We start from the raw sequence: 70,570 nt of genomic DNA, 5'->3' as shown, positions 1-70,570 counted from the left end.
CCTAGGTGTATTGTGCAGTGGAGCAGTTTTAATCAGCATCTCCGTAGGGTCCATGACTTTGAAGAGGGGATGGAGTCCATGGCTCTAAAGTCAACTGTAGATCTCACCTGTAACAACCACATCTCAGTGTTCGAGTTTGACATCTTCACCAGGCTATTCCAGGTACATGTGATCCATATATGTTAGCCCTGTTCTAAGTAGCCCTACATCCTGGTTAATTAGACACCTCACATAATGTTCAGTGAACATGCATTCTGCCACTTTCCAAGATGTCTATCCCATTCTTTCTGTCTCCCACTGTCTAAAGAAAGCCAGAACATTCCAAAGTGGAAAATAATAACACATATTTCAACTGATAGTAAATATGTCCTCCCCTCTCCTGTCAGCCCTGGAGGTCTCTTCTGAGGAACTGGAACCAGTTGGCAGTGACCCATCCTGGCTACATGGCCTTCCTCACCTACGACCAGGTCAAAGCCCGCCTCCAAAACTACCTGCACCAGCCCGGGAGGTGAGGACAGGAGAGATTGTTTGAGGGTGGATGGGTTGGGGTTTGGCGAGAGAGAGTAGATGAAGGGAAGGAACAGGGGGATAGGAGGGGCTCAGGAGAAAAGAGAGGAGGTTTACCATAACCTACAACAATATCTGCAGTGATTACTTTTAATGGGACACACTATCATTATAATTATAGTGATAGTAAAGAATAATACCTAGATAAGTAGAGTTAACTGCCAAAATAATGGAAACACTTGAGGAAATGAGGGGTACAAAGTATGAAAGGATGAAAGAAGGTGTTTCCACACAGGTGTGGTTTCTGAGCTATCTAAGCAATTGACATCCCATTATGCTTAGGGTCATGTACAAACATGCTGGGCAGGCCATTATTTTGCCCATTATTTGGGCTACTATGGCTATGCCCCCATAAGATGACACCCACAGGGCATGAGAGGTCACTGAATGGTTTGATGAGCATGAAAACAATGATAACCATATGCCATGGCCATCTCAGTCACCAGATCTCAACCTAATTGAACGCTTATGGGAGATTCTGGAGCGGCGCCTGAGGCACCGTTTTCAACCACCATCAACAAAACACCAAATTATTGAATTTCTCATGGAAGAATGGTGTCGCATCCTTCCAATAAAGTTCCAGACACTTGTAGAATCTATTCCAAGGATGCATTGAAGCTGTTCTGGCTCGTGGTGCCCAACGCCCTGTTAAGACACTTTATGTTGGTGTTTCTTTTATTTTGGCGGTTACCTGTATTTCATGGTCAAATCTGTATCAACTACAGTAAAGACGTTTCCATGTGAACTGTGTATCTCTGTCCAGCTACGTCTTCCGTCTGAGCTGCACTCAGATGGGCCAGTGGGCCATTGGTCATGTGACTGGTGATGGCGACATCGTACAGACGATCCCCCAGAATACACCTCTCTACCAGGCCCTCATCCAGGGCTTCAGGGAGGGCTGGTAAGTAAACACGCTCATGGACACACCGCAGGAGGTTGGTGGAACCTTCATTGGGGAGGACAGGCTGGTGGTAATGACTGGAGTGGAATCAGTGGAATGGTATCAAATACATCAAACACATGGTTTCAGGGTTCAGGGTCATTATGTATTGTGTGGATGAAGGGACGGTGGGTTCAGGGTCATTAAGTATTGTGTGGCTGAAGGGACGGTGGGTTCAGGGTCATTATGTATTGTGTGGCTGAAGGGACGGTGGGTTCAGGGTCATTAAGTATTGTGTGGATGAAGGGACGGTGGGTTCAGGGTCATTAAGTATTGTGTGGATGAAGGGACGGTGGGTTCAGGGTCATTATGTATTGTGTGGATGAAGGGACGGTGGGTTCAGGGTCATTATGTATTGTGTGGCTGAAGGGACGGTGGGTTCAGGGTCATTATGTATTGTGTGGCTGAAGGGACGGTGGGTTCAGGGTCATTAAGTATTGTGTGGATGAAGGGACGGTGGGTTCAGGGTCATTAAGTATTGTGTGGGTGAAGGGACGGTGGGTTCAGGGTCATTATGTATTGTGTGGCTGAAGGGACGGTGGGTTCAGGGTCATTATGTATTGTGTGGATGAAGGGACGGTGGGTTCAGGGTCATTAAGTATTGTGTGGATGAAGGGACGGTGGGTTCAGGGTCATTAAGTATTGTGTGGCTGAAGGGACGGTGGGTTCAGGGTCATTAAGTATTGTGTGGCTGAAGGGACGGTGGGTTCAGGGTCATTATGTATTGTGTGGCTGAAGGGACGGTGGGTTCAGGGTCATTATGTATTGTGTGGATGAAGGGTCGGTGGGTTCAGGGTCATTAAGTATTGTGTGGATGAAGGGACGGTGGGTTCAGGGTCATTAAGTATTGTGTGGATGAAGGGACGGTGGGTTCAGGGTCATTAAGTATTGTGTGGATGAAGGGACGGTGGGTTCAGGGTCATTAAGTATTGTGTGGCTGAAGGGACGGTGGGTTCAGGGTCATTAAGTATTGTGTGGCTGAAGGGACGGTGGGTTCAGGGTCATTAAGTATTGTGTGGGTGAAGGGACGGTGGGTTCAGGGTCATTAAGTATTGTGTGGGTGAAGGGACGGTGGGTTCAGGGTCATTATGTATTGTGTGGATGAAGGGACGGTGGGTTCAGGGTCATTAAGTATTGTGTGGATGAAGGGACGGTGGGTTCAGGGTCATTATGTATTGTGTGGGTGAAGGGACGGTGGGTTCAGGGTCATTATGTATTGTGTGGATGAAGGGACGGTGGGTTCAGGGTCATTATGTATTGTGTGGATGAAGGGACGGTGGGTTCAGGGTCATTAAGTATTGTGTGGATGAAGGGACGGTGGGTTCAGGGTCATTAAGTATTGTGTGGATGAAGGGACGGTGGGTTCAGGGTCATTATGTATTGTGTGGATGAAGGGACGGTGGGTTCAGGGTCATTATGTATTGTGTGGCTGAAGGGACGGTGGGTTCAGGGTCATTAAGTATTGTGTGGATGAAGGGACGGTGGGTTCAGGGTCATTATGTATTGTGTGGATGAAGGGACGGTGGGTTCAGGGTCATTAAGTATTGTGTGGATGAAGGGACGGTGGGTTCAGGGTCATTATGTATTGTGTGGATGAAGGGACGGTGGGTTCAGGGTCATTATGTATTGTGTGGATGAAGGGACGGTGGGTTCAGGGTCATTAAGTATTGTGTGGATGAAGGGACGGTGGGTTCAGGGTCATTAAGTATTGTGTGGGTGAAGGGTCGGTGGGTTCAGGGTCATTATGTATTGTGTGGCTGAAGGGTCGGTGGGTTCAGGGTCATTAAGTATTGTGTGGATGAAGGGACGGTGGGTTCAGGGTCATTAAGTATTGTGTGGATGAAGGGACGGTGGGTTCAGGGTCATTATGTATTGTGTGGCTGAAGGGACGGTGGGTTCAGGGTCATTATGTATTGTGTGGATGAAGGGACGGTGGGTTCAGGGTCATTAAGTATTGTGTGGATGAAGGGACGGTGGGTTCAGGGTCATTAAGTATTGTGTGGGTGAAGGGTCGGTGGGTTCAGGGTCATTATGTATTGTGTGGCTGAAGGGTCGGTGGGTTCAGGGTCATTAAGTATTGTGTGGATGAAGGGACGGTGGGTTCAGGGTCATTAAGTATTGTGTGGCTGAAGGGACGGTGGGTTCAGGGTCATTATGTATTGTGTGGCTGAAGGGACGGTGGGTTCAGGGTCATTATGTATTGTGTGGCTGAAGGGACGGTGGGTTCAGGGTCATTAAGTATTGTGTGGCTGAAGGGACGGTGGGTTCAGGGTCATTATGTATTGTGTGGATGAAGGGACGGTGGGTTCAGGGTCATTATGTATTGTGTGGCTGAAGGGACGGTGGGTTCAGGGTCATTATGTATTGTGTGGCTGAAGGGTCGGTGGGTTCAGGGTCATTAAGTATTGTGTGGATGAAGGGTCGGTGGGTTCAGGGTCATTAAGTATTGTGTGGATGAAGGGACGGTGGGTTCAGGGTCATTAAGTATTGTGTGGATGAAGGGACGGTGGGTTCAGGGTCATTAAGTATTGTGTGGATGAAGGGACGGTGGGTTCAGGGTCATTAAGTATTGTGTGGATGAAGGGACGGTGGGTTCAGGGTCATTATGTATTGTGTGGCTAAAGGGACGGTGGGTTCAGGGTCATTAAGTATTGTGTGGATGAAGGGACGGTGGGTTCAGGGTCATTAAGTATTGTGTGGATGAAGGGACGGTGGGTTCAGGGTCATTAAGTATTGTGTGGGTGAAGGGACGGTGGGTTCAGGGTCATTAAGTATTGTGTGGATGAAGGGACGGTGGGTTCAGGGTCATTATGTATTGTGTGGGTGAAGGGACGGTGGGTTCAGGGTCATTAAGTATTGTGTGGGTGAAGGGTTGGTGGGTTCAGGGTCATTAAGTATTGTGTGGCTGAAGGGACGGTGGGTTCAGGGTCATTATGTATTGTGTGGATGAAGGGACGGTGGGTTCAGGGTCATTATGTATTGTGTGGCTGAAGGGACGGTGGGTTCAGGGTCATTATGTATTGTGTGGATGAAGGGACGGTGGGTTCAGGGTCATTAAGTATTGTGTGGATGAAGGGTCGGTGGGTTCAGGGTCATTAAGTATTGTGTGGATGAACGGACGGTGGGTTCAGGGTCATTAAGTATTGTGTGGATGAAGGGTCGGTGGGTTCAGGGTCATTAAGTATTGTGTGGATGAAGGGTCGGTGGGTTCAGGGTCATTAAGTATTGTGTGGATGAAGGGACGGTGGGTTCAGGGTCATTAAGTATTGTGTGGCTGAAGGGACGGTGGGTTCAGGGTCATTATGTATTGTGTGGATGAAGGGACGGTGGGTTCAGGGTCATTATGTATTGTGTGGATGAAGGGACGGTGGGTTCAGGGTCATTATGTATTGTGTGGATGAAGGGTCGGTGGGTTCAGGGTCATTAAGTATTGTGTGGCTGAAGGGACGGTGGGTTCAGGGTCATTAAGTATTGTGTGGATGAAGGGTCGGTGGGTTCAGGGTCATTAAGTATTGTGTGGCTGAAGGGTCGGTGGGTTCAGGGTCATTATGTATTGTGTGGCTGAAGGGACGGTGGGTTCAGGGTCATTATGTATTGTGTGGCTGAAGGGACGGTGGGTTCAGGGTCATTATGTATTGTGTGGATGAAGGGACGGTGGGTTCAGGGTCATTAAGTATTGTGTGGCTGAAGGGACGGTGGGTTCAGGGTCATTAAGTATTGTGTGGCTGAAGGGACGGTGGGTTCAGGGTCATTAAGTATTGTGTGGGTGAAGGGACGGTGGGTTCAGGGTCATTAAGTATTGTGTGGATGAAGGGACGGTGGGTTCAGGGTCATTATGTATTGTGTGGCTGAAGGGACGGTGGGTTCAGGGTCATTATGTATTGTGTGGATGAAGGGACGGTGGGTTCAGGGTCATTATGTATTGTGTGGCTGAAGGGACGGTGGGTTCAGGGTCATTAAGTATTGTGTGGATGAAGGGACGGTGGGTTCAGGGTCATTATGTATTGTGTGGATGAAGGGACGGTGGGTTCAGGGTCATTAAGTATTGTGTGGATGAAGGGACGGTGGGTTCAGGGTCATTATGTATTGTGTGGCTGAAGGGACGGTGGGTTCAGGGTCATTAAGTATTGTGTGGCTGAAGGGACGGTGGGTTCAGGGTCATTATGTATTGTGTGGCTGAAGGGACGGTGGGTTCAGGGTCATTATGTATTGTGTGGATGAAGGGACGGTGGGTTCAGGGTCATTATGTATTGTGTGGGTGAAGGGACGGTGGGTTCAGGGTCATTATGTATTGTGTGGGTGAAGGGACGGTGGGTTCAGGGTCATTATGTATTGTGTGGATGAAGGGACGGTGGGTTCAGGGTCATTAAGTATTGTGTGGCTGAAGGGACGGTGGGTTCAGGGTCATTAAGTATTGTGTGGCTGAAGGGACGGTGGGTTCAGGGTCATTATGTATTGTGTGGATGAAGGGACGGTGGGTTCAGGGTCATTAAGTATTGTGTGGATGAAGGGACGGTGGGTTCAGGGTCATTATGTATTGTGTGGATGAAGGGACGGTGGGTTCAGGGTCATTATGTATTGTGTGGATGAAGGGACGGTGGGTTCAGGGTCATTAAGTATTGTGTGGATGAAGGGACGGTGGGTTCAGGGTCATTATGTATTGTGTGGATGAAGGGACGGTGGGTTCAGGGTCATTAAGTATTGTGTGGATGAAGGGACGGTGGGTTCAGGGTCATTATGTATTGTGTGGATGAAGGGACGGTGGGTTCAGGGTCATTATGTATTGTGTGGCTGAAGGGACGGTGGGTTCAGGGTCATTATGTATTGTGTGGATGAAGGGACGGTGGGTTCAGGGTCATTAAGTATTGTGTGGCTGAAGGGACGGTGGGTTCAGGGTCATTATGTATTGTGTGGATGAAGGGACGGTGGGTTCAGGGTCATTAAGTATTGTGTGGATGAAGGGACGGTGGGTTCAGGGTCATTAAGTATTGTGTGGATGAAGGGACGGTGGGTTCAGGGTCATTATGTATTGTGTGGCTGAAGGGACGGTGGGTTCAGGGTCATTATGTATTGTGTGGCTGAAGGGACGGTGGGTTCAGGGTCATTAAGTATTGTGTGGCTGAAGGGACGGTGGGTTCAGGGTCATTATGTATTGTGTGGATGAAGGGACGGTGGGTTCAGGGTCATTAAGTATTGTGTGGATGAAGGGACGGTGGGTTCAGGGTCATTAAGTATTGTGTGGATGAAGGGACGGTGGGTTCAGGGTCATTATGTATTGTGTGGCTGAAGGGACAGTGGGTTCAGGGTCATTAAGTATTGTGTGGGTGAAGGGACGGTGGGTTCAGGGTCATTAAGTATTGTGTGGGTGAAGGGACGGTGGGTGGCGGGCGATTTGAATAAAGAGAAAACAATACCTTCAAAAATCCACAAACATTGAGGTTTTAATTTATATATATTAGGCCTTCTGGCAATGGCTTTATAGCATAAGCCTAAGCTTTAGGGCCTAACTGTACAAGTGCTAAATAGTGTACACGCCAATCGCCAAATGCTTATGGTAACTGGCAGAAAAAGCTCACTTCAATACATGGAGGCAAAAAGGACAATGCCAGAGTTTAATTCAATTAGAGAAAAGCTGTGAAATGAAGAGTTGAAAATAAAGGAAAGGGAGGGCCATAAAAGTCATGTTTGGGAAAGATTTGTGAAGTGGTAAAAGAGGATGATAGGAGTGTGATGTTATGTTATGTATGTGTGATGATTGTGAGACTCTATACAAATTTGACAGTCACAAGATGGGGACTTCAAATAAGCCTATGGCAAGTCAAAGGAACTGTAGCCTACTGTTCAGATGGGTTCAATGGAAACCAAAATCTGGACACTAACAGTACGTCTATAGCTTCTCACATAGCCTTAATATTAACTCCTGCAGAATTAAGCATTTCTTGCAGTAAAATGATACACCAAATGCAGGGAAAATTTTGACTTGGGAACAGGAGTTGTGGTGGTTCATTTCTTTACTATCAAATGAGGAGAGAAAAACTTATCACACAAGTCAGAGTTATACTTCAACTAAATCTTTAATAATGAGAGCTTTGCAATAGCAATGACTTGTCAACGATTCACCATTTCTAATGCTCCGTTGAGAGTGGCGAGACAAAAGTACAAAGGTCTTTTATAGCCAAGATACACCCCTTTCAACCTTTTTTTCCCATGACAGAGTGCTGATGGGTTATTAAAAATTGTGGGCGGGTGCAGGTGAACAAAAAGCTGACCAACACTAACACACAACATTTGCACAGGCCTGTAATCGTTTTACATAATGTGTGTGTAATTCTGTGTTGTGTTTGTCTGCAGCTATCTTTACCCTGACGGACGTGATGTGAACCCAGACCTCACCAGTCTGTGTGAACCAGCACAGAGAAGCAGGGTCAAAGTCACAGAGGACGAGTATGAGATGTACTGTGAGATGGGTAGTACCTTCCAGCTGTGTAAGAGCTGTACAGAGAGAGACAAGGACACACGCATCCAGCCCTGCGGACACCTGCTGTGCCAACCCTGCCTCACGGGATGGCAGGTATGCCTACTCTGTGATTGACCACGTCACCAACAAAATCCTCAAAGCCAAACCACACATTGTTCGCTCACACAATGTCTCTGACATCACCAGCCATATCCTCTTTTATTATTATATATCATCAACATACCAATTTGGGTTAACTGTATGGAATTGTTTTTTGGTCAGACAGTTAATGTCTTCCCATCCACCTGTTAATCAGTCAGTTAGTCAGTCAGTCAGTCAGTTAATCTGTCAGTCAGTTTGTCAGTAGGCTAGTCTGTCCGTCTGTGCGTCAGTCAGTGAGCCAGCCCACTACACATCAGTAGGTGAACCGGCGTAGCAGCACCTAGAGCAGTATTATTGGCCATCGTGTCCTAACATGTGGGTTAGGACTTCCTGTGTGAGCCGAAGCGTACATCCTCCTCATGCTACACTCACACTGAGGAGACTCGCCCTTAGAGTTTCCACTCCTCACCTGGTCACACACTCTCACACACTGTCACACACTGTCACACACTGTCACACACTGACACACACTGACACACACTGTCACAGTCACAATTCAGGGGACAAGAAGACACAATAGAATAGATTTGAACAAAATACTCCGGTTTTTACAAAAGTGAACTACGGTAGAATGCTCAATCTTAATTTGATATGCTAAACCAGTTGCTTTACTGTAAATGCAAATAACACACAGAAAGGACAATATTATGGGTATTACACTTTCAGCATGGGAAATGCATCTGCTCAGGAATGCTCTTGACGGAACCAAATTACTGCATCATCCCAGGGATCTTTTTGACATACAGCAATCATTTTCTCTCTGCATTGTTGGGAAGGGCCCGTAACTATTTCACTGTTAGTCTATACCTGTTGTTACGAAGTATGTGACAAATAAAATGTGAATTGATTTGATACAACAATACACAAACGTACACCGACACATGCGTTTCCACACATTAACAGACAGTACAGATGTGTAGATAATGTTTTTTCTGCTAAACCTGGTGTGATCATTCCATGTGTTGCAGAAGTCGGATGGACACACCTGCCCTTACTGTCGCTGTGACATCAGAGGGACAGAGTCAATCCTGGTGGAGCCTTACCTGTCTGTCAGCGAGGAAGAGGAAGAGGAAGATGACCTGGAGGATGTACAGCTAGTCATGAAAAACCTGGCCTATATGAAGAGGGTGTGTTTTGTTGTGTCTGGGGGTGGGGGTGGGGTTCTCTTTTACTGTCTCTGTCTCAGGGGGTTTTCTCTTGCATTGACTCTCTCTCTCTACATCTCTCTCTCTCTCTCTCTCTCTGATGCAGATGTCGTCTGAAGAATACCAGTTCCCCAGCTCTCGCCTCGTTCCACCCCTCCCTCCCAAACAGAGCACCTCCTCCCACTGCCCTTCCCCACAAGCCCCCTTACGGCCCTCTGTGCCCGATATACTGGCCAAATACTCCCACTCTAACTCGCGTTCTGTAAGTTCCCCCATACACACACTCTACAGAATTGATAGTAACAGTACCACAATGGAAATAAGAAGTCTAACCCATATTCACTGATAACTGGGGCTTCGGTAGACAGGTAAAGGTGTGTCCTTATTCCACCACAGGCTCACAGTGACACCCCCTCAGACAGAGCGCTCACACACCACACTGCCAGCACTAACAGGTGAGCTCTAAATGCATACTGCAGTGGATGGATAACTGCATTTTAGGCTTTTAAGACATATGGAAGATGTCTGTCAGAAAGAAGATAATTGTGTACTGTAGCCTACATCCTAAAGAAGCTCAGGAGATAGACAAATAAAATAGGGCAATGTGACCAATGTTAGCTCACTGTTTGTTCCTCCCTAGGTCTGATGTTTACTGGCCGTAGCCATACAGTTTTCTGAATACATTTTTTTATAAACACTTTTGGTTTGTATGGTTTGCTCAATAACCTGAAACCTCACCACTTTGTGTGTGACTTAATGTTACACAACTAAATATAAATCATTTGGTTACAGTACTTCCTCATTGAACTTGATTGAGAGCTCTTGTGTTCTGTCTCCTCCCCTTAAGATGCCAGTGGGAGGAGCTAGCTAGTAGTGAGGAGGAGAATTCTGGGGGGTTCAGACAACCGCCCACACTCCCAATCTCTCACAGGCCATCCATGCCTGTCCCCAATGGGACTTTCTTCAAAAAGTGTGTGTTTATTTTTAGTGTAACACAACAATATGCTTGCTATACATAAAATAGTAAATGTGGCCACAAGTACCATGTTTTAATTGTAGACATTATTTGTATAGCACCTTGTATACAGTATTAGCTTTCCAAAGTGTTAAAACATGACGGTGGTGAATGTTGTTGTGTTCTCTGGTAACAGTGAGGATTCTGTCTCAGAGCCAAACCTCCACTCCTGTTGTGTCTCCTCCCAGTCCCAAGGAGAGGGTGAGTATCAGAGATGAGGGGGAGGGAGGGAGGGAGGGAGTGGAGGGCTGTTCTTTACCATAATAAACTATTTTACAGGGGCTTTTCCACTTACTGTAACACACACTGAGAGTTAGTGAACCCTTCACTAACCTCTCTCTATCTATCTATCTATTGATCTAACATTTATCTTGTAGGTGGAGCAGCCTGGTTAGGGGCCTCAGATTCAGTGAAACAGAAGAGACAAAGAAAGGAGTGAACGGACGTCAGAGTTCGGGTGCAGCCAGAGAGAGCGGGAGAGAACCATGTCCTCCTGACTCTGGGAGAAAAGATAAGCACAACATCTCTGACTGACTCAAGAATGGATGGATAATAGGAATAAGAAAGGTCCATTTCCACTGTTCCTGAAAAACAGCCATTGTTAATCTTCTGTACCTTATGTATACAGTGGGGCAAAAAAGTATTTAGTCAGCCACCAATTGTGCAAGTTCTCCCACTTAAAAAGATGATAGAGGCCTGTAATTTTCATCTTAGGTACACTTCAACTATGACAGACAAAATGAGAAAAAAAAAATCAGAAAATCACATTGTAGGATTTTTAATGAATTTATTTGCAAATTATGGTGGAAAATAAGTATTTGGTCACCTACAAACAAGCAAGACTTCTGGCTCTCACAGACCTGTAACTTCTTCTTTAAGAGGCTCCTCTGTCCTCCACTCGTTACCTGTATTAATGGCACCTGTTTGAACTTGTTATCAGTATAAAAGACACCTGTCCACAACCTCAAACAGTCACACTCCAAACTCCACTATGGCGAAGACCAAAGAGCTGTCAAAGGACACCAGAAACAAAATTGTAGACCTGCACCAGGCTGGGAAGACTGAATCAGCAATAGGTAAGCAGCTTGGTTCGAAGAAATCAACTGTGGGAGCAATTATTAGGAAATGGAAGACATACAAGACCACTGATAATCTCCCTCGATCTGGGGCTCCACGCAAGATCTCACCCCGTGAGGTCAAAATGATCACAAGAACGGTGAGCAAAAATCCCAGAACCACACGGGGGGACCTAGTGAATGACCTGCAGAGAGCTGGGACCAAAGTAACAAAGCCTACCATCAGTAACACACTACGCCGCCAGGGACTCAAATCCTGCAGTGCCAGATGTGTCCCCCTGCTTAAGCCAGTACATGTCCAGGCCCGTCTGAAGTTTGCTAGAGAGCATTTGGATGATCCAGAAGAAGATTGGGAGAAAGAACTTTTTGGTAAAATCTCAACTCGTCGTGTTTGGAGGACAAAGAATGCTGAGTTGCATCCAAAGAACACCATACCTACTGTGAAGCATGGGGGTGGAAACATCATGCTTTAGGGCTGTTTTTCTGCAAAGGGACCAGGACGACTGATCCGTGTAAAGGAAAGAATGAATGGGGCCATGTATCGTGAGATTTTGAGTGAAAACCTCCTTCCATCAGCAAGGGCATTGAAGATGAAACGTGGCTGGGTCTTTCAGCATGACTGATCCCAAACACACCGCCCGGGCAACGAAGGAGTGGCTTCGTAAGAAGCATTTCAAGGTCCTGGAGTGGCCTAGCCAGTCTCCAGATCTCAACCCCATAGAAAATCTTTGGAGGGAGTTGAAAGTCCGTGTTGCCCAGCAACAGCCCCAAAACATCACTGCTCTAGAGGAGATCTGCATGGAGGAATGGGTCAAAATACCAGCAACAGTGTGAGAAAACCTTGTGAGGACTTACAGAAAACGTTTGACCTCTGTCATTGCCAACAAAGGGTATATAACAAAGTATTGAGATAAACTTTTGTTATTGACCAAATACTTATTTTCCACCATAATTTGCAAATAAATTCATTAAAAATCCTACAATGTGATTTTCTGGATTTGTTTTCTTCTCATTTTGTCTGTCATAGTTGAAGTGTACCTATGATGAAAATTACAGGCCTCTCTCATCTTTTTAAGTGGGAGAACTTGCACAATTGGTGGCTGACTAAATACTTTTTTGCCCCACTGTATGTATCTTGTGTATGCCTTAATATGGAGGGAGAATGCCCTGTTGATCTACTAATAATAACATCAGAGTGAAGAAGGACAGACTGATGGAACAACTCACTGATGCCCTCTGCTGCACAGCAAACAGAGTTAGCTGCTGCACAGTTCCAATAACAGGTCAAATTCTTTCATTGCTTGATGTGTGTATGTAGGGCATTGAAAATATGCTACCTCATAATTTACCCCATACTTAAAACATATTGCAAACCTCGGCTTTAATTCATGACTGCAAATTACAGCGTGGGGCAGAGTCCCTCAGAACCTTGTCCGGGATGTATGACTAGTACGGTATATAGCCTACATACTATAGTTGTATGTTAATATGATCAAACATGAAACCCAAATAAAACTTTTGCACCTCCCTCAAGTTGTTAAAATGTACTCAGAAGTTTGCCCACTGATCATACCAATAAAAATGCACATAGTAATGAAAGTGTAGTTTCTAAGACAGACAGACGGAAGATAGTGTAACTTCAGGCTTTATTGTGTTTGACATGCTTACACACTGTGCTGATTACACTTTAGTATTAAACTAGGAGAAGAACGAGAGAGAGAGGGGAAGAGTTTGGAGGAGTGGAGGTCTGAGAGACAGGGAGGAAGAGTTTGGATGAGTGGAGGTCTGAGAGACAGGGAGGAAGAGTTTGGACGAGTGGAGGTCTGAGAGACAGGGAGGAAGAGTTTGGACGAGTGGAGGTCTGAGAGACAGGGAGGAAGAGTTTGGACGAGTGGAGGTCTGAGAGACAGGGAGGAAAGCAGCTAGTGGTGTTACATGTTGGCCTTCATGGTCTCATCGATCCAGGGGAGGAACTCACACACTTTGACGTAGACTCCGGGGTATCCGGGCACGGCACAGCCCTGACCCCAGGACACCAGGCCATGAACCTCACCCAAACACACTAGACCACTGCCAGAGTCCCCCTGAGAGAGAGAGAGAGAGAGAGAGAGAGAGAAAGAGAGAGAAAGAGAGAGAGAGAGAGGTAAGAAATCAATTCAGGTTGATCCTAATATGTACCACTGTGTTTTATAAATGACTAAACAACAAAGATAGTAAAAGGGCTCATCAAAAAGGTGTCATATACTGTACGTACGTTGCATACGTCTCTGCCTCCGTCCATGTATCCAGCACACACCATCCTGCGGGTGAGCATGCCAGGGTAGGCCATCTCACACTTCTCATCCTCCAGTATGGGCACATCCAGACACTGCAGACGGGCGGGCATGTTAACTGAGAAAGAAATAAAAGGCAGGGAGATTTAGTTATTTAATATAATTTATCCGTAGTCATACCTCTTCTCCGGGTGAGGCATGTGTTGTTAGAGTGTGTGTGGATAAAGGTACTGAGGGTATAATTAATGTTGGTAAAGTTTGTTTGGTATAGTGTGTTTGGGTGTAATTTCTGTGGTTATAGTTTTGTAAAGGTAAAGTGCAGGGGTATTTGGTCCGTCTCACCCTCCTCTCCGGTGGCGATGTTGCCCCAGCCAGAGACGGAGCAGGGGAGGCCTGCGTATGGGCAGCTGGTGGGCAGCGGGATGGGCTTCACAAAATCAGTGATCTCCACAGGGTGGAACAGCTTGATCAGCATCATGTCATAGTCCAGCGTCTGGTAGTCATAGCTACAGAGAGAAGAGAGAGAGGCCAAGGGATTTGTATTGAATCATGTAATGTGATAAAACTCCATTCAGTCTCGGTTCGATTGTTATAAAATGGCTTCCCTAAAGTGATGTGTAAGGGGTAAGTGTGGGTGTAGCTTGCCTGGGATGCCAGATGATGTTTTGAGTCTTCATGAGCTGCTCAGTTCCCTCAAACACACGCAGGTTGTGCTCTCCAAGCATGATCTGCATAGCGTAGGGGCTGAGAGAGGAGGACGAAGGAGAGGAAGGGCAGAGGAAGGAGAGGAGGAAGAGGACAAAGGGAAAGACAGGGTGATACAACTATGATTACAGAGAAACCTCATGTCAGTTTGATAAGATTCAAAGTGTCACACTGCGGAAGACATAGAAGAGCCCTCCTTTTGGTTCATATTGGCCCAGAATCTGTTGTTCTGCCCCTGAGCAATGCTGTTAACCCACTGTTCCACGGGCGCCGAAGACGTGGATGTGGATTAAGGCAGACCCCCGCACCTCTGATTCAGAGGGGTTGGGTTAAATGCGGAAGACACATTTCTGCTGAATGCATTCAGTTGTACAACTGACTAGGTATCCCCCTTTCCCTTTCCCTCCCCTGCCCTCCACCCTTACTCACTTGTACCAGCAGTGAGCGACAGAGAGCACCCACTGCTCATTGATGAGCACGGCTCCGCAGAAGTGGTACCCGTAGTTGAGGGAGGCCATCCAGGGTCGGGAGTGAGGTTCACACTCCTGGCCACCGATGATCTTACCATCCTCACGGGGCACTGCCACTGAAACACACAGAGAGAGACACCATACAGAGAGAGTGGTCACAAGAGGGGAGAGATGAGGACATTGTTGCACTCTGAATAGTATTCATCAGAATTGTTCTACATCACATAAAAACAGCCTGTTTGGTAAAAAAGTTGAAAGCTGTTATAAGCTATATGTAAGATTAATATTCCTTACGAATAGTTTTTGATATATAATTGGTAGAGTATGTTAAAGTGTGTGTGTGTGTGTGTGTATGTGTTTAATTACCAGCAGCTCCAACCAGCAGTATCAGAGCGAGCAGTCTCATGGTGTCTGTCTGTCCGGTGAACACTGGCTGATCAAAGACACCTGGACACGCGCATGGACTTTATTTATACACACCCTATCTGCCCTCCCCCACCCCACCTCCCCTACCTTACCTCCCCTACCCAGCACACCCTATCTGCCCTCCCCTACCCCTCACACCCTATCTGCCCTCCCCCACCCCACACCCTACCTTACCTCCCCTACCCCTCACACCCCATCTGCCCTCCCCTACCCCTCACACTCTACCTGCACTGTCCTCCCATATGCTCACAACATTCACTCTACCCTGCTGACCACCCTAATCCACTCCTCTTACTCTCCCTTATCCCTAAACATACAAGCATACAAGGGCCACAATATTTTATTTAAGGCACCTGCATACACTTCGCTTCATACACGCCCCTACGTATTTATTTGGACAGTGAAGCTAAAACTATTCATTTGGCTCTATACTTCAGCATTTTGGATTTGAGATCACATGTTTTATATAAGCCGACAGTACAGAATGTCACCTTCAATTTGAGGGTGCTTCATACATATGTTTTACCATTTCGAAATGATAGTACTTTATGTATCTAGTCCTCCCATTTGAAGGTGTCATAAATATTGAGGGTGTTGTAGTGTGCCATCTGATTTGCTTAATATAAGGAATGTGATGTATAGCGTTTACTTTTACTTTGTACTTTTACTCAAGAATGAAAATGTAATACTTTTTACACCACTGCTAAATCAAGCTTGTGACTCTACAAACTTGTTGGATGCATTTGCAGTTTGTTTTGGTTGTGTTTCAGATTATGTTGTGCCCAGTAGAAATGAATGATATAAATATCATTTTGGAGTCACTTTTATTGTTAATAAGAATAGAATATGTTTCTGAACACTTCTACATTCATGTGGATGCTACCATGATAATCATGAATGAATCTTGAATAATGATGAGTGATAAAGTTACAGATGCATGAATATCATACCTCCAAGACAATCCTATCCTCCCTGTTATTTGTAATGGTGAGAGGTTAGTATGTTTTGGGGGCATGACCTTTGTCCATCTGTAACATCATTATTCATTCATAATTAAAAAAAATATATTTCACCTTTATTTAACCAGGTAGGCCAGTTGAGAACAAGTTCTCATTTACAACTGCGACCTGGCCAAGATAAAGCAAAGCAGTGTGACAAAAACAACAGAGTTACAAACAAACGTACAGTCAACAACACAAAAAGAAAAATAGAAAAATCTATGTACAGTGTGTGCAAATGTAGAAGAGTAGGGAGGTAAGGCAATAAATAGGCCCTAGAGGCAAAAATAATTACAATTTAGCATTAACACTGGAGTGATAGATGTGCAGATGATGATGTGCAAGTAGAGATACTGGGGTGCAAAAGAGCAAGAGGGTAAGTAATAATATGGGGATGTCACAATTCGTGTATATAGGTGGCAGGGAAGTCAGGCGCAGGAGAATTAAACTTGTTAAAATGGAGTAATTTAATAAAACAAAACCATAAGTACAAAATGAAACCAATTGGGTATGAGGACCCGTCGCGCACCAAATACAAACAGCACGACACTGAACATAAAACAATCTCTGACAAAGACATGGGAACCAGAGGGTTAAATACACAACAGGTAATGAATGGGATTGAAACAAGGTGTGTAGGAAGACAAGACAAAACCAATGGAAAATGAAAAATTGATCAATGATGGCTAGAAGACCAATGACGTCGACCGCCGAGCACCACCCGAACAAGGAGAGTAATCGACTTCGGCAGAAGTCAGGACAGTACCCCCTGTCCCTCGCCCTCCGGGGGCAACCCGGAGGGCGAGGCGCAGGGCGATCCGGATGGAGACGGTGGAATTCTCACAGCATGGAGGGATCTAACACGTCCTCCACCGGAACCCAGCTTCTCTCCTCAGGACCGTACCCCTCCCAGTCCACGAGGTACTGAAGGCCCCTCGCCCGACGTCTCAAATCCAAAATGGATCGAACGGAGTACGTCGGGACCCCCTCGATGTCCTCCGCCCCGGAGGAACATCCCGCACTTCAGCCTCCTGGAGCGGGCCAGCCACCACCGGCCTGAGGAGAGACACATGGAACAAGGGGTTAATACGGTAATTAGTGGGTAGCTGTAACCTATAACATACCACGTTCACTCTCCTCAGGACTTTAAACGGCCCCACAAACCGCGGACCCAGCTTCTGGCAGGGCAGGTTTTGGGTCGAGAGCCAGACCCTGTCCCCTGGTGCGAACACCGGGGCCTCACTGCGGTGACGGTCTGCGCCAACATTCTGGCGCAGTATGGCGCACTGAAGGTGAACGTGGGCGGCCTCCCAAGTTTCCTCCGCGCGCCGGAACCAATTGTCCACCGCAGGAGCCTCGGTCTGACTCTGATGCCATGGAGCCAGAACCGGCTGGTACCCTAATACACATTGAAAGGGAGAAAGGTTAGTGGAGGAGGGGCGTAGTGAGTTCTGGGCCATCTCTGCCCAGGGCACGAATTTCACCCACTCCTCCGGCCGGTCCTGGCAATAAGACCGCAGAAACCTACCCACATCCTGGTTAACTCTCCACCTGCCCATTACTCTCGGGGTGAAAACCTGAGGTAAGACTGATCGAGACCCCCAGACGTTCCATGAACGCCTTCCAGACCCTTGACGTGAACTGGGGACCCCGATCAGACACTATATCCTCAGGCAACCCATAGTGCCGGAAGACGTGTGTAAACAGAGCCTCCGCAGTTTGTAAGGCCGTAGGGAGACCGGGCAAAGGGAGGAGACGACAGAACGATCCACAACGACCAGGATCGTGGTGTTACCCTGTGAAGGTGGAAGATCAGTTAAGAAATCCACCGACAGGTGTGACCACGGCCGTTGTGGAACGGGTAAGGGTTGTAACTTACCTCTGGGCAGGTGTCTAGGAGCCTTGCTCTGGGCGCACACTGAGCAGGAGGAAACATAAATCCTCACGTCCTTAGCTAAAGTGGGCCACCAGTACCTCCCATCAAGACAGCGCACCGTCCGACCTATCCCAGGATGACCAGAGGAGGGCGACGTGTGGGCCCAATAGATCAGTCGGTCACGAACAGCAGACAGAACGTACAGACGCCCAGCTGGACACTGAGGGGGAGAGGGCTCTGCACGTGACACCCGCTCAATGTCCGCGTCCAGCTCCCACACTACCGGCGCCACCAAACAAGAGGCTGGGAGTATGGGAGTGGGATCCATGGACCTCTGTGTCATACAGCCGGGACAGTGCGTCTGCCTTCACGTTCTGGGAGCCTGGTCTGTAAGAGAGGGTAAACACAAAACGGGTGAAAAACATGGCCCACCTTGCCTGACGAGGATTCAGTCTCCTCGCTTCCCGGATGTACTCCAGATTGCGATAGTCAGTCCAGATGAGAAAAGGGTGTTTAGCCCCCTCAAGCCAATATCTCCACGCCTTCAAAGCCTTGACGACAGCCAACAGCTCCCGGTTCCCCACATCATAGTTTCGCTCCGCCGGGTTGAGCTTCTTCGAAAATAAGGCACAGGGGCGGAGCTTCAGTGGCGTACCCGAGCGCTGAGAGAGCACTGCTCCTATCCCAGCTTCAGATGCATCCACCTCCACTATGAACGGCAAAGAGGGATCCGGATGAGCCAACACAGGAACCGAGGTAAACAGAGCCTTCAGGTGCCTAAAAGCCCTGTTCGCCTCAGCTGACCACTGCAAGCGCACCGAGCAGTGAGCTAATGGGAGCAGCAACATTACCAAAACCCCGGATAAATCTCCGGTAGTAGTTGGCAAACCCTAAGAATTGATGCACCTCCTTTACCGTGGTGGGAGTCGGCCAATTACGCACGGCTGCAATGTGATCACTCTCCATCTCCACCCCTGACGTGGAAATCCGATGCCCTAGGAAGGAGACGGACTGTTGGAAGAACAAGCATGTCTCAGCCTTGACGTACAGGTCATGCTCCAACAGGCGACCAAGCACTTTGCGCACCACGGACACATGCTCGGCGCGTGTAGCAGAGTATATCAGAATGTCTTACATATACACCACTACACCCTGCCCGTGCAGGTCTCTGAAAATCTCATCCACAAATGATTGGAAGACTGATGGAGCATTCATCAACTCATACGGCATGACTAGGTACTCATAATGCCCTGAGGTGGTACTAAATGCAGTCTTCCACTCGTCTCCCTTCTTAATACGCACCAGATTGTACGCACTCCTGAGATCCAGTTTAGTGAAGAAGCGCGCCCCGTGCATTGACTCAATCGCCGTAGCGATAAGAGGTAGCGGGTAACTATATCTCACTGTGATTTTATTGAGACCTCGATAATCAATGCACGGGCGCAAACCTCCATCCTTCTTCTTCACAAAAAAGAAACTCGAGGAGACAGGTGAAATGGAGGACTGAATGTACCCCTGACGCAGGGATTCAGAGACATATGTCTCCATAGCCACCGTCTCCGCTTGCGACAGGGGATACACGTGACTCCTGGGAAGTGCAGCGTCTACCAGGAGATCTAGCGCACAAGCCCCCCGTCGATGGGGTGGTAATTGAGTCGCCTTCTTTTTACAGAAGGCGAGAGCCAAATCGGTATATTCTGGGGGAATGCGCACGGTGGAGACCTGGTCTGGACTTTCCACCTTAGTAGCACCAACAGAAACCCCTAAACACCTACCTGAACACTCTCGCGACCACCCCGTGAGAGCCCTCTGTGGCCACGAAACAGTAGGGTTATGACAAGCTAACCAGGGTAGGCCCAGCACCATGGAATACGCAGGAGAATCAATAAGAAAAAGACTAATCTTTTCCTTGTGACCCCCCTGCGTTACCATACTCAAAGGAGCGGTTGCCTCCCTGATAAACCCTGACCCTAATGGTCGACTATCTAAAGCATGAACAGGGAAAGGCATATTCACAGGAACAATGGGGATCCCTAAACTATGAGCTAATCCTTTGTTAATGAAATTCCCAGCCGCGCCTGAATCTACTAGCGCCTTATGCTGGGAAAGCGGGGGAAATTCAGGAAAGGTAACAGAGACAAACATATGTGCAACAGAGGGCTCTGGATGAGAATGGTGCCTACTCACCTGGGGTGACGCCAGAGTGCCCTGCCTGCCACCTCGATACCCAGAGGAACTAACCCGGCACCGACCAGCAGTGTGACCTCTGTGGCCACATATGGTGCACGAGCGGGAACCCCCTCCGTTCTCCCTGTGCACCGCACCTCCATAGGTATCGGAGAGGATGTGCGGGAGGATGGAACAACCAAACCCCGATCTGGACGTCCGCGAGTAGCCAGCAGGTTGTCCAGCCGGATGGACAGGTCCACCAGCTGGTCGGAAGTGAGGGTGGTGTCTCTGCAAGCCAGCTCCCGATGGACGTCCTCACGTAGACTACAGTAGTAATGGTCGATCAAGTCCCGGTTGCTCCATCCAGCTCCGGCAGCCAGGGTCCTAAACTCCAGTGCAAACTCCTGGGCGCTCCTCGTCTCCTGCCTCAGATCGTAGAGGCGCTCACCCGCCGCTCTGCCCTCAGGTAGGTGGTCGAATACTGTCCGGAAACAGCAGGTGAACTCCTCAAAATCGTCCAACGCTGCATCTCCCCCTCCACACACAGCGCTGGCCCACTCCAGGGCTTTACCGGTGAGGCACGAGACGAGGGCGAAACTCTTCTCACGGTACGATGGAGCTGGGTGGACCGTGGCCAGGTACAGGCTTAGTTGGAGGAGGAACCCCTGGCAGCCAGCAGCATCTCCGTCGTATCCCTGTGGCATGGATAGCTGGATCCTGCTAGGTTCAGGTGGGAAAGGGGCGTTCAGGGGAGACCCCGGTTGTGCTGGTGGAGGCGCTGGGAAAACTCCCTGTGTCTCCCAGCAGTCCATATTCTGGACAACGCGATCCATGGCAGCGCTCAGTTTGTAAATAATCTCTGTATGTTCCATGACGCACTCCTCCACCTCCATGGCCGGGGTACCTTCTCCTGCTGACTTCATTGTAGGTCAGAGATTCTGTCAAAATTTGTGTGTATAGGTGGCAGGGAAGTCAGGCGCAGGAGAATTAAACTTGGTAAAATTTAGTAATTTAATAAAACAAAACATAACTCCAAAACCATAAATACAAAATGAAACAAATTGGGTACGAGGACCCGTCGCGCACCAAATACAAACAACACGACACTGAACATAAAACAATCTCTGACAAAGACATGATGGGAACCAGAGGGTTAAATACACAACAGGTAATGAATGGGATTGAAACCAGGTGTGTAGGAAGACAAGATAAAACCAATGGAAAATGGAAAATGGATCAATGATGGCTAGAAGACCGGTGACGTCGACCGCAGAGCACCACCCGAACAAGGAGAGGCATCGACTTCGGAAGAAGTCGTGACAGGGGATGAGGTAGTTGGATGAGCTATTTACAGATTGGCTATGTACAGGTACAGTGATCGGTAAGCTGCTCAGACAGCTGATGCTTAAAGTTAGAGAGGGAGATATAAGACTCCAGCTTCAGCGATGTTTGCAATTCGTTCCAGTCATTGGCAGCAGAGAACTGGAAGGAAAGGCGGCCAAAGGAAGTGTTGGCTTTGGGGATGACCAGTGCAATGTACCTGCTGGAGCCCGTGCTAAGGATGGGTGTTGCTATGGTGACCAGTGAGCTGAGATAAGGTGGGGCTTTACCTAGCAAAGACTTATAGATGACCTGGAGCCAGTGGGTTTGGCGACGGATATGTAGTGAGGCCCAGCCAACAAGAGCATACAGGTCACGGTGGTGTGTAGTATATGGGGCTTTGGGGATAAAACGGATGGTACTGTGATAGACTACATCCAGTTTGCTGAGTAGAGTGTTGGAGGCTATTTTGTAAATGACATCACCGAAGTCAAGGATCGGTAGGATAGTCAGTTTTACGATGTTATGTTTGGCGGCAAGAGTGAAGGAGGCTTTGTTGCGAAATAGGAAGCCGATTCTAGATTTAATTTTGGATTGGAGATGCTTAATGTGAGTCTGGAAGGAGAGTTTACAGTCTAACCAGACAGGTTAGACTTGGTCAGAACCGTCCAGAGTAGTGATGCTAGTCGGGCGGGAGGGTGCAGGCAGCAATCGGTTGAAGAGCATGCACTTAGTTTTACTAGCATTTAAATGAAGTTGGAGGCCACGAAGGAGTGTTGTATGGCGTTGAAGCTCGTTTGGAGGTTAGTTAGCACAGTGTCCAAAGAAGGGCCAGATATATACAGAATGGTGTCGTCAGAGAATCACCAGCAGCTAGAGCGACATCATTGATATATACAGAGAAAAGAGTCGGCCCGAGAATTGAGCCCTGTGGCACCCCCATAGAGACTGCCAGAGGTCCGGACAACAGGCCCTCCGATTTGAGACACTGAACTCTATCTGAGAAGTAGTTGGTGAACCAGGCGAGGCAGTCATTTGAGAAGCCAAGGCTATTGAGTCTGCCGATAAGAATGCGGTGATTGACAGAGTCGAAAGCCTTGGCCAAGTCGATGAAGACGGCTGCACAGTACTGTCTTTTATCAATGGCGGTTATGATATCGTTTAGGACCTTGAGCGTGGCTGAGGTGCACCCATGACCAGCTCGGAAACCAGATTGCATAGTGGAGAAGGTACGGTGGGATTCGAAATGGTCGGTGATCTGTTTATTAACTTGGCATTCAAAGATTTTAGAAAGCTAGGGCAGGATGGCTATAGGTCTAAAACAGTTTGGGTCTAAGGTGTCTCCCCCTATGAAGTGGGGGATGACCGTGGCAGCTTTCCAATCTTTGGGGATCTCAGACGATACGAAATAGAGGTTGAATAGGCTAGTAATAGGATTATCTGTAATCAAGGTAGCATCCACATTAATGTAGAAGTGTTCGGGAACATCTTACTTACAATAAAACTGACTTGACTCCAAAATGACGCAATACATTATTTACCATTTGCACAACATCATCCGAAACACAACCAAAACAAACTGCAATTGCATCCAACAAGTTTGTAGATACATAAGCTTGATGTAGTCATTGTGTGCTAGGAGTATGGGACCAAATACTAAACTTTTGACTAAATGAAATACACTATAAGTGATGGGGTGACTAGATACAAAAAGTGCATTCATTTCTAAACGATAAAACAGATATGTATGAAAGCACCCTTAAAATAAAAGGTGAAATTCTGTACTGTCGCCTCATACACTACATGACCAAATGTATGTGGACACCTGCTTTTGTGGCCTGCCATTTTGCAGCTGAGCCATTGTTGCTCCTAGACGTTTCCACTTCACAATAACAGCACTTACAGTTGACAGGGGCAGCTCTAGCAGGGCAGACATTTTACGAACTGACTTGTTGGAAAGGTGGCATCCTATGACGGTGCCACGTTAAAGTTCACTGAGCTCTTCAGTACGGGCAATTCTACTGCCAATGTTTGTCTATGGGGATTGCATGGCTTTGTGCTTGATTTTATACATCTGTCAGCAACGGGTGTTGCTGAGCCAAATCCACTAATTTGAAGGGGTGTCCACATACATATGGCCATGTAGTGTATAAAACATTTGTTCTCAAATCCAAAATGTCCGAGTATAGAGCCAAATAAAAAGTTTTATCTTCACTGCCCAAATAAATATGTAGGGGAGTGTACACCTAGCTGATGATTAACCAGTAGCTGGCAAACTGAATGTGACAGACATTTAGCCTTTTGAAGTGGCATGTGGCACATAAGGACATGTACCCATGGCTGGCCATATGCAGTATCAAAAGGACCACGGATACTTAACAGCCTGTGCTCATCCCACAAAGTCTATTCGCTTTCCAATGTTGCATCTTACAGAACAACCAATTATTCTGTTGAATGTTCTGATTGCATAACATTTTAAATGTGAAAATCATCTTTCTGTCTGGTTCTATTCAAATTTTACTCATAGAGCCTTCCTTATCTCTGCTACTATTCTTTAGTACTCTTGGTATGCCCTTGAATATAGGCCAGGGTCTGTGAGAGAAACGGCCACCTGTGATGTTAGAACTAGTACCTGAAAAGTACAACAACTTTTTCCCCTCCTCTTCTTTGAGGTGTTGCAAAAGGTCTCAATGATCCTACCACTCTGACAATCTGGCCAACAGCACAACTGTTTCAACACTAAACACTTTCTGTCCAAAGTCCCAAGGTTGAGACAGCTGCAGCTGTGACTTATTCCAATAACTAAATGTCCCATGATGACATTGGCGTGAGGAATGGGATAAACGCATGCTCTGAGTACCTGGTAGAATGTAAGGGGAGTTTGTGATAAGATGAGGCATGATGGGGCAGGAGAGTTTGGGGTGGGGCATCAGGCACGAGAGACTTGGAAAGGGGGCAGGGCAGGGTGGAGGGATATCAGTTGAGATAAAGGTATAAATGTAGAGAATCGCGGAGTGCACATGTCCAGTCTGGTAAATGAAGACTTGTCTCAGCAGCACGATGATTGGCCTGATTGTACTCACACTCCTGGGGGCTGCAGGTAACAAACACACACATAGAGACACACATAGAGACACGCAAAGAAACACGCATAGAGACACGCATTGAGACACGCATAGAGACACGCATAGAGACACGGATTGAGACTCGCATAGAGACACGGATTGAGACACACATAGAGACACGCATAGAGACACGCATAGAGACACGCATAGAGATACACATAGAGACACGCATAGAGACACGGATAGAGACACGCATTGAGACACGCATAGAGACACACATAGAGACACGCATAGAGACACACATAGAGACACGCATAGAGACACGGATTGAGACTCGCATAGAGACACGGATTGAGACACACATAGAGACACGCATAGAGACACGCATAGAGACACGCATAGAGACACGGATAGAGACACGCATTGAGACACGCATAGAGACACACATAGAGACACGCATAGAGACACGGATTGAGACACACATAGAGACACGCATAGAGACACACATAGAGACACGCATAGAGACACACATAGAGACACGCATAGAGACACAGATTGAGACACACATAGAGACACACATAGAGACACACATAGAGACACGCATAGAGACACCCATAGAGACACACATAGAGGCACACATAGAGACACGGATTGAGACACACAGAGACACACATAGAGACACACATAGAGACACGCATAGAGACACCCATAGAGACACACATAGAGACACGGATTGAGACACACATAGAGACACACATAGAGACACACATAGAGACACGCATAGAGACACCCATAGAGACACACATAGAGACACGGATTGAGACACACATAGAGACACACATAGAGACACACATAGAGACACGGATTGAGACACACATAGAGACACACATAGAGACACGGATTGAGACACACATAGAGACACGCATAGAGACACGCATAGAGACACCCATAGAGACACGCATAGAGACACGGATTGAGACTCGCATAGAGACACGGATTGAGACTCGCATAGAGACACGGATTGAGACTCGCATAGAGACACGCATAGAGACACGCATAGAGACACACATGTTTTACAGACAATGTGGACATCAGCTTAATGCTCTCCTTTTGCCCATCTTGTATAATATAACATTATCTCTAACCTCTGCATCTCTCTGTCTTCTGTCACCTTCTTCCTGTCATGCTTTCTGAACACTACTCCCTCTCTCCATCCTACTCTCTTTCTCCTCTGACCCTCCCTCTCCCTTCCACTCCTTCCCTCCCTCAGCGGCAGCTCCTATGGATGACAGGATCGTGGGGGGTTATGAGTGTGAGGCTCACTCCCAGCCCTGGCAAGCCTCTCTTAACATCGGCTACCACTTCTGTGGTGGCTCCCTCATTAACGACCAGTGGATCATCTCTGCCGCCCACTGCTGGATGAAGTGAGTACTGCAGGGTCACTGTCAACCATCTTTTCCCTTTACTGTGCCTCCCAAAGGCCTCTTCATGTAAAGGTTTCTATTTTTTTTATCCTCTCCCTTCTCCAATTTTCCATCTGTCTTCACTTTCTGTCTTCCCCTCTCTCCTTCTTATCTTCTCTGCCTTCCTCTCTCCACTTATTCACCTTCATCCCTTTCTGCTCTCCTTCCTCTCATAAATCATGTCCTCTCTCTCTCTCCCTCGCTCTCTCACTCTCTCCTTCTCTCTCTCTCTCTCTCTCTCCCTCTCTCTCCCTCCCTCCAGTCCTTGGAGTCAGCTTGCCATCCTGGGTGACCACCACATCTGGGAGCACGAAGGAACGGAGCAGTACATGTCTGTGGACGCCATCTACTGGCACCAGAGCTATGACTACCAGACCCTGGACCACGACATTATGCTGTTGAAGCTGGCACACCCTGTCACTCTCAACAAGTTTGTCAAGCCCATCGCCCTGCCCACAGCCTGCCCCAAGGCCGGTGACATGTGTGTGGTGTCTGGATGGGGAAACATCTACACCGACTCGGGTATTTATGTAGATGGGGTGTAGTATGGGATGGGGTGGAATGACAATGAGATTGGGATGAGATGAGAAAATATGGGTTATTGAATGTAATCAACTAAAATACATTTTCTTGAAATTATAGCTCACGCTAGGTCTACATGTTGATGGGAAATCAGCAAATCAATTTACTTGAGAGGGTAGCTACTTCTAAGAATACCACTTACTGTATATTTTCTTTCCCCCCCTCTCTCTCCCCCCAACCTTCTCTCTCTCTCTCTCTCTCTCTCCCCAACTGTGTCTCTATCTCTTTCTCTGTCTCTCATCTGTCTCTCTGTCTCTCTCTCTGTCAGTGTTCAACCCATTTAACCTGCAGTGTGTGGACATCCCCATCCTGTCTAAGAAGGCCTGTGAGGAGTCCTACCCTGGCCAGATTACTGATACCATGGTGTGTGCTGGATACCTGGAGGGAGGCAAGGACGCCTGTCAGGTATGGAGAATACCCCTGTAACCTCACAAACAGAACATTTCATTTGTTTGTTTATTCATTTATATATTAATTCATTATCTTTCTCTCTCCCTCTGTGTCTCTCTCAGGGTGACTCCGGCGGTCCCCTGGTATGTAACGGAGAGCTGCATGGCATCGTGTCCTGGGGTGTTGGCTGTGCCCAGCCCAACTATCCTGGTGTCTACACCAAGGTCTGTGCCCTGCTGCCCTGGATTCATGAGATCATCACCAACTACTAGCCTGTACCCTCCACACCAGAGCAGAGAGAGAGAGTGAGAGAGAGCTAGAGAGAGAGAGAGAGAGAGAGAGAGAAGGAGAAGGAGAAGGAGAAGGAGAAGGAGAGGGGGAGAGAGAGAGGGAGAGAAGATGAAGTAGAGAGAGACAGAAGGATGATGTTGTTACATACAGGAAGACAAAGAAACATCTAGTCAATAAAATGGCATCTTTGACTTCACTACTGTATGTTTGTCTTTTTTATTACAATTCTTTGTGTCAATAAAAAAAATACACAAACAATCAATGATTTAGATAACAGGGTAGATTACTACAATATTTAAAGTCACATCAAACAATTTAATAATTGAAAATGAGATGACACAAAGAAGCATGCTAACAGAGGTACTCTTCCACTGTTTGACATTTCCTAAGCACCCACCTACTAGTTACTAGTACAATCAAATAGTGACAATGGTATATTGTACAGAGCAAGAAATTAGATGGCAAAGACAAATTAAATGGAAAAGTAACCATGCTAACAAACATATGCTAACAGATGTATGGCCTCCATTGTTTTGCACTACACACTGCTAATGCTGTTAATGATGCAAATGCTAATAATGATGCTATAGCTAATTACAATGATAATTAGAATAATGATGCTAACTCTACGTACAACACTAGAACTAAGTAAACAAACTCAAACGTTGGGTTCATGGCTCTATTCATATTGTCATGGTAACAAAAGTGATCAGACATGAATCAGACATTTGACTTGTGAAAAGCTGTATCTAAAGTACAGCCATTGTAACCGCATCCACCTTGAAGAACAGGGTGTTTTCAGTCTGACCATTTTTTGTAATTCCAAGCCTGCCACCATTAGCACTGCTTTAGCATCCTACACCAACTCTTTTATTCCCTTGTGCAGAAGGTGTAATGTAGTGGCAAAAGCAATCCCCATTGCACCAAAACTAAAAACAACAGTGGTCAACACAGCTTCGATAGCCTTGGCTGCCACCATGACTGCTGTATGCAGCATCAGCAGAGAAAGTTTTCCAGTTTTCAAGCAAATTCTACACATTTTGCTATAGAACAGATTTTTGTTGCTGTTTTAAAGCACATTTCCTGGAATTCTACACATTTTGCCATGAGACAGAGAGAAAACGTAGCAGTTTTAAAGATAAAATTACAGTGCATTTACAGTGCCTTGAAAAAGTATTCATACCCTTTGGAACATTTTATTGTGTTACAAAGTGGGATTAAAATGGATTGAATTTTTTTGGTCAACAATCTACCCAAAATTCTCTGTAATGTCAAAGTGGAAGAAAATGTTTGTTTTTTAAAGATTCACAGAAATTGTTTAACTAAAATATAGTTGTTGCATAAGCATTCAGCTCCCTGAGTTAACAATCTAGAAGCAGCTGTGAATCTTCTTGGTTAAGTCTATAAGAGCTTTACACACCTGGACTGTGCAATATTAGCCCATTATTATTTTCAACATTCTTCAAGCTTTGTCAAGATGTTGGGGATCATGGCTAGACAGCAATTTTCAAGTCTTGCCATAGATTTTCAAGCAGATTTAAGTCAAAACTGTAACTTGGCCACTCAGAAACATTCAATGTCTTATTGGTAAACAACTCCAGTGTAGATTTGGCCTTGTGTTGTAGGTTATTGTCATGCTGAAAGGTTAGTGCTCCCCATTTGCCCATCTTGTATAATATAACATTAACTCTAACCTCTGCATAACCTTCCTCCTGTCATGCTTTCTGAACACTACTCCCTCTCTTCATCCTTCTCTCTTTCTCATCTCACCCTCCCTCCCTATCCTTAATTCCCTCAGTGGCAGCTCCTATGGATAATAGGATCGTTGGGGTTATGAGTCTGAGGCTCCCTCATCAACGCCCAGTGGATCATCGTTGCCTCCCACTGCTGGATTATGTAAGTACTAAGGTCACATTCACTTATCTTTTCCCTCAAGCCTCTCTTCCTCCGTCAGTGCATTATATTTTCTTTCTGTTTCATGTTTTCTCTCCTGTTTTCACTCACAAATCATCTGTCTGTGGACGCCATCTACTGGTACCAGAGCTATGACTACCAGACCCTGGACCACGACATTATGCTGTTGAAGCTGGCCCACCCTGTCACTCTCAACAAGTTTGTCAAGCCCATCGCCCTGCCCACAGCCTGCCCCAAGGCCGGGGACATGTGTGGGGTGTCTGAATAGGGGAAAATTGATACCGACTCTGGTGGGAATGCAGACTGGGTGTAAAATGGGACTCAAATCAAATCAAATCAAATTTAATTTGTCACATACACATGGTTAGCAGATGTTAATGCGAGTGTAGCGAAATGCTTGTGCTTCTAGTTCCGACAATGCAGTAATAACCAACAAGTAATCTAACCTAACAATTCCACAACTACTACCTTATACACACAAGTGTAAAGGGATAAAGAATATGTACATAAAGATATATGAATTAGTGATGGTACAGAACGGCATAGGCAAGATGCAGTAGATGGTATAGAGTACAGTATATACATATGAGATGAGTAATGTAGGGTATGTAAACATAAAGTGGCATAGTTTAAAGTGGCTAGTGATACATGTATTACATAAAGATGGCAAGATGCAGTAGATGATATAGAGTACAGTATATACATATACATATGAGATGAGTAATGTAGGGTATGTAAACATTATATTAAGTGGCATTGTTTAAAGTGGGTAGTGGTACATTTTTACATAATTTCCATCAATTCCCATTATTAAAGTGGCTGGAGTTGAGTCAGTATGTTGGCAGCGGCCACTAAATGTTAGTGGTGGCTGTTTACAAGTCTGATGGCCTTGAGATAGAAGCTGTTTTTCAGTCTCTCGGTCCCTGCTTTGATGCACCTGTACTGACCTCGCCTTCTGGATGATAGCGGGGTGAACAAGCAGTGGCTTGGGTGGTTGTTGTCCTTGATGATCTTTATGGCCTTCCTGTGACATCGGGTGGTGTAGGTGTCCTGGAGGGCGGGTAGTTTTCCCCCGGTGATGCGTTGTGCAGACCTCACTACCCTCTGGAGAGTCTTACGGTTGTGGGCGGAGCAGTTGCCGTACCAGGTGGTGATACAGCCCGACAGGATGCTCTCGATTGTGCATCTGTAGAAGTTTGTGAGTGCTTTTGGTGACAAGCCGAATTTCTTCAGCCTCCTGAGATTGAAGAGGCGCTGCTGCGCCTTCTTCACAACGCTGTCTGTGTGGGTGGACCAATTCAGTTTGTCCGTGATGTGTACACCGAGGAACTTAAAACTTTCCACCTTCTCCACTACTGTCCCGTCGATGTGGATAGGGGGGTGCTCCCTCTGCTGTTTCCTGAAGTCCACAATCATCTCCTTTGTTTTGTTGACGTTGAGTGTGAGGTTATTTTCCTGACACCACACTCCGAGGGCCCTCACCTCCTCCCCGTAGGCCGTCTCGTCGTTGTTGGTAATCAAGCCTACCACTGTAGTGTCGTCCGCAAACTTGATGATTGAGTTGGAGGCGTGCATGGCCACACAGTCGTGGGTGAACAGGGAGTACAGGAGAGGGCTCAGAACGCACCCTTGTGGGGCCCCGGTGTTGAGGATCAGCGGGGTGGAGATGTTGTTACCTACCCTCACCACCTGGGGGCGGCCCGTCAGGAAGTCCAGGACCCAGTTGCACAGGGCGGGGTCGAGACCCAGGGTCTCAAGCTTGATGACGAGTTTGGAGGGTACTATGGTGTTAAATGCTGAGCTGTAGTCGATGAACAGCATTCTCACATAGGTATTCCTCTTGTCCAGATGGGTTAGGGCAGTGTGCAGTGTGGTTGCGATTGCGTCGTCTGTGGACCTATTGGGTCGGTAAGCAAATTGGAGTGGGTCTAGGGTGTCAGGTAGGGTGGAGGTGATATGGTCCTTGACTAGTCTCTCAAAGCACTTCATGATGACGGAAGTAAGTGCAACGGGGCGGTAGTCGTTTAGCTCAGTTACCTTAGCTTTCTTGGGAACAGGAACAATGGTGGCCCTCTTGAAGCATGTGGGAACAGCAGACTGGGATAAGGTATGATTGAATATGTCCTTAAACACACCAGCCAGCTGGTCTGCGCATGCTCTGAGGACGCGGCTGGGAATGCCGTCTGGGCCTGCAGCCATGCGAGGGTTAACACGTTTAAATGTTTTACTCACCTCGGCTGCAGTGAAGGAGAGCCCGCAGGTTTTGGTAGCGGGCCGTGTCAGTGGCACTGTATTGTCCTCAAAGCGAGCAAAAAAGTTATTTAGCCTGTCTGGGAGCAAGACATCCTGGTCCGCAACGGGGCTGGTTTTCTTTTTGTTATCCGTGATTGACTGTAGACCCTGCCACATACCTCTTGTGTCTGAGCTGTTGAATTGCGACTCTACTTTGTCTCTATACTGGGACTTAGCTTGTTTGATTGCCTTGCGGAGAGAATAGCTACACTGTTTGTATTCGGTCATGTTTCCGGTCACCTTGCCCTGGTTAAAAGCAGTGGTTCGCGCTTTCAGTTTCACGCGAATGCTGCCGTCAATCCACAGTTTCTGGTTTGGGAATGTTTTAATCGTTGCTGTGGGTACGACATCGTCAATGCACTTTCTAATGAACTCGCTCACCGAATCAGCGTATTCGTCAATATTGTTGTTGGACGCAATGCGGAACATATCCCAATCCACGTGAGCGAAGCAGTCTTGAAGCGTGGAATCAGATTGGTCGGACCAGCGTTGAACAGACCTGAGCGAGGGAGCTTGCTGTTTTAGTTTCTGTTTGTAGGCTGGAAGCAACAAAATGGAGTCGTGGTCAGCTTTTCCGAAAGGAGGGCGGGGGAGGGCCTTATATGCGTTGCGGAAGTTAGTATAACAATGATCCAAGGTTTTACCAGCCCTGGTAGCACAATCGATATGCTGATAGAATTTAGGGAGTTTTGTTTTCAGATTAGCCTTGTTAAAATCCCCAGCTACGATGAATGCAGCCTCAGGGTGTGTGGTTTCCAGTTTACAAAGAGTCAGATAAAGTTCGTTCAGGGCCATCGATGTGTCTGCTTGGGGGGGGGATATATACGGCTGTGATTATAATCGAAGAGAATTCCCTTGGTAGATAATGCGGTCGACATTTGATTGTGAGGAATTCTAGATCAGGTGAACAGAATGACTTGAGTTCCTGTATGTTGTTATGATCACACCACGTCTCGTTAATCATAAGGCATACACCCCCGCCCCTCTTCTTACCAGAAAGATGTTTGTTTCTGTCGGCGCGATGCGTGAAGAAACCAGCTGGCTGCACCGACTCCGTCAGCGTCTCTTGAGTGAGCCATGTTTCCGTGAAGCAGAGAACGTTACAATCCCTGATGTCTCTCTGGAATGTTACCCGTGCTCGGATTTCATCAACCTTATTGTCAAGAGACTGGACATTGGCGAGTAGTATGCTAGGGAGTGGAGCGCGATGTGCCCGTCTCCGAAGCCTGACCAGGAGACCGCTTCGTTTGCCCCTTTTTCGGCGTCGCTTAGGGTCGCCGGCTGGGATCAGATCCATTGTATTGGGTGGAAGGCAAAACACTGGATCCGCTTCGGGAAAGTCATATTCCTGGTTGTAACGATGGTGAGTTGACGTTGCTCTTATATTCAGTAGTTCCTCCCGACTGTATGTAATGAAACCTAAGATTACCTGGGGTACCAATGTAAGGAATAACACATAAAAAAACAAAATACTGCATATTTTCCTAGGAACGCGAAGCGAGGCGGCCATCTCGGTCGGCGCCGGAAGTATGTATGTATGTATAAGTATGTATACTTTCCCCTTCAGACTGTGGGTCTGAAGGGGGCCCTGAAAGTGTGGCTGTCTCTGTCAGTGTCCAACCTGTTTAAACTCCAGTGTGAGGACATCCCCATCCTGTCAAATAAGGCCTGTGAGAAGTCCGACACTAGCCAGATGAATGACACCTAGAGCTCTGCTACCTGACTCCAACCCGGACAGGCCATGACATTATACATAGGGTTGTTTTTTCATCAAAGCTAGGGTACAGGCAGGGCTCGTTTATCAATAAATTGATCACTAACATTTCGAAGCTGAGTCATTTACTCGCGCTGTGCTGCGCAATACTGTCATATCTCACTAAGATCATAACTGTAGTGACACATCACTAAGATCATAACAACTTCGTCAAATATAAGACAGGAGAGATTTATTCACAGAAAATAAGAATGTAGTGTGACCGAAAGTAGCTAACAGCTAACTGTTCTCTCATGTCTCTTCATTGTGCAGAGCAGCCCAAGCGGAGCTGTTGCTTGATAGTCACAGACACAGAGCCGCCATGAGCAGAGCGCATGCAGAGCGTGCCACAGGGAGGAGCAGCTAATGGATTCACTAAAGGGAAGTTTTTTCTGATTTCGGGCCAGGCCTTAAAATTGACAGAAGCCTGTTTAAGTGGAAAGTCAACATATTTAGAACTGACGGAAGGTTATGGCATGTGAACACATGTGTGAAACACATGCAGTATGTTTTATATGTGAACTCATATGCAAAACAAAAGTAGCATATTTTATATGTGAACTCATATGCAAAACAAAAGTACTATGTTTTATATGTGAACTCATATGCAAATCTCATGCAGTATGTTTATATGTGAACTCATATGTAAATCAAATGTACTATGTTTATATGTGAACTCATATGCAAATCACATGTGGTATGTTTTATATGTGAACTCATATGCAAATCACATGCAGTATGTTTTATATGTGAACTCATATGCAAATCACATGTAGTATGTTTTATATGTGAACTCATATGCAAATCACATGCAGTATGTTTTGCATGTTGGTTACACTTTACATTACAGTGCCCTTCTTACTGTGTAATTATTCCTGTAATTACAGTGTAACACGTATTATAATTTCTAACCATTGTTGCATTGTACGTACTTTGCATTGTATTTAGGGTTAGGGTTAGGGTTAGAGCTAAAGTTGGGGTTAGGCTCACTGCTGTAAGTGCATTGTAACTCCTTGTAACAATTTCAATACTTAATCATTATTAGTAATTTATAATGAATAATTATTCATACTTAATACAGTGTAATTACATGAGTAATTACACAGTAATAAGGGCAATGTAATGTAAAGTATTACCTTTTGTAGTGTGTAATAGTGTGCAGTTTGGGGCCTTTTGAAAGTGGCTTTTCAAAATTCCTTTACAGCAGCAAGGTACATCGACATCATTAATGTGTAAAAACTCAAAAGGTGTCGCCAAGTGCTAAGTTCATTAGCAGTCATCTAACGATAACTCATGTTACCAATGGCACTTTTTGAGCTCAAAGAGTAAAAATTCTAAACACGTTCTACTATAATATTTTTTATGAATTCACTTATTCTTTCAAGTCATTACATTAGCGATACTGTTGTGAGCGGGTACATTTTTAAGAATTATTAGGTGATTAAAACCAAATCGGTAACAGAATTAAAGAAAAAGGAATTACTGTAGTCTAAAAAATGCAGGTTTAACTAGGCAAGTCAGATAAGAACAAATTCTTATTTACAATGACAGCCTACACTGGCCAAATGTGGGCCAATTGTGCGCCGCCCTATGGGATTCCCAATCATGGCCGGTTGTGATACAGCCTGGATTCAAACCAGAGTGTCTGTAGTGACACATCAAGCACTGAGATGCAGTGCTTTAGACTGCTGCGCCACTCGGGATCCCCAAAAAGCAGTTCCCTGACCAGGAAGCGGACCCAGGACGCGGCGGTGAGAGAGCCAAATCCTAACCACTAGGCCGGGAGCCACTTGTGGATTTGACAGCTTTAATGCAGTTGCACCTCCAACAACGCCAAAACAACCAACCACTATGCCGATGTCTGCTAAAGCGGATCTGATTGAATAGAGCCCTTAGAGTTTTTACTACATGAGTGGGTTTTTAAGTTGTTGGTGAAATGGGTTACAAGTATGCTATTGTAAGTGTGATTACCAATTGATTATCATTGATTGGTAATGCCTGACCTGTGTCTATAAATTCCTATCTGTCACGTGAACTGATTGAGATGGTGGTTGCTTATAGAGATTAAAGTCACGTTTTATTTCGCTCCTGTACGCTGCCTCTGTCTGATCTTAACTTTCATTATAGTTGACGTTCCAGCCTTCGAACCCCCTTAAAGGCGCCTTACACTATTGAACACATACACAACAGTATGTGTTAATAGCATACTGTAGCAGCAATATAAAATGTGTATACAAAAGACACTCTTCACTGAATATAGTTCATTTTGATTTATTGGAGCATTGGAGAAAATACAAAGTTGTAACCATTTTATGCATCAAGTGATCACTTCTCTCTGACATTTACACAGGCATAGCCCCATAAAACCAATAATTAATGTTGCCACATGGATTCATGGAAAATATGAACATGTCTATGACGTTTCCAGTAGAAAGATGTTTATAGTGAGAAATAATTCCTCCTAACAGTTTACAAGGTTAAAGGGATAGTTCACCAAAATTAAGAATTTAAATAATCCTAATGATTTGTAGAGAGTAGTCTGTGCAGTCAGAGAATCTGTATTCTGTGGAGCCAGAGAATCAGCAACCCAAGTTTTGTTTGATATGTTCCCACTTAGAATACTTGATAGCCAATAATAAATGGGACTGGTAGGACCCTCTTTTAACATGCTCTAATTGGTCAACTGAAGATCAATACTTTCTTGACATCATCACCATACATTGTGTATTCGGACTTATCCCTTATAGTTTATTGAAGCCTTAAAAACACCTACGGTACATGTACATTAGAAGTGCTTTAAGCTGTTATAGTTACAGCATTTATAAACCAACACAAATTGAGACATTCCACTTGCAATCAACACTCCTTTGATGACATACAGAACATACTATTGCACTACTACATTCATGAACATGTGTTCTATGCTGCATGCATGTAAGAAGTACCTTCTACAGTATATTAATTTTTATAGTTTTAAAGTTTTATACCTTGGGAATAGACACAGTAACTCAAATGATGTTAAATGTTTTATTTGTCATTAGTATTTAATCTCCAGTATAAAAGGTAGATGTTGAACTGCACAGGATGTTGTAGAGTTCTGGGACCATGCTGGAGGACCGAAGCTAGGATCAGACTTAGTAGGTGGCCATGGTGCTGGTCAGCCAGTTATTGAAGATGCACACCTGGAGGAAGAGAAGAAGAAGACATTATTGGACACACTCAATGGGAGGCAACATAAGAACCATCAATCAATGTTTTATAGACAATGTCTTTTTCCTTCAGGAAACCAAGGGATATCACAGTGATGTATGTATTTTGATGTTTTCCTCAAACACAACAGGAAAACCAGTTTTCTGTCTTACCTTGGCGTAGACACCGGGGTTTCCGGGCTCAGCACATCCGTAACCCCAGGACACAACACCCTGAAGCTCACCATTGCACACCACAGGGCCACCGGAGTCACCCTGAGAGAGAGAGATAGAGAAAGAAAGAGAGAAAGATTAAGAAATCGAGAGAGAGATAGAGGAAGGGAGAGAGAGAGAGAGAGAAAGAAGGGAGACACGTGATTTGAATTGGTTATTTCATTATCAATTTCTAATCAATTGAAAAAGTACATTTAAAGTCATCATTGTGGTACCACTAAATTGAGATCAGTGTGGTAAGTACCTGGCAAGAGTCCTTGCCTCCCTCCAGGTATCCAGCGCAGAACATGGCGTTGGTGATCATGCCAGGGTAGGAGTTGTTACAGTCGCTGTAGGACAGGATGGGGATGTTCAGGCACTGCAGCTTGTTGCTGTCAGCAGCTGTAAGGAAAAGCAGACAGAGAGAAATGGAAGAATGGAGAGAGGGAGAAGGAGGAGAGTTATGGTTATATATAATGGCATTGCGTTTCTAATAGTATATTTTCAATGCCTTTAAACACACTCAGTCACCATGAAGATGACCAACTGGCACATGTAACCTTTGACCCAGGTTCTGCACTCACTGGAGCTCATGGTGTTTCCCCATCCAGAGACGGTACACATTGTGCCAGCGGGGGCACAGCTGCTGGGCAGAGCAACAGGCTGCACGTAGGTGTTGAGGGTGGCGGGCTTGCTCAGCTTGATCAGCATGATGTCATTGTCGATGTTGTAGGAGCTGTAGTTGGGGTGACGGATCACGCGGGATGAAGAGATGAACTGCTCGCTACCCTCAGTCACCTTGATGTTGTGCTCGCCCAGACGCACCTCCACACGGCTGAAAGAGAGAGAGTTCATGTGAATGTGGAGTTCACTTTTGTCCTTTAGTTTGGCAAAAGTTAAGCTTATCAAATTGTTGCAAGGTGTTATTGACTCAATATGTTATTGCTAGCAGTTCACTTGGGAGTGTACTTACGACTTGTAGCAGTGAGCAGCAGACACAACCCAGTTCTCATTGACCAAGGAGCCACCACAGAAGTGGTACCCAGAGTTCAGAGACACCTGGTGGGGCTGGGAGTTGGCCTTGCACTCATACCCTCCGACAATCTTGTCGTCCTCCGTGGCGACTGTAAACAGAGAGCAGGCACATTCTTAGCTATATTACCTCAGCTTTTGAGATGGAAAAGCATAGCACTATGATAAAACAACAACATATTTCTTAATAACATCAAAGAAACACCTTTGTGATGTTAGTGTCATTACACAGTCCTGTTCTTTTTTCTATGATCATTACTATACTCACAAGCGGCTCCAATGAGCAGAACGAAGACCAGAGAAATCATGGTTGCTGTATGAGCCTGTCGATGAAAGGGGCTAATCTGCACCCCTGGTATATATGCAGAATCAGGTGTGCCGCCCCGTTTAATGGAACTGTTTGATTGGTCAAGAGAAAGCCAATCAGAGGCAAAAGGTGCACTGCCAAGGTCAGCATTATGACGAAGCAGTTTCCATCATGGTGTGGAATGAAGTTGACCCTGTGTAACGGCAGTCTATTTCGTCCTCCTCATCGGACGAGGAGAGGCGAGAAGGATCGGAGGACCAATGTACAGCGTGGTAAGTTTCCATGATTTAATAACATAAAAACAATATACAATTACAAAATAACAAAACAAACTAACCGTCACAGTCCCGTGTGGCACAAACACTGACACAGAAAACAACCACCCACAAAATCCCAACACAAAACAAGCCACCTATATATGATTCTCAATCAGGGACAACGATTGACAGCTGCCTCTGATTGAGAACCATATTAGGCTGAACACAGAAACAGACAAACTAGACACACAACATAGAATGCCCACCCAGCTCACGTCCTGACCAACACTAAAACAAGCAAAACACATAAGCACTATGGTCAGGACGTGACACCCTGAAGGTAGCAGAAAGCTAAATATCTGTTGTCATTAGTCCCAGTACTTTTAAGTGCAGGTTATTGACATCTAGATTTGATTGAATTTCTTACAGGAGACAGTGATACATGTACAGTGCACTACAACTGCCGGTTTGAGATGACCAGTATTCTATGCAGTTCAGACTGTATCTTGACCTCAACATTACTGCAACACAGCTGTGTGGTTCACACGTTGGTATTCTGTTGGAGAAGTCGACAAACACAGCTTTGCTGCTACCAAGGCCAATTTGAGCTTTGTAAACAAGTAAACTGGGTTTAAGGGGTTTTGTTGAAAAGTCATACAAGGCTGTCTTAAAATTTGATTTTGAATCATTACATAAGTTATACTGTATGCAATTAATATACAGTAAAACACTCAAAATATAACCACACACTTGGGTAGTCCAGCTTATTATATTTACTATAAATATACCTTGACAGTAGATTAAAGTCTACACCCTGTCTCAACTCCAATCTTACCCATAACCATAGATTCAACCCTAAACCTAGCTTCATGTCCAAGTCTCTGCTCAACCCGAACCCTAACCCTAGCCTCAACCCTAAATCTAACCCAACCTTCTCTTCCACATCACTGCTCAACCCTAACCCTCAACCCTAACTAACCCTAGCTTCATGTCCACATCCCTGCTCAACCCAAACCCTAACCCTCAACCCTAACCCTAACCCTAGCTTCATGTCAACATCCCAGCTCAACTCTAGCCCAATACGTTTACCAACCTCAATTTGAAATATTGTTGTTGAGTAGAGATATTGAGTTAAGTCAGAATAATACAAGAATAATACATTTATCCATCTCTCAAAATAACAAGTTTACCCAACTGAAAATAATTCAACCAATCAATCAGTTTATCCAACTCATAATAAACATTTAACGTACTCATAATAACTAAATTTTGCTCAACCGTAACTGTAGCCTCAACACTAACACTAAAACTAACCATAACCCCAGCTTTATGTTCAACCCAGGCGTGTGTTAAGTATGACAAAAATGGTACTGTACTAAATGACCAGTTAAAAAAGTTGTGATTACGGTGGCCCAGAGGGCGATTACCGTATATATCGTTTGTGCTGCATGAGTTTTGCGACTATAAATGGTCACACCGATATTGATCAGGCAACACCCACCAAATAGGAACAAACGTGCCTCAAAGGCTGTTGCAAAACGGTGCGCACCGTTTTGAGGAAACATCTGGTTCAGTACAGTCACATAATGTAGCAACTGTTGAAGCAAACTGAACTCAACCTGGCTCACTTCTAACCCCAGGATTTGGTCAAAGTCATCATTTTGTTAACATGTTACCATGTACCAGTAGCCAAAAGGATTTTGTCTCATTAGAACATAACAGTATGTGTTCAATAGCATACAGTAGCAGCAATATACAGTTGAAGTTGGAAGTTTACATACACTTAGGTTGGAGTCATTAAAACTCATTTTTCAACCACTCCACAAATGTCTTGTTAACAAACTATAGTTTTGGCAAGTTGGTTAGGACATCTACTTTGTGCATGACACAAGTAATTTTTCCAACAATTGTTTAGAGACAGATTATTTCACTTATAATTCACTGTATCACAATTCCAGTGGGTCAGAAAGTTACATACACTAAGTTGACTGTGCCTTTAAACAGCTTGGAAAATTCCAGAAAATGATGTCATGGTTTTAGAAGCTTCTGATAGGCTAATTGACATAATTTGAGTCAATTGGAGGTGCACCTGTGGATGTATTTCAAGGCCTACCTTCAAACTCAGTGCCTCTTTGCTTGACATCATGGGAAAATCAAAAGAAATCAGCCAAGACCTCAGAAAAGAAATTGTAGACCACAAGTCTGGTTCATTCTTGGGAGCAATTTCCAAAAATCCTGAAGGTACCACGCAAGCATAAACACCATGGGACCACGCAGCCGTCATACCGCTCAGGAAGGAGACGCGTTCTGTCTCCTAGAGATGAACGTACTTTGGTGCGAAAAGTGCAAATCAATCCCAGAACAACAGCAAAGGACCTTGTGAAGATGCTGGAGGAAACAGGTACAAAAGTATCTATATCCACAGTAAAACGAGTCCTATATCAACATAACCTGAAAGCCCACTCAGCAAGGAAGAAGCCACTGCTCCAAAGCCGCCATAAAAAGCCAGACTACGGTTTGGATATATTGAAGCAACATCTCAAGACATCAGTCAGGAAGTTAAAGCTTGGTTGCAAATTGGGTGGCAAGTAGCCTAGTGGTTAGAGCGTTGGAATAGTAACTGAAAAGATTGCAAGATCGAATCCCTGAGCTGACAAGGTAAAAATCTGTCATTCTGCCCCTGCACAAGGCAGTTAACCCACTGTTCCTAGGCCGTCATTAAAAATGAGAATTTGTTCTTAACTGACTTGTCTAGTTAAATAAAGGTAAAATATACATATATATTTCGTAATGGGTCTTCCAAATGGACAATGACCCCAAGAATACTTCCAAAGTTGTGGCAAAAGGGCTTAAGGACAACAAAGTCAACGTATTTGGAGTGGCCATCACAAAGCCCTGACCTCAATCCTATAGAAAGTTTGTGGACAGAACTGAAAAAGCGTGTGTGAGCAAGGAGGCCTACAAACCTGACTCAGTTATACCAGCTCTGTCAGAAGGAGTGGGCCAAAATTCACCCAATTTATTGTGGAAACTTGTGGAAGGCTACCCGAAATGTTTGACACAAGTTAAACAATTTAAAGGCAATGCTACCAAATACTAATTGAGTGTATGTACACTTCTGACCCACTGGGAATGTGATGAAAGAAATAAAAGCTGAAATAAATAATTCTCTCTACTATTATTCTGACATTTCACGTTCTTAAAATAAAGTGGTGATCCTGACCTAAGACAGAGAATCTTTACTAGGAATAAATGTCAGGAATTGTGAAAAACTGAGTGTATTTGGCGTATGTAAGGTGTATGTAAACTTCTGACTTCAACTGTATAACTGCTTTATACAGAAGACTCACCCAATAAAGAGTTCATTTAGATTTAATAGAGCGATGGGAAAAAAGCATAGCAGTTGTAACACTAAGTCTTATAACATATCAGTTCTCTCTGAAATATACTCAAGCATATAACAACATAGAAAACATAACTAATGTGTGTACTTACGGTGCCTGGGAAAAGTATTTTCCCCCTTTCAAATTTTCTCTATTCTTGCATATTTTTGATACTGAATGTAATCAGTTCTTCAACCAAAACCTAATATTAGACAAAGGGAACTTGAATTACAAATAACAAAAAAATATATACGTATTTATTTAATTCACAAAGTTATGCAACTCCCAATTTGCCTGTGTGAAAAAGTAATTGCCCCTTACACTCAATAACTGGTTGTGCTTTAGCTGCAATGACTGCAACCAAATGCTTCCTGTAGTTGTTGATCAGTCTCTAACATCGCTGTGGAGGAATTTTGGCTTACTCTTGCATACAGAACTGCTTTCATTCAGTGACTTGTGTGGGTTTGAACTGCTTGTTTCAAGTCTTGCCACAGCATCTCAATTGGGATTAGGTATAGACTTTGACTAGGCCCTTGCAAAACTTCAAATTTGTTGCTTTTTAACCATTTTCATGTAGACTTGATTGTGTGTTTGGATCATTGTCTTGCTGCATAACCCAACTGTGCTTCAGCTTCAGCTTCACAAACGGATGGCCTGACGTTCTTACTGTGGAATGTAGTGTTTGGTTTCCGCCAGACATAATGGGACCCATGTCATCCAAAAACTTTGCCAAAAAGCACCTGGATGATCATCAAGACTCTTGGAATAATGTTCTAGGGAGAGATGAGCCAAAAGTCTAACTTTTTGGATGACAATGATCCAAAACACACAATCAAGTCTACATGAAAATGGCTAAAAATCAACAGATTTGAAGTTTTGGAATCTTCTTGTCAAAGTCCAGACCTGTCGCTGAGTTAAAGCAGTTCTGCAAGGAAGAGTAAGCCAAAATTCTTCCACAGCGATGTTAGAGACTGATCAACAACTACAGGAAGTGCTTGGTTGGAGTCATTGCAGCTAAGGTGGCACAACCAGTTATTGAGTGTAAGGGGGCAATTACTTTTTTTGAACAGGGACATTGGGTGTTGCATAACATTGTTAATGAAATAAGTATGTAACTGGTGTGTGATTTGTTCACTCAGGTTCCCTTTATCTAATATTAGGTTTGTGGTTAAAGATGTGATAACATTCAGTATCAAAAATATGAAAAATTAGAGAAAATTACAAATGGGGCAAGTACGTTTTCACGGCACTGTATCGATTTATGGAATGATCATAATATGAAGATTCCAATAGAACAATGTTTATAGTGAAATTCCTCTTAAGAGTTTAAAAGGTTAAAGGAAATAGTTCACACAAGTTCCAAATTAACTTTAACTTAATGACTGCTATGGAAAGTAGTAAATTGCCTTTAAAAAACTAAATTATCGATAGAGCAATTCGCTTGTCAACAATCTCGGCCTTTCTTTTGTGGATATGCAGTGTGTTACAGTTACATTGTTTACAAACAATGGAGTAAAATTTATTTATGTTAAATAAAGGTTAAATAAATAAATAAAAATGTGTCAAGCAGACTGTTTCTTGGTAGTCTTAAACAAATCTACTTTGAAACAAAGGTATACACCTCACACATATTTGACTTTGAGTTTAGGTTATTTTTACAGGGACAGTGCACATTAATCAACGTTTCAGTAAAAGTGCCGGTTTTAGCCAGCCGGCTAATTTTCAACCGCAGTCCCTGGGCAGGTTATTAAAAACAATTACAATATAGACAATCATTGAGCAGTGAGCACACGCAGAGCAACATAGGACAAGCAAGACATAGCATACAGACAGAGCAACATAGGACAAGCAAGACATAGCATACAGACAGAGCAACATAGGACAAGCAAGACATAGCATACAGACAGAGCAACATAGAACAAAAAGCAGTAAGACAAAATTCATAAAAGCAACAAAGTGTTTCCACACCTCACAAGCTACAGACAACAGACAACATGGAAAGCGGCAATACACAGCTAGGGATTATGTTCACAAATCTGATTGACCTTTAGCCATGTCTTCATGCATTTTGTGAAAGTGTGATATGTGGTGCAGTTATGTGTGTCTGATGGCAGTGTACTCCAGACATGGGAAGCTCTCACAGAGAAAGCAGATTGACTAAATGTGCTTTTCCTGTTTAACAAAAATATTGAGTGGAGGGGGAGCCAGGCCATTTAGGATCTTGAATACAAGACATGCGTTGGTGTATTGCACAAGATTTCCCCAACTCAGGAGCTCATGCTTTCTGAGGATGTAACAGTGATGATGGCTATTGGGCTTCCTATCAAGCACTTTGAGAGCCTGTTTGTAGACGGACTGGATAGGTTTTAATGTTGTACAGCAAGCTTGGGCCCAACTAGTCAAGCAGTATGTTAAGTGGGGGAGTATCATAGATTTGAAGTACAGTTTTGCTACCTCTGTAGTCAAACAATTTCGTATAAATCGGAAATTAGCTAGGTTGAATTTGGTTATCTGAATTGCCTTTTACACATGCTTTTTAAAAGAGAGGTTGGAATCAAGTCTGATGCCAAGGTACTTAAAATCAGATACCACCTGGAGCTTCTCCCCTGACACATAGACATCTGGCTCAGTAGCATATGTTGCCCTCTTTGTGAAGAACATGCAAACAGTTTTTTTCACATTGAGATGCAAACACGAGTCACTGAGCCACTTTGTAACCTGGACCATTACAGTAGTGAGTTCTTGTGCAGCTTGTTGTTTGCTCTTTGCATGCACATATATCACTGTATCATCTGCATACATTTGAACTTCAGACCCAGTACAGACAGAAGGCAGATCATTAATGTACAGGCTGAACAGGAGGGGCCCCAGTATTGACCCTTGGGGCACGTCCACATCATAGCTAAGAGTGGGCGACAGCTCATTGCTCACTCTGACACACTGAGTTCTGCCTTCAAGGTATGATTTCATCCATCTCAAGGCATCGGGGGAAAAGTTGAACTTGGACAATTTTGAAATGAGAATCTCATGGTTAACAGTATCAAAAGCCTTCCTTAGGTCCAGAAACACAGCCCCAACAACGCCCCCTTTGTCCATCTTGGACTTCACATTTTCCAGAAGAAAGCAGTTGGCCGTTTCTGTGGAGTGTTTAGCTCTGAAGCCAAACTGCATGGAGTGTAATGTGAAGGGGCTGTTGTTGAGGTGGGCAATCAGTTGTTCTGCTACACACTTTCAACAACCTTTGACACCACAGGTAGTATAGTAATGGGCCTGTAGTTACTCACGTCAGCAGGGTCGCCCGATTTAAAGATGGCCGTTGTTATGGCCGACTTCCATACCCTTTCCATATGGTTATGGACTTAAAAAAAGAAGACACCTGTTGTCAGATATAGAGTTGAAATGTATTCCATTTTGAGTTTGAATCCCAATATTACACTTTAAATACATCACAGAAGACTGAAATATCACAAAATTGTTTGACATAGAAACACCAGATATTCGGCATTTAAAAAAATAGAATGTTGAAAAATATTAATAGCATTCCACCCATGAGGCCGCCAAAGGGCGCTTTGGTCATTCTACTTCAGGAATCTGAGCTCCAGAGGCATTTCTAAGTTATACTCAGGACCGATTCTAGGCATAAGCAATGTAAGTTGTCGTTTAAAGCCCCCGACCGCGAGGGGGCCGCCGACCACAAAAACAAACACATATTATTTATTTATGATTTTTTGGGTGTAACTCAGTCATGGTCTCAAATGACTATTGAGAGTAAGAATAGTAGAATACACCAGATGCAATAAAGAAAATGTGGCTGTGCATCAGCAGTGTTTCTATTGTTATGTCAGTCCCTGACAGTCGCTCAATTAGCCATTCCATTTGACTGACCCTGAGTATAGCCATGTCAGTAAAACAGTTTTACATTGGTATTTGATCTAGCCAGCTTTATAAACTTGTAGTAATCATGGCCGAATACCAACCGGGCACACAGGGCATGTGCCCAGGCGCCCTGACCTCCACGGGGCTCATATTAATATATACTCTATATATTTTTTATTATGATTATTCATAAAAAATATTATAGATCAGCTTTAATGTTGCAGATAAATTGTGGCTTCCATCAATGTAATTGTCTAAATCATTTCCAATCCCCCATATATTTTTGGGAAAAAAATTCAAATGTTTTGCTGCGAGGTGGTGGACCTCCCCAACCACATCTTGCATAGGGCTCCAAAAAGGCTAGAGCCGGCCCTAGAAATACTCTTCAAGACATTAGTGGACACATTCAATGGGAGGCAACATGAGAACCATCAATCTGTTTTATAGACTCAATGTCTTTTTCTTTAGAGAAACCAAGTGGATGTCACAGTTTATATTTTTGCTCGGTGTAAAACATTATGTAAGATCTAACCATATTCATGTTGCACTACATAGTATTTCAGTAGCAACACAACTCTCACAGAGAGAATACTCTAAATGGGTATGAAGGAGGAGCAATTATGCCACACTTTTAACATCCCTACATCAGCTATTGTGAGCAGCAACGCATCAATACACAACTATAGAAACAAATCAATGTAATCAATAATGTTCCTTGTTGTATCGATAAAAAAAATGGTTACGCTAGGGTACCATGACACAATGAATTTAGCCCCTGTATCTTTTAGTAAGAAAAACGGTATATTCTTGATCCATACTTTAACAATTTGCTGGTGGTTTCTCTGCTAGTTTCTCTGGTGTTTACTAGTAATACTACTTGACATTAAGAGATAGAAAGACCTTTACAAAGATTTCTAAGGACAGTGAGAGTACAAACACAACAGCAAAAAAGTATTTAGTGTTAAATTCTTTATTTATCATAAACATAAATAATGTCTAATCTCCCGTACAAAAGGTGGATGTTGATCTGGAACGGGATGTTGTAGAGTTGTGCGAACGTACTGGACGACCAAAGCTAGGATCAGATTTAGTAGGTGGCCATGGTGCTGGTCAGCCAGTTATTGAAGATGCACACCTGGAGGAAGAGAAGAAGAAGGGAGACATTAGTGGACACGCTCAATGGGAGGCAACATGAGAACCATCAATCTATGTTTTATAGACTCAATGTCTTATTCCTTCAGGAAACTTAAGGATGTCACATTGATGTATGAATGTTGATGTTTTCCTTAAACACAACAGGAAAACTATTTTTCTGTCTTACCTTGGCATAGACACCAGGGTTACCGGGCTCGGCACAGCCATAACCCCAAGACACAACACCCTGGAGCTCACCGTTGCACACCACGGGGCCACCAGAGTCACCCTGAGAGAGAGAGAGAGAGAGAGAGAGAGAGAGAGAGAGAGAGAGAGAGAGAGAGAGAGAGAGGGAAGAAGGAAGATTGAGATAGGAAGGGAGAGAGAGAGAGAGAGAGAGAGAGAGAGAGAGAGAGAGAGAGAGAGAGAGAGAGAGAGAGAGAGAGAAGGGAGACAAGTGATATGAATTGGTTATTTTATTCTCAATTTATTTCTAATCAATTGAATAAGTCAATTTAAAGTCATCCTTGTGGTACCCCTGAATTGAGGTCAGTGTGGTAAGTATGTGGTAAGTACCTGGCAAGAATCCTTGCCTCCCTCCAGGTATCCAGCGCAGAACATGGCATTGGTGATCATGCCAGGGTAGGAGTTGTTACAGTCGCTGTAGGACAGGATGGGGATGTTCAGACACTGCAGCTTGTTGCCATCGGCGGCTGTAAGGAGGGGGATAGAGAGAGAGCGAGAGAGAGAAGGATGGAGGGAGGGAGGATGGTAGAAGGAGGAGAGTTATAGTTAGACATAATGACAGTGTTTTTAATAGTAGGTCTACATTTGCTATGCCTGTAAACACACTCAGTCACCATGAAGATGACCAACTGGCACATGTAACCTTTGACCCAGGTTCTGCACTCACTGGAGCTCATGGTGTTTCCCCATCCAGAGACGGTACACATTGTGCCAGCGGGGGCACAGCTGCTGGGCAGAGCAACAGGCTGCACGTAGGTGTTGAGGGTGGCGGGCTTGCTCAGCTTGATCAGCATGATGTCATTGTCGATGTTGTAGGAGCTGTAGTTGGGGTGACGGATCACGCGGGATGAAGAGATGAACTGCTCGCTACCCTCAGTCACCTTGATGTTGTGCTCGCCCAGACGCACCTCCACACGGCTGAAAGAGAGAGAGTTCATGTGAATGTGGAGTTCACTTTTGTCCTTTAGTTTGGCAAAAGTTAAGCTTATCAAATTGTTGCAAGGTGTTATTGACTCAATATGTTATTGCTAGCAGTTCACTTGGGAGTGTACTTACGACTTGTAGCAGTGAGCAGCAGACACAACCCAGTTCTCATTGACCAAGGAGCCACCACAGAAGTGGTACCCAGAGTTCAGAGACACCTGGTGGGGCTGGGAGTTGGCCTTGCACTCATACCCTCCGACAATCTTGTCGTCCTCCGTGGCGACTGTAAACAGAGAGCAGGCACATTCTTAGCTATATTACCTCAGCTTTTGAGATGGAAAAGCATAGCACTATGATAAAACAACAACATATTTCTTAATAACATCAAAGAAACACCTTTGTGATGTTAGTGTCATTACACAGTCCTGTTCTTTTTTCTATGATCATTACTATACTCACAAGCGGCTCCAATGAGCAGAACGAAGACCAGAGAAATCATGGTTGCTGTATGATCCTGTCGATGAAAGGGGCTAATCTGCACCCCTGGTATATATGCAGAATCGGGTGTGCCGCCCCGTTTAATGGAACTGTTTGATTGGTCAAGAGAAAGCCAATCAGAGGCAAAAGGTGCACTGCCAAGGTCAGCATTATGACGAAGCAGTTTCCATCATGGTATGGTATGAAGTTGACCGTGAAGGTAGCAGAAAGCTAAATATCTGTTGTCATTAGTGACAGTACTTTTAAGTGCAGGTTATTGACATCTAGATTTGATTGAATTTCTTACAGGAGACAGTGATACATGTACAGTGCACTACAACTGCCGGTTTGAGATGACCAGTATTCTATGCAGTTCAGACTGTATCTTGACCTCAACATGACTGCAACACAGCTGTGTGGTTCACACGTTGGTATTCTGTTGGAGAAGTCGACAAACACAGCTTTGCATCTCACAAGGCCAATTTGAGCTTTGTAAACTGGGTTTAAGGGGTTTTGTTGGAAAGTTATTCAAGGCTGTCGTAAAAATAGGCTCTGTATACCTTATATGGCCATGAGTTCATTACATAAGTTGTATAATCATAAGTTCCTCCAAAAACCATTAAACTGTATGCAGTTAATATGCAGTAAAACAATCAAAGTAAGCACACACTTAGGTAGTGTAATATATACACAAGATTCAAATAAACAGTTGTACTTTGACAGTAGATTAAAGTCAACACCCCGGCTTAACCCTAACCTTACCCATAACTCTCAATCCTAACCCTAGCTTCATTTCACATCCCAACTCAACCCGAACCCTTGCCACAACCCTAACCCTAGCTTCTCTTCCAAATCCCTAATCCATCCTAACCCTAATACTAGCTTCATGTCAACATCCCTGCTCAACCCAAACCCTAACCCTCAACCCTAACCCTAGCTCTTGTCCACATCCCTGCTCAACCCAAACCCTTACCTCAAACCTAACCCTAGATTCATGTCCACATTACGACTCAACCCTAACCCTTAACCCTAACTTCATGTCCACATCCCAGCTCAACCCTAACCTCAACGCTAACCGTAATATGGTTACCAATCTCAATTCTAAATACTCTTATTGAGTGGAGATATTGCGTTAAGTAAGTAAGCCCTAGCCTGAACAGGAAGCCAGAGGCTACACTGGAGTAGTATGATCAAATTGTTTGGTTCTAGTCAAGATTCTAGCAGCCGTGTTTAGCACTAACTGAAGTTTATTTTGTGCTTTATCTGGTTAGCCGGAAAGTAGAGCATTGCAGTAGTCTGATGTAGAAGTGAGAAAAGCATGGATACATTTTTCTGCATAATTTATGGACAGAAATGTTCAGATTTTTGCAATGTTACGTAGATGGAAAAATCTGTCCTTGAAATATTCTTGATATGTTCGTCAAAGAGAGATCAGGGTCCAGAGTAACGCCGAGGTCCTTCACAGTTTTATTTGAGATGACTGTACAACCATCAAGATTAATTGTCAGATCCAACAGAAGATCTCTTCGTTTCTTGGGACCTAGAACTAGCATCTCTGTTTTGTCCGAGTTTAAAAGTAAAAAAAATTCCACCACCCACTTCCTCATGTCTGAAACACAGGCTTCCAGGGAGGGCAATTTTGGGGCTTCACCATGTTTAATCGAAATATAAAGTGTGTATCGTCCGCATAGCGGTGAAAGTTAACATTACGTTTCCGAATGACATCACAAAGAGGTAAAATATATAGTGAAAACAATAGTGGTCCTAAAACAGAACCTTGAGGAACACTGAAATTTACAATTAATTTGTCAGAAGACAGAGACAGAGACAGAGACAAACTGATATCTTTCCCGACAGATAAGATCTAAAGCAGGCCAGAACTTGTCCGTGTAGACCAATTTGGGTTTCCAATCTCTCCAAAAGGATGTGGTGATCGATGGTATCAAAAGCAGCACTAAGGTCTAGGAGCATGAGGACAGATGCAGAGCCTTGGACGCCATTATCTTCTTATGGATCAAATCCCGTTAACTGGATCGATTTGACAACATCCGGTGAAATGGCAGAGCGCCAAATTCAAATTAAATTACTATAAATAGTAAACTTTCATGGAATCACACATGCAATACACCAAATTAAACCTACACTTGTTGTTAATCCAGCCAACGTGTCAGATTTCAAAAAGGCTTTACGGCGAAAGCAAACCATGCTATTATCTGAGGACAGCACCCCATCAAACAAAGACCGACAATCATAATTCACCTCGCCAGCCGCGACGCGAAACTCAGAAATAAAGATATGATTCATGCCTTACCTTTGACGAGCTTCTTCTGTTGGCACTCCAATATGTCCCATAAACATCACAAATGGTCCTTTTGTTCAATTAATTCCGTCTTTATATATCCAAAATGTCCATTTATTTGGCGCGTTTGATCCAGAAAAACACCGGTTTCATCTCGCGCAACATGACTACAAAATATCTCATAATTTACCTGTAATCTTTGTCCAAACATTTCAAACAACTTTCCTTATAGAACTTTAGGTATTTTTTTACGTAAATAATCGATACAATTTAAGACAGGGTAAACTGCGTTCAATACCGGAGGAAAACAAAGTGGAGCATGCTTTTCAGGTCACACGCCTCTATCAAACAGTACACTTCACTCGACCCTCGTTCTGGACAGCCCAACTTCTTCATTACACAAAGGAAAAACATCAACCAATTTCTAAAGATTGTTGACATCCAGTGGAAGCGATAGGAACTGCAAGCAACTGCCTTAGAATTCTAGATTCCCATTGGAAACCCATTGAAAAGAGAGTGACCTCAAAAAATGTTTTCCTGGATGGTTTGTACTCGGGGTTTCACCTGCCAAATAAGTTATGTTATACCCACAGACATCATTCAAACAGTTTTAGAAACGTCAGATTGTTTTCTATCCAAATCTACTAATAATATGAATATCCTAGCTTCTGGGCCTGAGTAGCAGGCAGTTTACTTTGGGCACGCTTTTCATCCGGACGTGAAAATACCGCCCCCTAGCCTTAAGAAGTTTTAAAAGGTAATATACCACCTTCACGAGTGCAGTCTCAGTGCTATGATAGGGTCTAAAACCAGACGGAAGTGTTTCGTATACAATGTTTGTCTTCTGGAAGGCAGTGAGCTGCTGCGCAACAGCTTTTTCAAAATGTTTTGAGAGGAATGGGAGATTCGATATAGGCCGTGTTTTTTATTTATTTTCTGGGTCAAGGTTTGACTTTTTCAAGAGAGGCTTTATTGCTGTCACTTTTAGTGAGTTTGGTACACATCCGGTGGATAGGGAGTCGTTTATTATGTTCAACATAGGAGGGCTAAGCACAGGAAGCAGCTCTTTCAGTAGTTTAGTTGGAACAGGGTCCAGTATGCAGCTTGAAGGTTAAGAGTCCAAGACTATTTTCATCAATGTGTCAAGAGATATATAGTATTAAAAAACTTGAGTGTCTCTCCTGATCTTAGGTCCTGGCAGTGTTGTGCAGACTCAGGACAACTGAGCTTTGGAGAAATACGCAGATTTAAAGAGGAGTCCGTAATTTGCTTTCTAATGATCATGATCTTTTCGTCAAAGAAGTTCAGGAATTTATCACTGCTGAAGTGAAAGCCATCCTCTCTTGGGGAATGCTGCTTTTTAGTTAGCTTTGCGACAGTATCAAAAATACATTTAGGATTGTTCTTATTCTCCTCAATTCATTTAGAAAAATAGGATGATCGAGCAGCAGTGAGGGCTCTTCGATACTGCACGGTACTCTTTCCAAGCTTGTCGGAAGACTTCCAGTTTGGTATAGCGCCATTTCCGTTCCAATTTTCTGGAAGCTTGCTTCAGGAGTTGGGTATTTCTGTATACCTTGGAGCTAGTTTCTTATGACAAATGTTTTTCGTTTTTAGGGGTGCGACTGCATCTAGGGTATTACGCAAGGTTAAATGTAGTTCCTCGGTTAGGTGGTTAAGCCTTTTGGAGTTGGTCTTTGGACTTTTCCATGTGAATATTAAAGTCACCAAAAATGTGAATATTATCTGCCATGACTACTAAGGTCCGATAGGAATTCAGGGAACTCAGTGAGGAACGCTGTATATGGCCCAGGAGGCCTGTAAACAGTAGATATCAAAAGTGATTGAGTAGGCAGCATAGATATCATGACTAGAAGCTCAAAAGACAAAAACGCAGTCATTTTGTTTTTTGTAAATTGAAATTTGCTATCGTAAATGTTAGCAACACCTCCGCCTTTGCGGGAAGCGCGGGGGATATGGTCACTAGTGTAACCAGGAGGAGAGGCCTCATTTAACACAGTAAATTCATCAGGCTTAAGCCATGTTTCAGTCAGGCCAATCACAACAAGATTATGATCAGTGATTAGTTTATTGACTATAACTGCCTTGGAAGTGAGGGATCTAACATTAAGTAGCCCTATTTTGAGATGTGAGATATCACAATCTCTTTCAATAATGACAGGAATGGAGAAGGTCTTTATTCCAGTGAGATTGCTAAGGCGAACACCGCCATGTTAAGTTTTGCCCAACCTAGATTGAGGCACAGACACGGTCTCAATGGGGATAGCTGAGCTGACTACACTGACTATGCTAGTGGCAGACTCCACTAAGCTGGCAGGGTGGCTAACAGGCTGCTGCCTGGCCTGCACCCTACCTCATTGTGGAGCTAGAGGAGTTAGAGCCCTGTCTATGTTCATAGATGAGATGAGAGCACCCCCTCCAACTAGGATGGAGTCCATCACTCCTCAGCAGGCCAGGCTTGGTACTCTTTGTTGGTGAGTCCCAGAAAGAGGGCCAATTATCTTCAAATTCTATATTTTGGGAGGGGCAGAAAACAGTTTTCAACCAGCAATAGAGTTGTGAGACTCTGCTGAAGAGTCTCCAAAGAGAAAGCAGTCGACCAGTCAAACCCCCTTCCTGGAGTTACCTACTTCAAGGACTGTGAGCCATTTGGAGATCACTGGACCTCAGAGTGTGAAGAGGCCTTCATTAACATCCTGAACCACCTTACAGCCTCTCCTGTGTTGGCCGTTGCAGACCAAAGCAAGCCTTACCTGCTTCACATTAACGCCAGCTTAATTGGCCTGGGAGAAGTGCTCTATCAAGAACAAGAAGAGGAGGGGCTCTCTATGGAACAAGGTGTGCTCTACAGACTCCATAGAGGCCCCAGTCAGGTCAAAAGAAAGCAGCTGGTTCTCGCCAAATAATTCAGAGCCGTGGTCATGAAGTCTTTCCACAATGATATGGGACATTTAGGTTATGAGTGGACATGATCTAGCCAGTGCTGGGTTCTACTGGCACTTCATATTCAGAGACATTGAGTTTCACTGCAAGTCATGTGCAAGGTGTGTGCAGCTGAAGACCCTGCCCGCTAGATCAGCAGCTTTAGTGAAGATCACCACTGTAGCCCCCCTAGAGTTGGTGTGTAGACTTCCTCTCTCTGGAGAATGACACGAAGAACATCAGTAACATCCTCCTCGTCGTGACAGATCACTTCACTCGCTACGCCCAAGCTTACGCCACTTAAGACCAGGAAGCCAGCCCTGTGGCCAGGGTGCTTTGGGAGAAGTTCTTTGTCCATTATGGCCTTCCTTCCTGCATGAACTCTGATCAGGGCATCAGGGCAGAAACTTTGAAAGTAGACTAATCCGGGAGGTCCTTCAGCTGGCTGGGTGAAGAAGTCACGTACATCGCCATGCCATCACTTCACCTCATTACAGTGTTTTCTTGCACCACATACATCTCATACTTCTGACAGTTTTTTGGTTTGAAGGTGTGTTTTTATATGCCTCTTCTTTACTGTTGCATAGTGTTAAGAGAAGTTATAGCTCAAGGTGTGTCGTAAACTGTGTAATGTGTCAAATTCATTGTGATGCCTAATCTTATGTTTTATGTATAGCTTGTCAGGACATCAAGTTTTCCTAGTGAGGGGTGAATGTAACCCCCTGTAAAAACTGGATTTAGTTTATTATTTTCTTGAACTTCCCGCGTCCCCGTACAGAACTGTCCGCATCCACGTACGGCTTGGCGTGAAGTAGATTGGGCGGGTACGCGAGAATTGGATGGAGGTGATCTTGGAGAACAGTGACAAAGTTTGCTAGAGTGTTGTGACACTGAAGTTTATTGTTCAATTTGCTTTTCTTTAATAGGCCGGGACAGTATGAGTATAGCCAACTCCTTTCCACTCGCTATACTTGTTTAATGTTGTGGTTCACCGGATTTGTCATCATCCTCGAGGGACAGACGAATAACCTGCTGGCTAGACAAACTAGTCAGTACAGCTAGCTACTCAACCCACAGCATCCTAGTGATCCTACCACTACATCATCCCTGGCTGCCTTCAATTATTGTGCAAGTTACCTCACAGCACCAATGTAACAGTTTTGCTTCCGTCCCTCTCCTCGCCACCCCCTGGACTTGAACCAGGGACCCTCTGAACACATCGACACTAGCCTCCCACGGAGCATAGCTACCTATCGCTCCACAAAAGCCACAGCCCTTGCAGAGCAAGGGAAACAACTACTTCAAGTTCTCAGAGCGAGTGACTTCACAAATTGAAATGTTACTAGCGCGCACCCCTAACTAGCTAGCCATCTCACACAGGTTACAGTTGTAACACATCACTTCTCTCTGAACTGTATGCAACCATAACCCCATAGAATACATAACTAATGTTTGCACTCATTTCCAATATAAGGATGTCCATATATAATTCCTCCTAACAGTTTAATTTGTTAAAGGGATAGCTCAACCAAATAAAAAATACATTTTGTTTTAATGATTGCTATAGAGCAGCGGTATTCAACTCTTATCCTACAATGTCCGGAACCTGCTAGTTTTCTATTCTAGAGTTGAGTTGAGGGCTATAGAGAGTAGTAAATTGTCTTTATAAAGCAAAATTATCGACAGAGCAATGCGCTTGTCAACAATGCACATATGATTGAATCATGACCCGTGTTTCGAAGTTATAGTGTTTGTTTACAATTACATTGTTTACAAACAATGGAGTAAAATGTTGCGTTCTTTTATTAGAATTTTTTTATTTAACATGGATTATACTAGGCAAGTCAGTTAAGAACAAATTCTTATTTACAATGACGGCCTACCAGAAGACAAAAGGCCTCCTGTGGGGACGGGGTCTGGGATTTAAAAAAAAAAATGCAATAAAAATATAGGACAAAACACACGACGACAAGAGAGACACCACAACACTACGTAAAGAGAGACCTTAGACAACAGCATAGCATGTCAGCAACACATGACAACACAACATGGTAGCAACACAACATGACAACAACATGGTAGTAACACAAAACATGGTACAAACATTATTGGGCACAGACAACAGCACAAAGGGCAAGAAGGTAGAGACAACAACAATACATCACGCGAAGCAGCCACAACTGTCTATAAGAGTGTCCATGATTGAGTCTTTGAATGCAGAGATGGAGATAAATCTGTCCAGTTTGAGTGTCTGATGGGGTACGACAGATTACCTGAGCTCCTGAGGCATTTATACATTATACTCTTAAAAAAATCTGCATTTATTTAAAAGTCAAGAAATATATGTACCAATCACAGACCATAGCTTTCAGCTGATATAATTCCAGCATTTATTAACTGTCACAAATGAAGACATTCCACTTGCAATCAACACTCCCTTGATGCTAAACAGAACAAAATATTTTATGTCATACATGAATATGTGCTCAATGCTGCAGGCATGTAAGAAGAACCTTTGAGAGTATATTCACTTTTTTATTTATCTTTGGGAAAAATACTCAGTAGACTGAAATGATGTTAAATGCTTTATTTGTCATTAGTATTTAATCTCCAGTATAAAAGGTAGATGTTGAACTGCACAGGATGTTGTAGAGTTCTGGGACCATGCTGGAGGACCGAAGCTAGGATCAGACTTAGTAGGTGGCCATGGTGCTGGTCAGCCAGTTATTGAAGATGCACACCTGGAGGAAGAGAAGAAGAAGGGAGACAGTGGACACGCTCAATGGGAGGCAACATGAGAACCATCAATCAATGTTTTATAGACAATGTATTTTTTTGGGGGGGGGACCAAGTGATGTCACAGTGATGTATGAATGTTGATGTTTCCACAACAGGAAAACTATTTTTCTGTCTTACCTTGGCATAGACACCAGGGTTACCGGGCTCGGCACAGCCATAACCCCAAGACACAACACCCTGGAGCTCACCGTTGCACACCACGGGGCCACCAGAGTCACCCTGAGAGAGAGACAATGAGAGAGAGAGAGAGAGAGGGAGAGAGGGAAGAAGGAAGGAAGAAAGAGAGATAGAGAAAGAAAGAGTTATATACAACTCATATTTCTGTATTAATTGAACTGAAAAGTAAATTTAAAGTCATTATTGGTACCACTGAATTGAGATCAGTGTGGTAAGTACCTGGCAAGAGTCCTTGCCTCCCTCCAGGTATCCAGCGCAGAACATGGCGTTGGTGATCATGCCAGGGTAGGAGTTGTTACAGTCGCTGTAGGACAGGATGGGGATGTTCAGGCACTGCAGCTTGTTTCTGTCAGCAGCTGTAAGGAAAAGCAGACAGAGAGAAATGGAAGAATGGAGAGAGGGAGAAGGAGGAGAGTTATGGTTATATATATATAATGGCATTGCGTTTCTAATAGTATATTTTCAATGCCTTTAAACACACTCAGTCACCATGAAGATGACCAACTGGCACATGTAACCTTTGACCCAGGTTCTGCACTCACTGGAGCTCATGGTGTTTCCCCATCCAGAGACGGTACACATTGTGCCAGCGGGGGCACAGCTGCTGGGCAGAGCAACAGGCTGCACGTAGGTGTTGAGGGTGGCGGGCTTGCTCAGCTTGATCAGCATGATGTCATTGTCGATGTTGTAGGAGCTGTAGTTGGGGTGACGGATCACGCGGGATGAAGAGATGAACTGCTCGCTACCCTCAGTCACCTTGATGTTGTGCTCGCCCAGACGCACCTCCACACGGCTGAAAGAGAGAGAGTTCATGTGAATGTGGAGTTCACTTGTGTCCTTTAGTTTGGCAAAAGTTAAGCTTATCAAATTGTTGCAAGGTGTTATTGACTCAATATGTTATTGCTAGCAGTTCACTTGGGAGTGTACTTACGACTGGTAGCAGTGAGCAGCAGACACAACCCAGTTCTCATTGACCAAGGAGCCACCACAGAAGTGGTACCCAGAGTTCAAAGACACCTGGTGGGGCTGGGAGTTGGCCTTGCACTCATACCCTCCGACAATCTTGTCGTCCTCCGTGGCGACTGTAAACAGAGAGCAGGCACATTCTTAGCTATATTACCTCAGCTTTTGAGATGGAAAAGCATAGCACTATGATAAAACAACAACATATTTCTTAATAACATCAAAGAAACACCTTTGTGATGTTAGTGTCATTACACAGTCCTGTTCTTTTTTCTATGATCATTACTATACTCACAAGCGGCTCCAATGAGCAGAACGAAGACCAGAGAAATCATGGTTGCTGTATGATCCTGTCGATGAAAGGGGTTAATCTGCACCCCTGGTATATATGCAGAATCGGATGTGCCGCCCCGTTTAATGGAACTGTTTGATTGGTCAAGAGAAAGCCAATCAGAGGCAAAAGGTGCATTGCCAAGGTCAGCAACACAGCTGTGTGGTTCACACGTTGGTATTCTCTTGCAGAAGTTGACAAACACAGCTTTGCTGCTCACAAGGCCAAATTTAGCTTTGTAAACTGGGTTTAAGGGGTTTTGTTGAAAAGTCATACATGGCTGTCTTAAAATCTGACTTTGAATACCTTAGGGCCATGAGTTCATTACATAAGTTATACTGTATGCAGTTAATATACAGTAAAACACTCAAAGTAAGCACACACTTGGGTAGTGTAATGTATTATATTTGGTATTAACACAATATTAAAATAAACAGTTTTACTTGACAGTAATGGAGGCTGCTGAGGGGAGGACAGCTCATAATAATGGCTGGAACAGAGCAAATGGAATGGGATCAAACACATGGAAACCATGTGTTTGATACCATTCCACTAACAGAGCTTCAGCCATTACCACCAGCCTGTTCTCCCCAATTAAGGTGCCACAATCTCCTGTGGTTGACACTAGATTAAAGTCTACACCCCGGCTCAACCCTTACCCATAACTCTAACCGTAACCCTAGCTTCATGTCCACATCCTGGCTCAACCCTAACCCATAACTCTAACCGTAACCCTAGCTTCATGTCCACACCCCGGCTCAACCCTAACCCTACATTTATGTCCAGATGCAGGCAAGGCAGTATTGAATGTGTCGATGTCTGTCACCTTGATAACTCAAATTTCTCTCGACCTATGCACCTACAATGTAAAGTTTCATTTATAGGCTAGGTTGTAGCAACCTCATGATGGGTATAGGGCAAATTTGAGTATCATGTAGTAGCCTCAACCTATCGCTGTTACATTAAGATAGATGAATGGAATATAAATGACAGTCATCCAATATGCTGTAATAGAAATAAGGCCATGTTCATTAAAAAGGATACAACCCTTTTTTTCAATTTTCGCCTAAAATTACATGCCGAAATCTAACTGCCTGTAGCTCAGGCCCTGAAGCAAGGATATGCATATTCTTGGTACCATTTGAAAGGAAACACTTTGAAGTTTGTGGAAATGTGGAAGGAATGTAGGATAATATCACAGAATAGATCCCGAAGAAGTTGTGTACTTCACTGTACACTGCAACGACATCTGCGGCCCTGTGCATGTGACTAAGTAAACATCTAATCTACAAAGCTATGGTACAGTAGGCCTTGGGTAGATTATGTGTGTTCACACACAGCTGTGTTGCAGCCATGTTGAGGTCAAGATACAGTTTGAACTGCAGAAAATACTGGTCATCTCAAACTAGCAGTTTTAGTGTACTGTATCACTGTCTTCTGGTAGAAATGAAGGGCTGGATTTCATCCGTATCGCAGAAAATCTGCGTTATAACTCAATTGAAATTTAAAGGCATTTTCCCCTGTTCGCGGAGACGTCATTCACGGTAAATGCTGCATATGTCAGCTCATTCGGAAATTACCTTCACATATTAACCCTGACCTTGAATGATACTTCCACAATACGGATTGAATCCAGTCCTAAATCTGGAATTAACTCAATCAATAAACTCTGTACTGGGACTAATAAAACAACGTTGACCAATACTTAATGAAAAGGTAGGGCTACATTTTGCAAGGGGATTTGACAGGTTTGAGTCTCATTCGCATAGACGTTGGCCTTGGACTCAGAGCTAGGATCAGTTGACCCTTCCCGTATCTTAACCTTAAAAACTTTTTAAGTGTAGGGGGCAGTATTTTCGTTTTTGGCTAAAAAATGTACCCATTTGAAACTGCCTATTTCTCAGCCCCCGAAACTAGAATATGCATATAATTGTCAGATTAGGATAGAAAACACTCGAAAGTTTCCAAAACTGTCAACATTTTGTCTGAGTTTAACAGAACTGATATTGCAGGCTAAAACCTGAGGAAAATCCAATCAGGAAGTGCCTCTGTTTTTGAAACCTCTCTGTTCTTATGCATCCCTATCACCCATTTAAAGGGATATCAACCAGATTCCTTTTTCTATGGCTTCCCTAAGGTGTCAACAGCCTTTAGACATAGTTTCAGGCTTTTATTTTGAAAAAATAAATTGTTACTCCCGGTCCTATTGAAAAACCAACACTCCCAGTTGATATATTATCGAATAGATATTTGAAAAACAACCTGAGGATTGATTATAAAAAACGTTTGACATGTTTCTGTGGACATTATGGATATTATCTGGAATTTTTGTCTGCGTTGTCGTGAACGCTTTTTCCTGTGGATTTCTCAGCATAACGCGCGAAACGAACGGAGGTATTTGGATATAAAAATATCTTTATGGAACAAAAGGAACATTTGTTGTCTAACTGGGAGTCTCGTGAGTGAAAACATCCGAAGATCATCAAAGGTAAACGATTAATTTGATTGCTTTTCTGATTTTCGTGACCAAGTTACCTGATGCTAAGTGTACTTAATGTTTTGTCGAGCGATCGATAAACTTACACAAACGCTTGTATTGCTTTCGCTGTAAAGCATCATTTCAAAATCTGAGACGACAGGTGGATTAACAAAAGGCTAAACTGTGTTTTGCAATATTGCACTTGGGATTTCACGAATATGAATATTTTCTAGTAATATTATTTGACTGTGGCGCTATGCTATTCAGCGTTGCTGATGACAATTATCCCGGATCCGGGATGGGTGGTTCAGAAAGGTTAATCAGGTGTCTCTGCAGTCTGGGTACCACTTCTGTGGTGGCTCCCTGATCTCCAGCACATGGTGGTGTCTGCTGCTCACTGCTACAAGTCGTAAGTATCATGTGAACTACTTCCAATATATTGTGTACACCCGTCTAGCGTATTTTGTTCTGTCAACATCTAGGAAAGTTAACCTAATATTATACTGTTTCCATCAGGACTGTTGTGAGTTTTTTTATCCGACAGGTACTTTACTTGCAAAATAATGTTTGGATGGAAACATGGTTAGTGACAATCTAACTTTGGCTAAACTAAAGGACATAGTTAAATACAAACTCAAAAACTAAGTTAATTAATTGGACCTCTCTCTCTTGCATTTGTTTATTTTATTTAACTTTTATTTAACTAGTCAAGTCAGTTAAGAACAAATTCTTATTTTACAATGACGACCTACTCCGGCCAAACCCTCCCCTAACCCGGACGACATTGGCCCAATTGTCCGCTGCCCTACGTGACTCCTGATCACGGCCGGTTGTGATACAGCCCGAGATCGAACCAGGGTCTGTAGTGGCACCTCTAGCACTGAGATGCAGTGCCTTAGACTGCTGCGCCACTCAGGAGTATTCATAGAATCTTCTGATCTTCTCATGTGGAGGTGCGTCTGGGCGAGCACAACATCAAGGTGACTGAGGGTAGCGAGCAGTTCATCTCTTCATCCCGCGTGATCCGTCACCCCAACTACAGCACCATGCGCTCCGGTGAGTACAGAACCTGGGTCAAAGGTTACATGCGCCAGTTGGTCATCTTCATGGTGACTGAGTTTTTTCTCTCTCACACTCACTCACTCACTCACTCACTCACTCACTCACTCACTCACTCACTCACTCACTCACTCACTCACTCACTCACTCACTCACTCACTCACTCACTCACTCACTCACTCACTCACTCACTCACTCACTCACTCACTCACTCACACACTCACACACTCACACACTCACACACAGCAACAAGCTGCAGTGCCTGAACATCCCCATCCTGTCCTACAGCGACTGTAACAACTCCTACCCTGGCATGATCACCAACGCCATGTTCTGCGCTGGATACCTGGAGGGAGGCAAGGACTCTTGCCAGGTACTTACCACACTGACCTCAATTCAGTGGTACCACAATGATGACTTTAAATGTACTTTTTCAGTTCAATTAATACAAAGATATGAGTTGTATATAATGGTTCATATACTAACGGTCTGTTTTATATATTCAAATCAAAATGTATTTGTCACATGCGCCGAATACAATATGTGTAGACCTTACAGTGAAATGCTTACTTACAAGCCCTTAACCAACAACGCAGTTTTAAGAGAAATACCTAAAAAAAAGTAGGAGACAAGAATAAGCAGTAAAATAAAAATTGCGGAGCTATATACAGTGGGTACCGGTACAGAGTCAATGTGCAGGGGCACCGGTGTCGAGGTAATTGAGGTAATATGTACATGTAGGTAGAGTTATTAAAGTTACTATGCATAGATAATAACAGAGAGTAGCAGCAGCGTAGAAGGCAATGCAAATAGTCTGGGTAGCCATTTGATTAGATGTTCAGGAGTATTATGGCTTGGAAGTAGAAGCTGTTTAGAAGCCTCTTGGACCTAGGACTTGGCGCTCCAGTACCGCTTGCAGTGCGGTAGCAGAGAGAACAGTCTATGACTATGGCGGATGGAGACTTTGAACATTCTTAGGGCCTTCCTCTGACTCCGCCTGGTATAGAGGTCCTGGATGGCAGGAAGCTTGGCCCTGGTGATATACTAGGCTGTACGCACTACCCTCTGTAGTGCCTTGCGGTCTGAGGCCGAGCAGTTGCCATAACAAGCAGTGATGCAACCCGTCAGGATGCTCTCGATGGTGCAGCTGTAAAACCTTTTGAGGATCTGAGGACCCATGCCAAATCTTTTCAGACTCCTGAGGGGGAATATGTTTTGTTGTGTCCTCATCACCACTGTCTTGGTGTGCTTGGACCATGTTAGTTTGTTGGTGATGTGGACGCCAAGGAACTTGAAGCTCTCAACCTGCTCAGTCCTCCTTCTCCTTTGTCTTGATCACGTTGAGGGAGAGTGTGTTGTCTTTGCACCCCATGGTCAGGTCTCTGACCTCCTCCCTATAGGCTGTCTCATCATTGTCGGTGATCAGGCCTACCCCAGTTCTGTCATCGGCAAACTTAAAGATGTTGTTCGAGTCGTGCCTGGCCGTAGAGTCATGAGTGAACAGGGAGCGCAGGAGGGGACTATGCACGCACCCCTGAGGGGCCCCTGTGTTGAGGATCAGCGTGGCATATGTGTTGTTACCTACTCTTACCACCTGGGGGCAGCCGTCAGGAAGTCCAGGATCCAGTTGCAGAGGGAGGTGTTTAGTCCTAGGGTCCTTAGCTTCGTGATTAGCTTTGAGGGTACTATGGTGTTGAACGCTGAGCTGTAGTCAATGAATAGCATTCTCACATAAGTGTTCCTTTTGTCCAGGTGTGAAAGGGCAGTGTGGAATGCAATAGAGATTTCATAATTTGTGGATCTGTTGGGGCGGTATGCAAATTGGAGTGGGTCTAGGGTTTCTTGGATAATGGTGTTGATGTGAGCCATGACCAGCCTTTCAAAACATTTCATGGCTACAGACGTGAGTGCTACGGGTCGGTAGACATTTAGGCAGGTTACCTTAGTATTCTTGGGCACAGGGACTATGGGGGTCTGCTTGAAACATGTTGGTATTACATACTCAGACAGGGAGAGGTTGAAAATGTCAGTGAAGACACTTGCCAGTTAGTCAGCACATGCTCAGAGTAAACGTCCTGGTAATCCATCTGGCCCTGCGGCCTTGTGAATGTTGTCCTGTTTAAAGGTCTTACTCACATTGGCTGCGGAGCTCGTGATCACACAATCATCCGGAACAACTGATGCTCTTATGCATGTTTCAGTGTAACTTGCCTCGAAGCAAGCATAGAAGTTATTTAGCGTGTCTGGTAGGCTCGTGTCACTGGGCAGCTCACGGCTGTGCTTCCTTTTGTAGTCTGTAATAGTTTACATGCCCTGGCATATCCGATGAGCGTCGGACCCGGTGTAGTGCGATTCAATCTTAGCCCTATAATGATGCTTTGCCTGTTTGATAGTTCGTCGGAAGGCATTGCAGGATTTCTTATAAGCTTCCGGGTTAGAGTCCCGCTCCTTGAAAGCGGCAGCTCTACTCTTTTGTTCAGTCCAAATGTTGCCTGTAATCCATGGCTTCTGGTTGGGGTATGTACGTACAGTCACTGTAGGGACAACACGTTATCAATTAACCTATTGATGAAGCCAGTGACTGATGTGGTGTACTCCTCAATGCCATCGGAAGAATCCCGGAACATATTCCAGTCTGTGATGGCAAAACAGTCCTGTAGTTTAGCATCTGCTTCATCTGACCACTTTTTTATAGGCCGAGTCACTGGTGCTTCCTGCTTAAATTTTAGCTTGTAAGCAGGAATCAGGAGAATAGAATTATGGTCAGTTTTGCCAAATGGAGGGCGAGGGAGAGCTTTGTACGCATCTCTGTGTGTGGAGTAAAGTTGGTCTTGAATTTTTTTCCCTCTGGTTGCATATTTAACATGCTGATAGAAATTAGGTAAAACTGATTCCCTGCATTAAAGTCCCTGGCCACTAGGAGCACCGCCTCTGGATGAGGGTTTTCATGTTTTCTTATGGCGGTATACAGCTCATTGAGTGCTGTTTTAGTGCCAGCGTCGGTCTGTGGTGGTATGTAGACAGCTACGAAAAATACAGATGAAAACCCTCTAGGTAGATAGTGTGGTCTACAGCTTACCATGAGATACTCTACCTCAGGCGAGCAAAACTTTGAGACTTCCTTAGATATCATGCACCAGCTGTTGTTTACAAATATACATAGGCCCCCGCCCGTGTCTTACCAGAGGCTGCTGTTCTGTCGATAGTGTATAACCCGCCAGCTGTATGTTATTAATATCGTCGTTCAGCCACGACTCTGTGAAACATAAGATATTAGCGTTTTTCATGTCCCGTTGGTAGGATATACGTGCTTTCAGTTCGGCCCATTTATTTTCCAGCAATTGAACATTGGCTAACAGTACATATGGCAAAGACAGATTAGGCACTCGTCGCCTGACCCTCACAAGGCACCCAATATCTTTCCACGAAATCTGTTTCTTTCTCCAGCGAATGATGGGGATGAGGGCCTGTTCGGGTGTTTGGAGTATATCCTTCCCGTCCGACTCATTAAGAATGTGAAATGTCAGAATAATAGTAGAGAGAATTATTTATTTCAGCTTTTATTTCTTTCATCACATTCCCAGTGGTTCAGAAGTGTACATACACTCAATTAGTATTTGGTAGCATTGCCTTTAAATTGTTTAACTTGGGTCAAACATTTTGGGTAGCCTTCCACAAGGTTCCCACAATAAGTTGTGTGAATTTTGGCCCATTCCTCCTGACAGAGCTGGTGTAACTGAGTCAGGTTTGTAGGCCTCCTTGCTCGCATACACTTTTTTCAGATCTGCCCACAAACTTTCTATAGGATTGAGGTCAGGGCTTTGTGATGGCCACTCCAATACCTTGACTTTGTTGTCCTTAAGCCATTTTGCCACACCTTTGAAGGTATGCTTGAGGTCATTGTCCATTTGAAAGACCCATTTAAAATATATATATATATATATTACATTACCTTTATTTAACTAGGCAAGTCAGTTAAGAACAAATTCTTATTTTCAATGATGGTCTAGGAACAGTGGGTTAACTGCCTTGTTCAGGGGCAGAATGACAGATTTTTACCTTGTCAACTCTGGGTTTCGATCTTGCAACCTTTTCGGTTACTACTCCAACACTCTAACCACTAGGCTACTTGCCGCCCAATTTGCAACCAAGTTTTATCTTCCTGACTGATGTCTTGAGATGTTGCTTCAATATATCCACATAATTTTCGTTCCTCATGATGCCAGCTATTTTGTGAAGTGCACCAGTCCCTCCTGCAGCAAAGCACCCCCACAACATGATGCTGCCACCCCGTGCTTCACAGTTGGGATGGTGTTCTTCGGCTTGCAAGCCTCCCCCTTTTTCCTCCAAACATAACAATGGTCATTATGGCCAAACAGTTCTATTTTTGTTTCATCAGACCAGAGGACATTTCTCCAAAAAGTATGATCTTTGTCCCCATGTGCAGTTGCAAACCGTAGTCTGGCTTTTTTATGGTGGTTTTGGAGAAGTGGCTTCTTCCTTGCTGAGCGGCCTTTCAGGTTATGTCAATATAGGACAAATTTTACTGTGGATATAGATACTTTTGTACCTGTTTCCTCCAGCGTCTTCACAAGGTCCTTTGCTGTTGTTCTGGGATTGATTTGCACTTTTTGCACCAAAGCACGCTCATCTCTAGGAGACAGAACGCGTCTCCTTCCTGAGCGGTATGACGGCTGCGTGGTCCCATGGTGTTTATATTTGCGTACTATTGTTTGTACAGATGAACGTGGTACTTTCAGGCATTTGGAAATTGCTCCCAAGGATGAACCAGACTTGTGGATGTCTACAATTTTTTTCTGAGGTCTTGGCTGATTTCTTTTGATTTTCCCATGATGTCAAGCAAAGAGGCACTGAGTTTGAAGGTAGGCCTCCAATTGACTCAAATTATGTCAATTAGCCTAACAGAAGCTTATAAAGCCATGACATCATTTTCTGGAATTTTCCAAGCTGTTTAAAGGCACAGTCAACTTAGTGTATGTCAACTTCTGACCCACTGGAATTGTGATACTGAGTTATAAGTGAAATAATCTGTCTGTAAACAATTGTTGGACAAATTACTTGTGTCATGCACAAAGTAGATGTCCTAACCGACTTGCCAAAACTATAGTTTGTTAACAAGAATTTTGTGGAGTGGTTGAAAAACTAGTTTTAATGACTCCAACCTAAGTGTATGTAAACTTCCGACTTCAACTGTACCTGAAGTATCCTATGTGCTTATAGATGAGTAAGATTTCCATTTAATGAATACATTCAATATGTGTATTGGTAAATCAAGCTGCCTCACCCTACAGAAACAGGAGATAGGCTCCTGTTCCTATGAGCCGTTCCGGCTCGCACACGCCAAGGCTTGTACAAGGTTATTTACATGTCTGTCATGGCTTAACAACATCCGATCATCCAGATGATATCATGCAGTTCACTTCACCTGCACCCCAAGGCTCAGCACAGAACACCATCAAGTGATGAAAGACTTTCCTTTCCCTCTTTCTCTTTCACCCTAAGCTGTGTGGAGGTGTGTCTGGGTGAGCACAACGTTGACAGGACTGAAGGTAAGGAGCAATTAATCTCTTCTTCCCGTGTCATCCCCCACCCCAACTACAGCTCCTACAACATCGACAATGACATCATGCTGATCAAGCTGAGCAAGCCCGCCACCCTCAACACCTACGTGCAGCCTGTTGCTCTGCCCAGCAGCTGTGCCCCCGCTGGCACAATGTGTACCGTCTCTGGATGGGGAAACACCATGAGCTCCAGTGAGTGCAGAACCTGGGTCAAAGGTTACATGTGCCAGTTGGTCATCTTCATGGTGACTGAGTGTGTTTAAAGGCATTGAAAATATACTATTAGAAACGCAATGCCATTATATATAACCATAACTCTCCTCCTTCTCCCTCTCTCCATTCTTCCATTTCTCTCTGTCTGCTTTTCCTTACAGCTGCTGACAGCAACAAGCTGCAGTGCCTGAACATCCCCATCCTGTCCTACAGCGACTGTAACAACTCCTACCCTGGCATGATCACCAACGCCATGTTCTGCGCTGGATACCTGGAGGGAGGCAAGGACTCTTGCCAGGTACTTACCACACTGATCTCAATTTAGTGGTACCACAATGATGACTTTAAATGTACTTTTTCAATTGATTAGAAATTGATAATGAAATAACCAATTCAAATCACGTGTCTCCCTTCTTTCTCTCTCTCTCTCTCTCCCTTCCTCTATCTCTCTCTCGATTTCTTAATCTTTCTCTCTTTCTTTCTCTATCTCTCTCTCTCAGGGTGACTCCGGTGGCCCTGTGGTGTGCAATGGTGAGCTTCAGGGTGTTGTGTCCTGGGGTTACGGATGTGCTGAGCCCGGTAACCCCGGTGTCTACGCCAAGGTAAGACAGAAAACTGGTTTTCCTGTTGTGTTTGAGGAAAACATCAAAATACATACATCACTGTGATATCCCTTGGTTTCCTGAAGGAAAAAGACATTGTCTATTAAACATTGATTGATGGTTCTTATGTTGCCTCCCATTGAGTGTGTCCAATAATGTCTTCTTCTTCTCTTCCTCCAGGTGTGCATCTTCAATAACTGGCTGACCAGCACCATGGCCACCTACTAAGTCTGATCCTAGCTTCGGTCCTCCAGCATGGTCCCAGAACTCTACAACATCCTGTGCAGTTCAACATCTACCTTTTATACTGGAGATTAAATACTAATGACAAATAAAGCATTTAACATCATTTCAGTTACTGTGTCTATTCCCAAGGTATAAAACTTTAAAACTATAAAAATGAATATACTGTAGAAGGTACTTCTTACATGCATGCAGCATAGAACACATGTTCATGAATGTAGTAGTGCAATAGTATGTTCTGTATGTCATCAAAGGAGCGTTGATTGCAAGTGGAATGTCTCAATTTGTGTTGGTTTATAAATGCTGTAACTATAACAGCTTAAAGCACTTCTAATGTACATGTACCGTAGGTGTTTTTAAGGCTTCAATAAACTATAAGGGATAAGTCCGAATACACAATGTATGGTGATGATGTCAAGAAAGTATTGATCTTCAGTTGACCAATTAGAGCATGTTAAAAGAGGGTCCTACCAGTCCCATTTATTATTGGCTATCAAGTATTCTAAGTGGGAACATATCAAACAAAACTTGGGTTGCTGATTCTCTGGCTCCACAGAATACAGATTCTCTGACTGCACAGACTACTCTCTCTACAAATCATTAGGATTATTTTAATTCTTAATTTTGGTGAACTATCCCTTTAACCTTGTAAACTGTTAGGAGGAATTATTTCTCACTATAAACATCTTTCTACTGGAAACGTCATAGACATGTTCATATTTTCCATGAATCCATGTGGCAACATTAATTATTGGTTTTATGGGGCTATGCCTGTGTAAATGTCAGAGAGAAGTGATCACTTGATGCATAAAAACGGTTACAACTTTGTATTTTCTCCAATGCTCCAATAAATCAAAATGAACTATATTCAGTGAAGAGTGTCTTTTGTATACACATTTTATATTGCTGCTACAGTATGCTATTAACACATACTGTTGTGTATGTGTTCAATAGTGTAAGGCGCCTTTAAGGGGGTTCGAAGGCTGGAACGTCAACTATAATGAAAGTTAAGATCAGACAGAGGCAGCGTACAGGAGCGAAATAAAACGTGACTTTAATCTCTATAAGCAACCACCATCTCAATCAGTTCACGTGACAGATAGGAATTTATAGACACAGGTCAGGCATTACCAATCAATGATAATCAATTGGTAATCACACTTACAATAGCATACTTGTAACCCATTTCACCAACAACTTAAAAACCCACTCATGTAGTAAAAACTCTAAGGGCTCTATTCAATCAGATCCGCTTTAGCAGACATCGGCATAGTGGTTGGTTGTTTTGGCGTTGTTGGAGGTGCAACTGCATTAAAGCTGTCAAATCCACAAGTGGCTCCCGGCCTAGTGGTTAGGATTTGGCTCTCTCACCGCCGCGTCCTGGGTCCGCTTCCTGGTCAGGGAACTGCTTTTTGGGGATCCCGAGTGGCGCAGCAGTCTAAAGCACTGCATCTCAGTGCTTGATGTGTCACTACAGACACTCTGGTTTGAATCCAGGCTGTATCACAACCGGCCATGATTGGGAATCCCATAGGGCGGCGCACAATTGGCCCACATTTGGCCAGTGTAGGCTGTCATTGTAAATAAGAATTTGTTCTTATCTGACTTGCCTAGTTAAACCTGCATTTTTTAGACTACAGTAATTCCTTTTTCTTTAATTCTGTTACCGATTTGGTTTTAATCACCTAATAATTCTTAAAAATGTACCCGCTCACAACAGTATCGCTAATGTAATGACTTGAAAGAATAAGTGAATTCATAAAAAATATTATAGTAGAACGTGTTTAGAATTTTTACTCTTTGAGCTCAAAAAGTGCCATTGGTAACATGAGTTATCGTTAGATGACTGCTAATGAACTTAGCACTTGGCGACACCTTTTGAGTTTTTACACATTAATGATGTCGATGTACCTTGCTGCTGTAAAGGAATTTTGAAAAGCCACTTTCAAAAGGCCCCAAACTGCACACTATTACACACTACAAAAGGTAATACTTTACATTACATTGCCCTTATTACTGTGTAATTACTCATGTAATTACACTGTATTAAGTATGAATAATTATTCATTATAAATTACTAATAATGATTAAGTATTGAAATTGTTACAAGGAGTTACAATGCACTTACAGCAGTGAGCCTAACCCCAACTTTAGCTCTAACCCTAACCCTAACCCTAAATACAATGCAAAGTACGTACAATGCAACAATGGTTAGAAATTATAATACGTGTTACACTGTAATTACAGGAATAATTACACAGTAAGAAGGGCACTGTAATGTAAAGTGTAACCAACATGCAAAACATACTGCATGTGATTTGCATATGAGTTCACATATAAAACATACTACATGTGATTTGCATATGAGTTCACATATAAAACATACTGCATGTGATTTGCATATGAGTTCACATATAAACATACCACATGTGATTTGCATATGAGTTCACATATAAACATAGTACATTTGATTTACATATGAGTTCACATATAA

General features: G+C 44.1%; 6 protein-coding genes across 7 annotated transcripts in view; 2 read left to right on the top strand and 4 right to left on the bottom strand.

Annotated features, from left to right (window-relative positions):
• LOC120048630 (E3 ubiquitin-protein ligase CBL-like) overlaps positions 1-10,915 on the top strand; it is a 20,049-nt gene extending 9,134 nt beyond the window's left edge. The window contains exons 3-11 of the mRNA XM_038994731.1: positions 6-162; positions 387-508; positions 1,331-1,468; positions 7,859-8,078; positions 9,095-9,253; positions 9,378-9,533; positions 9,668-9,726; positions 10,423-10,487; positions 10,664-10,915. Coding sequence (XP_038850659.1) covers positions 6-162; positions 387-508; positions 1,331-1,468; positions 7,859-8,078; positions 9,095-9,253; positions 9,378-9,533; positions 9,668-9,726; positions 10,423-10,487; positions 10,664-10,725 — 1,138 coding nt within the window. The 3' untranslated portion in view covers positions 10,726-10,915. The remainder of the gene's footprint in view (positions 1-5; positions 163-386; positions 509-1,330; positions 1,469-7,858; positions 8,079-9,094; positions 9,254-9,377; positions 9,534-9,667; positions 9,727-10,422; positions 10,488-10,663) is intronic.
• Positions 10,916-12,991: 2,076 nt separating this feature from the next.
• On the bottom strand, positions 12,992-15,243 carry LOC120048643 (trypsin-like). Its single transcript, XM_038994749.1, has 6 exons — positions 15,177-15,243; positions 14,770-14,926; positions 14,281-14,379; positions 13,978-14,141; positions 13,617-13,753; positions 12,992-13,446 (listed from the first exon to the last, which is right to left on the bottom strand). Exons 1-6 carry the CDS (start codon positions 15,214-15,216, stop codon positions 13,294-13,296), a joined length of 750 nt encoding a protein of 249 aa, XP_038850677.1. The 5' UTR covers positions 15,217-15,243; the 3' UTR covers positions 12,992-13,293.
• Positions 15,244-24,575: 9,332 nt separating this feature from the next.
• LOC120048635 (trypsin-2-like) lies at positions 24,576-68,182 on the top strand. Of its 2 annotated transcripts, XM_038994740.1 has the most exons (6): positions 24,576-24,699; positions 25,935-26,088; positions 66,960-67,210; positions 67,393-67,529; positions 67,732-67,833; positions 68,014-68,182. In XM_038994740.1, the coding sequence occupies exons 1-6, from the start codon at positions 24,636-24,638 to the stop codon at positions 68,059-68,061; spliced, it is 756 nt and encodes a 251-aa protein (XP_038850668.1). In that variant the 5' UTR covers positions 24,576-24,635; the 3' UTR covers positions 68,062-68,182. The 2 variants fall into 2 exon arrangements, with proteins under 2 accessions (XP_038850668.1, XP_038850667.1); XM_038994739.1 differs by lacking the exons at positions 66,960-67,210; positions 67,393-67,529; positions 67,732-67,833; positions 68,014-68,182 and adding exons at positions 26,390-26,649; positions 26,978-27,114; positions 27,222-27,586.
• Positions 36,077-38,115, bottom strand: LOC120048645 (trypsin-1-like). Its single transcript, XM_038994752.1, has 6 exons — positions 38,051-38,115; positions 37,724-37,874; positions 37,335-37,585; positions 37,016-37,152; positions 36,712-36,813; positions 36,077-36,531 (listed from the first exon to the last, which is right to left on the bottom strand). The coding sequence occupies exons 1-6, from the start codon at positions 38,088-38,090 to the stop codon at positions 36,484-36,486; spliced, it is 729 nt and encodes a 242-aa protein (XP_038850680.1). The 5' UTR covers positions 38,091-38,115; the 3' UTR covers positions 36,077-36,483.
• On the bottom strand, positions 46,558-48,449 carry LOC120048647 (trypsin-1-like). Its single transcript, XM_038994754.1, has 6 exons — positions 48,369-48,449; positions 48,042-48,192; positions 47,653-47,903; positions 47,316-47,452; positions 46,927-47,028; positions 46,558-46,740 (listed from the first exon to the last, which is right to left on the bottom strand). Exons 1-6 carry the CDS (start codon positions 48,406-48,408, stop codon positions 46,693-46,695), a joined length of 729 nt encoding a protein of 242 aa, XP_038850682.1. The 5' UTR covers positions 48,409-48,449; the 3' UTR covers positions 46,558-46,692.
• Positions 56,201-57,943, bottom strand: LOC120048644 (trypsin-2-like). The gene is made up of 6 exons (XM_038994751.1): positions 57,863-57,943; positions 57,536-57,686; positions 57,147-57,397; positions 56,824-56,960; positions 56,545-56,646; positions 56,201-56,369 (listed from the first exon to the last, which is right to left on the bottom strand). Exons 1-6 carry the CDS (start codon positions 57,900-57,902, stop codon positions 56,322-56,324), a joined length of 729 nt encoding a protein of 242 aa, XP_038850679.1. The 5' UTR covers positions 57,903-57,943; the 3' UTR covers positions 56,201-56,321.
• Positions 68,183-70,570: the final 2,388 nt, after the last annotated feature.

The sequence above is a fragment of the Salvelinus namaycush genome, chromosome 5 (genome assembly GCF_016432855.1).
Source record: "Salvelinus namaycush isolate Seneca chromosome 5, SaNama_1.0, whole genome shotgun sequence".
Classification (NCBI taxonomy): Eukaryota; Metazoa; Chordata; class Actinopteri; order Salmoniformes; family Salmonidae; genus Salvelinus; species Salvelinus namaycush.
The sequence above is the reverse complement of the archived record's forward strand: the minus strand, read 5'-3'. Positions and strand labels throughout refer to the sequence as shown.

Coding starts and splice junctions, on each gene's coding strand:
- LOC120048643 (XM_038994749.1), bottom strand. CDS start 15,216: ATGAGACTGCTCGCTCTGATACTGCTGGTTGGAGCTGCTG. Junction 14,380..14,769: donor GTCGCTCACTGCTGGTACAA/GTGAGTAAGGGT, acceptor CTCCTCTCTCAG/CCCCTACGCTATGCAGATCA. Junction 14,142..14,280: donor AACATCATCTGGCATCCCAG/GCAAGCTACACC, acceptor TTCTCTCTGTAG/CTATGACTACCAGACGCTGG.
- LOC120048635 (XM_038994739.1), top strand. CDS start 24,636: ATGAAGACTTGTCTCAGCAGCACGATGATTGGCCTGATTGTACTCACA. Junction 26,089..26,389: donor GCCGCCCACTGCTGGATGAA/GTGAGTACTGCA, acceptor CCCTCCCTCCAG/TCCTTGGAGTCAGCTTGCCA. Junction 26,650..26,977: donor AAACATCTACACCGACTCGG/GTATTTATGTAG, acceptor TCTCTCTGTCAG/TGTTCAACCCATTTAACCTG.
- LOC120048647 (XM_038994754.1), bottom strand. CDS start 48,408: ATGATTTCTCTGGTCTTCGTTCTGCTCATTGGAGCCGCTT. Junction 48,193..48,368: donor TCTGCTCATTGGAGCCGCTT/GTGAGTATAGTA, acceptor CTCTGTTTACAG/TCGCCACGGAGGACGACAAG. Junction 47,029..47,315: donor GAGGCAAGGATTCTTGCCAG/GTACTTACCACA, acceptor TCTCTCTCTCAG/GGTGACTCTGGTGGCCCCGT.
- LOC120048645 (XM_038994752.1), bottom strand. CDS start 38,090: ATGATTTCTCTGGTCTTCGTTCTGCTCATTGGAGCCGCTT. Junction 37,875..38,050: donor TCTGCTCATTGGAGCCGCTT/GTGAGTATAGTA, acceptor CTCTGTTTACAG/TCGCCACGGAGGACGACAAG. Junction 37,586..37,723: donor GCTGCTCACTGCTACAAGTC/GTAAGTACACTC, acceptor TCTCTCTTTCAG/CCGTGTGGAGGTGCGTCTGG.
- LOC120048644 (XM_038994751.1), bottom strand. CDS start 57,902: ATGATTTCTCTGGTCTTCGTTCTGCTCATTGGAGCCGCTT. Junction 56,961..57,146: donor GGGAAACACCATGAGCTCCA/GTGAGTGCAGAA, acceptor TTTTCCTTACAG/CTGCTGACAGAAACAAGCTG. Junction 56,647..56,823: donor GAGGCAAGGACTCTTGCCAG/GTACTTACCACA, acceptor TCTCTCTCTCAG/GGTGACTCTGGTGGCCCCGT.